Here is a 71,223-nt window from a genome sequence, read left to right as displayed (position 1 = left end):
TGACAGCCTCGAGCAAACACTCCCCTCCCTTCCCCTCTCCCCTCCAAAAAGCCCACCACCCCGCTGCTCCCCCGTTTGGCCCAGGCCTCAACAGCAGCCCAGTTGTCTGACCGAGCCTATAGAGGTTTCAAAGGAGGACGGCTGGAATACTAAGAGAGCGAGCATAGATTTTCTGCTGAAATGAGGGGGGGGTTGGGATGAGGAGGAGATTGAGCTCGGCTACCCACATCAAACTCTCCTCTTCTTTTTACTCTCTTTCTTCCTCTGCCTGCACTCTAGAGGGACCCTCTGTTTGTCAGCCAACCAGTCGAGCGTCTCCGCCTAAACCCCCCTTTCTCTCTCTCTCTCTCTCTCCTTTAATCTGCCTTCACTCTTGTTACGGTTAGCGGAGGAAACAGCCTGTTGATAAAAGCAGTAACGGAAAGGGAGTGAGAGATGCTGCTTTGTGAGAAGTGATGGAAGCTAAAGGTTCCTTAACTGAGTGAGTGACTCCACTGCTTTGGGGTGCAAAAGAGGAAGAGAAACGGGTGCAACTAATTGCACCAAAGAGACGTTCCTAATAAGACAGACAAAGGGTGTGTAGAATTCCAATGAGATGGCTGATAGAGAGTGTGTGTGTAAGGGGAGGAGGAAATAACCTGTGATTCGGCAAAAAAAAAAAAAATGCACAGTATTAGAATTTTGCTTGAAAGAATTTCTTTAGAACTAAGAAACGTTTATTGATATAAGAGGTACAGCATCCGATTTTTATGCTAAAATGAGAGAGAGCTTTCTCTAAAAACTTAAAATCAACATGAAACCACATTCGCAACCCATTTTCTTTTATAATGTGATGTATTTCTGAGTGAAACAGGATATTTAATGAAAAAATTAGATAATGTCAGACGAATAGAAAAGGAACTTCAGTGAGTTATTTGATTTTAGTGAAATTTGTGAAGAAAAATTACTATGGAAAACATTTTTTCATTAGAATATCATTCTACAATGATAAGATCATGATTATTATGAATACAACCATATGTAGTAGGAAAGTAAACAGGGTCAATTTTGATTTGATGTTGATTTTAGGGTGTTAATTTTGATGCTGCACAATGACACTGTCCACTGTCACAGGCTCATTCTCTTGTCTTCATCCCTGACCCTTCTAATTTCAGGTTCTTCCTGTGGTTTTCTGCACCTGTAGCATCTACATCCCCTCCCTCTCAAGCTCTAAAGTGAGCGTAAATGTGAATACCAATGCACAAGTACACACACATGCGTAGTGAATTATGGATCCGCACGGCTCTAAGACTCTGAGGTAATGCTTCAATGCCACTCATTTATCTCTAATCAATGCAATACATGCTCAGAATCAACTGAAATCAAACCCTCTGTCTTGTTTTGAGCATTCAGAAGTTTAAAGATTTACCGCCCACTGTCTTAAAAGTATATGTTTCGTCTGATATTAGAAAGCCCGATTGTTTATCAAAAATGAGTTGAAATCAGACATATAAATGAGCTGTGTTCCAAATGTTTCAGCCCAATTTTTTTGACTATAAATTTAGGTAGGGCTGTCAAAGTAAAAAATAAATAAATTCTATCTATCTATCTATAGAAAGTTCTGTTATGAAACTCTAGATGGCACAGGCTAATAGGTCCTTTAACTCTCACATAGTTATAAATAGGGCACGGCTGATTGGTTCCTGCTGCATCAGTAGCCAATGAGCTTGCGTGCTCAACCTTCAAATACTTGGGTAGCATTTGCCTTAGCAGTGCAGAACGCTTCCAGAAACCCTCCACCTTCCCCAGCTCCACCTGTATAGATCTGCTATCATGTATGCTATATTGTACAACAGCAGCATGTCTTACTTGTTCACAGCAGTGTGTCGTGTATGTATTGGCAGAAGCAAGTCCCATACTTCCTCTGCAGCAGCAGCAATAAAAGCAGCAGTGTAGCAGATCTATTCCACCAAGACCAAACATATCAACATTGTCACATCCATTACCATGCCAAACACATGAGAGTTGTCATGACAGAAATATATATATATATTATTGTTATCTCTGCATATATGCATATTTTCTATATAGCAATATTGTCTATTTTATTCTGTCGTGTTTATAGTCTGTGGAGAAGCATTCAAGTAAGTAGTAGTAAAGATTTGTATTGCACTTTGTACACAGTACTTGTACATATGTGATCCTGGACCACAAAACCTGTCATAAGTTGCAGGGGTTTGTAGCAATAGCCAACAATACATTGTATGGGTCAAAATTATCAATTTTTCTTTTATGCCAAAAGTCATTAGGATATTATATAAAGATCATGTTCCATGAAGATATTTTGTCAACTGTAAATATATCAAAAATTTATTTTTGTGAGTGGATATGCATTGCTAAGGACTTTAAACTTTTTGTGCCCTAAGATTCCAGATTTTCAAATAGTTGTCCAAATATTGTCCAACTTATTTATTCAGCTTTCAGATGATATATAAATCTCAATTTAAAAAAAATGACCCTTATGGTTTTGTGGTCCAGGGTCACATACAGTATGACAATAAATTACTTTGACTTGACTTGACATCATAGAAGGGGGTCCTATGCAAGGTGATCATCATATTTAGGGTCCTTTGCATTGAAAATCTTAAAAAGCCTTGGGTTTTCCCTATTGTTGTTCCTATGGGCTCCACATTTAAATCTCTTCAAAAACAGTCTTTATCGAGTTAGGAAAATTTGACAGTTTGTGAAGATGTTTGCTTCATTATTATGAAGGCAACAAGGGATCAGTCGTTCTTAAGGAAAAACCTCAGCTGCACGATCGAGGGCCGATATTAGACATGAATTTCAAAATGGGCCATTGGAATTCTGTCATGGTTTGATAATCCAGAGAACCGGCTTACTTGACCTTGGTCCTCGAGGGTAGGAGTGCCTTAAGATTTTTCCTCCGGCAAATCTGCGCACCACTGAGATCAATCAATAATAATTTGGATACAACTCATCTAGCTGAATCTCTTACACGCAGTATTGCCAGTCTGGAGCTGCGACACAGCGGTGTGGGGGTTTTATCCAAGAGACGGTGTGAATGGGAGCAGAAGAGCCAGAGCCCATGCTCCTCATTGACTTTAAGAGCACATAGACTTTGATTTTCTTCACACACACTTTGCGTTTGAAAGATTCATAAATTCAAATCTGCTCCTGTGGTCCCTCTCTCCCCATCAGTCTCAGTGTTTCTCTGACAGGTTCTGCCGAAATCCCAGGCACATGCTGCCAACCTCCACCTTGCTTCCATTCGCCTTCTCCAACCCAGCACCCCTCACGTTGATCTCTCTCTCTCCTCTGTGCTCTCAGAAGCTGCGGGCTGTGTCCAGCCGCCCACAGCTCGCCCCACGTGCGTGTGTGGGGGGGATTAGAGGGGAGAGTGGGCCTCGATCGATTTCTAGAGCTGTTATATGACAAGTCAGGTCTCAGCTCTGCCTGTTTACAGCACATTCGCAGCAAGCCTTCCCACTTTGAGCAATATCAGACAAATTGTTTGTTGTGAGCGCACGTACATGTTAGAGTGTTTGCTTTTGCTCTGAGGCATCCGAGTGTGTTTTCTCATTTAAAATCCGTTCTCTAAGGTTTAGGAATATTACAGTATGCTTAGGATTGGTTTTTTACCTCTAATTGTGGATGGTAAATGCCTTCTGTGTGGTACCCATGAGAATACCCTTGAGTTTGAATCATTGTTATTTGCCCATTCGTGATGTGGGGGGAGTTTATGTGTGCGCGAGCGTGCCAACAGATTGAATTGGAACGCTTTCTGAGGGTTGTTTTAGCAAATGCAGTGCATCTGGAGGGAGGCGTCCCCCAACTGTAGCAGGTGGATTGGTGACGATGGGATGGGGGGGGTCCAACCCGATTCATCCTCGAGCGCGCTATGCTTGCGACCTGCTTCCATACAAAGCCCCCCCCCAACCTTAACCCCCCAAAACAAACACCCCCCCCCATTGTTTGAAGTGCCACAGCACTGAGACGTCACCCGGGCCGTTTGGTGAAGATTAGAACTGACAATGTAGCTTCCCCCTCTGCCTTGATCAATCAGCCAGTCACCAGATCAGATCTAATTCGAACTGAATGCTGTTGGCTGGAGTGAGCTGTTTGCACCCTTCATCGTGGCAAAGGGACTTTGTTGTAAAAAGAATGTCTTTACATATACTAATTAAAGACATTTAATCTTTTAAATAGATAGTGCACTCAAAAATGAAATGAAAATGTTGGTTCAAACCAGTATGACTTCTTCTGTGGAACACAAAGTAAGATATTTTGAAGAATTTTGGGGTCCAAACAACATTAGACCCTGTTGACTTTCATGACTTTCACCAAAAAACACAGACATTATATATATATATATAAAAAATAGATTTTACATATATATAATACATTTTAATAAATATCTTTTTTGTTTTCCAATGAAGAAAAAAAAGTGATGCAGGTTTGGAGCAACATGAGGGTAAGTAATTTTGGGGTACACTATCTCTTTCATTTTGCATGCTTTGCTTTATAGTTCCTTGATTCCATTATTCATGGTGCCTCAGTAAACCTATAATTAAAAAGCTGTGACAGATTAAAGGGAACCTTTGCAAGAAGACCTTTTGGCATATATTCCTCAGCTCATAGCTAATTTGTGTCTGAAAATTAGCTGGACCACAGGACAAAAAAGATCAGCCTTTTATTTCTACTACAAAATGTTCTCAGCCCCTCAGGCAGTGTATTCAGCTCTCCACACACATCGCTGTTCTTGCGGCTCCTCCCTGGGGCACACATGTGAAGTACATTTGATTGTCAGGTACTCTGATTATCTTTATCAATGCCGCAGTGATTCCATCATTGCAAACTTGCTTCTGATAGTGGTAGAACATGGTTGTGACCAGCCACCTTTGTTTGGGAAGTGTTTTTTTTTTTTTGAGACTGTAATGAAATTCCTTTGTGAGAAATAAACTACCTTTCCTATAGAGTCAGTGTGAGCGACATAATACATACAGTGGGTACGGAAAGTATTCAGACCCCATTAAATTTTTCACTCTTTGTTATATTGCAGCCATTTGCTAAAATCATTTAACGAGTTTGTTTGCCCATATAATCTTTAGGGTATTAGGTGTTAGCTAATTTGGCTTGTTGTCCACTGAGGAGGGGCTCGATGAAGCATCTTCAACTCGAGCTCTGATACACCCCCAGTAAATAAATATAGGATGTGATTACATAGGGCAAGGTACCTGAAATGAAGGTGGAGTTTGGGGAGGTGGAGGGATGCTGAAACAGCTGAGACTGAAGAGAGGTAAGCAGCTGCTTATATACTCTGGCTGTTGATTGGAAGATTAGATGGGCTCGCTCCTCCCTAAATTCCGTTTAGGAACTTCACTTAAGTTCATTTTTTTTTTCCTCATTAATGTACACACAGCACCCCATATTGACAGAAAAACACAGAATTGTTGACATTTTTGCAGATTTATTAAAAAAGAAAAACTGAAATAACACATGGTCCTAAGTATTCAGACGCTTTGCTCAAAATTTAGTAGAAGCACCTTTTTGATCTACTACAGCCACGAGTCTTTTTGGGAAAGATGCAACAAGTTTTTCACACCTGGATTTGGGGATCCTCTGCCATTCCTCCTTGCAGATCCTCTCCAGTTCTGTCAGGTTGGATGGTAAACGTTGGTGGACAGCCATTTTTAGGTCTCTCCAGAGATGCTCAATTGGGTTTAAGTCAGGGCTCTGGCTGGGCCATTCAAGAACAGTCACGGAGTTGTTGTGAAGCCACTCCTTCGTTATTTTAGCTGTGTGCTTAGGGTCATTGTCTTGTTGGAAGGTAAACCTTCGGCCCAGTCTGAGGTCCTGAGCACTCTGGAGAAGGGTTTAGTCCAGGATATCCCTGTACTTGGCCGCATTCATCTTTTCCTCGATTGCAACCAGTCGCCCTGTCCCTTGCAGCTGAAAAACACCCCCACAGCATGATGCTGCCACCACCATGCTTCACTGTTGGGACTGTACTGGACAGGTGATGAGCAGTGCCTGGTTTTCTCCACACATACCGTTTAGAATTAAGGCCAAAAAGTTCTATCATGGTCTCATCAGACCAGAGAATCTTATTTCTCACCACCTTGGCAAACTCCATGCGGGCTTTCATGTGTCTTGCACTGAGGAGAGGCTTCCGTCGGGACACTCTGCCATGGTTGACTTTCAACTTTCTCCCATCTCCCGACTGCATCTCTGGAGTTCAGCCACAGTGATCTTTGGGTTCTTCTTTACCTCTCTCACCAAGGCTCTTCTCCCCCGATAGCTCAGTTTGGCCGGACGGCCAGCTCTAGGAAGGGTTCTGGTCGTCCTAAACGTCTTCCATTTAAGGATTATGGAGGCCACTGTGCTCTTAGGAACCTTAAGTGCAGCAGAAATTTTTTTGTAACCTTGGCCAGATCTGTGCCTTGCCACAATTCTGTCTCTGAGCTCTTCAGGCAGTTCCTTTGACCTCATGATTCTCATTTGCTCTGACATGCACTGTGAGCTGTAAGGTCTTATATAGTCAGGTGTGTGGCTTTCCTAATCAAGTCCAATCAGTATAATCAAACACAGCTGGACTCAAATGAAGGTGTAGAACCATCTCAAGGATGATCAGAAGAAATGGACAGCACCTGAGTTAAATATATGACTGTCACAGCAAAGGGTCTGAATACTTAGGACCATGTGATATTTCAGTTTTTCTTTTTTAATAAATCTGCAAAAATGTCAACAATTCTGTGTTTTTCTGTCAATATGGGGTGCTGTGTGTACATTAATGAGGAAAAAAAATGAACTTAAATGATTTTAGCAAATGGCTGCAATATAACAAAGAGTGAAAAATTTAAGGGGGTCTGAATACTTTCCGTACCCACTGTATGTGCATTAATGGTGGAGATTTTTCAGTACTCTGAAATCACATTCTTCCCTACTATATAGTAGGTGAAAAACAGTATGTGACAAAAGAAGTATGTCCGATGTCACATTCTGAGTTAGTTTGCTAATGTTTACAATTTGTATTTTCCTCATGCTAACTTTCAGTTATGTTTCCCTGTTTCAAGAGTGGCTGTCTTTGTTCTGTTCTCTTCTGATCAGTTTCTATGGTTACTAATTGCTTGTATATTCAGTTCAGGTGTTGCTTGTTTAGTTCATCTAGTTTGGTTGCTCTACTTAAGCTCTCAGTTTATCCCTAGTCTCTGTCTGGTATTGAAAGTCTTAGTTTAAAGTAGAGTAGCAATAATTCACCTGTGTTTATGTTGTTGGATTCAACTAAAGCATCTTTGGTTTTTGCATCTTCTTTTTTGCATCTTCTTTTTTGAGCGACTATCTCTACACTACAACCCTGACAGAATACCAGACCCAGCAATAAGGAGGAAGGATGGATTTTGCATCAAGGAGATTGGCAGAGGATTGGTTGTTAAATATTCAGCAGAATGGCAGGCCTCTGGAGAAGTACGTTGAGGAATTTTTGGAGTATTACCATCAAGTTGAGTTGGAGTGAGCACACACTCAAAGCATGTTTTTGGGAGGGGCTGGGTGATGACTTGTATATGTTTCTATCACCCGGTAAGAGCAGTACTTCCTTGGTAGACTATATGTCCTTTGGTAGATTATATGTCCTTTGATTGAGTGGTTCTGCCTTGTGGCAGAAGACTGTTCCATTTATCATCCAGCTTCATCTCAAACAAGTGTGGTTATTCCAGATCAACACAAACCAGTGCCCAAATCCTCCATGGACCTGACTGCTCCAGCCCCTGAGCAGAGTCCAGTGAGGGCTCCAGCCCCTGAGCAGAGTCCAGTGACAGCTCTCGTCACAGAGCTCTGTTCAAAGTCATCTTCAGTCCAGACACTCCTAGAATCCACTCCAATCCAAGTTCTGCCAAAGTTTGCTCCAGCTCAAGTATCCTCTCCATCAAACACCCAAGTGCTGCAGTGTTCTTGATAAGACTGTTCTTGATAAGACTGTTCCTCCTCCAGTGCCCCCTGTTGAGAGGCCTGTTCTGGCTAAGACTATTACCCTTGTATCACCAACGCCCCCTGTCGAGATGCCTGTTCTTGCTAAAACTCTTGCCTCTGTATCTCTAGTGCCACCCTGGGTGTCTGGACCTCCCTGGTTCCCTGAGTTGCCAGCACCTCGATGGCTTCCTGAACCTGTGCCACCCTGGTGGCCCCCTGAACTGCCAGCACCAACCTGGGCCCCTGAACTGCCTGCACCTCCCTGGCTCCCTGTAGCACCGGTACCACCCTGGAGGCTTCCTCCTTGAACTAAGCCACCCATCGTTGGCCCCCAGGGCGCACACCCGCCCACCCCCATGGAGTTATTACAGTGCGAGGACACGCCTTCCGGGAGGAGGGGTGTACTGTCACGTTCTGAGTTAGTTTGCTTGTATTTACAATTTGTATTTTCCTCATGCTAACTTTCAGTTACGTTTCCCTGTTTCAAGAGTGCCTGTCTTTGCTAATTGGTTCTGTTCCCTTCTGATCAGTTTCTATGGTTACTAATTGATTGTATATTCAGTTCAGGTTTAAAGTAGTGTAGCAATAATTCTCCTGTGTTGTTGGATTTAACTAAAGCATCTTTGGTTTTTGAGCATCTTCTTCATTGAGCGACTATCTCTACACTACAACCCTGACATCCGAATTCACAGTACTCATAAAAGAGTACAGACAAAAAGTACTCGGATGACCTACTACTTCCAGTGAGATTCTGAAGTGTGCATACGATGGACACTTCAATATCCCTTGAGGCCACAGGAGAGGATTTGTGAATTGCTGTGAAGCGACGCAACTGACGCTGGTAGGTCACGTGACAAGAGCAACATGGCAAATGTAGAACGTCCAGATTACATTCATATCACACATTCATACTATTGAGAACATACTTTTTTTTTTTTTTTTTAGCAGTCGTGAAGTAATTACTTATTCAAAATAATAACCTATTTAAGAGGGTATACGATTTCGGACACAGCTATAATGTATTTATAAGGGAGTCACTGAATTGTTAACTCAAATAATTTGTCCAAAAACACTGATTCATTGAGGAAAGGAACACTGTGTGTTGCTTGGAGATGTGGCTTTGTTTGGAACTATTTTCATTGGCTTAAGATTGACAACGTAACTAACAGTACTGTAGTGTGTGTGTGTGTGTGTGTGTGTGTGTGTGTGTGTGTGTGTGTGTGTGTGTGTGTACACTATACTGTTCAAAAGTTTGGGATCGGTACTTTAATGTTTTTAAAAGAAGTTTTGTCTGCTCACCAAGGCTGCATTTATTTAATTAAAAATACAGTAAAAACAGAAATATTGTGAAATATTACTATTTAAAATAACTTTTCTATTTGAATATATTTCACCAAGTAATTTATTCCTGTGATGGCAAAGCTGAATTTTCAGCATCATTACTCCTGCCTTCAGTGTCACATGATCCTTCAGAAATCATTCTAAAATGCTGATTTTCTGCTGAAACATTTCTTATTATTATCAATGTTACAATACTTTTTAAATTGATCAAAAGTGACAGTAAATACATTTATAATGTTACAAAAGATTATATTTCAAATAAACTGTGTTGTTTAACTTTCTATTCAAAGAATCCTGAAAAAAAAAATATTGTAGGCTACACAAATATTTTGTACAATTGTACACAAATGTTTCTTGAGCAGCAAATCAGCATATTAGAATGATTTCTGAAGGATCATGTGACACTGAAGACTGAAGTATTGTTACTGAAAATTCAGCTTTGCCATCACAGGAATAAATTACACTTTAAAATATTTTCAAATAGAAAACAGCTATTTTAAAATGTAGTATTTTACAATATTTTGTATTTTTAATCAAATAAATGAAGCCTTGATGAGCATAAGAGACTTATTTTAAAAACTTTAAAAATCTTACTAATCCCAAAATTATGAACTGCAGTGTAAGCTACATATCATAAAATAATAACATGTCATATGAATGTACACCAGTGCTTATCCTTCAGAGATCATAGTAGTTAAAACTTGAAATGTTTATACATTATTGTTTTAAAAAATAATCCACATCTCTGTTAAAAAAAAAAAAAAAATGGACATTACTTTGTTGTAGAATAACAAAAGACGTGTCACTCGTATTGTTTTGAATGGGAGAAAGTGTAACGCGCAATATGGCGGAATAAGTCCCGCCTTCTAAATAAGAGCCAATCGCCGACTGGTAAAGTCATCGTCACTTCAGCGGCCGTTAGAATCACCGGTTTCTATAGAAACAGTCCGAAGAGACGCGCATTTAGGTCTGCGCATGCGCATTAGCTTGATCCAGCCTGAAAAATAGTTTTTTTTTTTTTGTTTTGTTTTGTTTTTAAATCATGATTCGAGCATTTAGAAACTAAATTTATGAGCCGGTTGTTGTTAGATTTCATTGGTGATTTCAAATATGAAATTTAAGTTTTGGAGAATTTGATGTTTCCCCATTCAAAGAGATTGCATGATGCCCAGGATGCCCGAGAGGCGTTTCAAAGATGGCCGCCGAGTGAAATGACTTGTCTTAAAGGGACTTTGGCTATACTGACTTTGGTAGCAGTTGGTCCTGAATTTTTTTAAATGTGACGCTGAGCGCTGTTGAGCGGATTCATAAACTCCTCTGATTGGCCATTGTGTTCACGCATTCATTGGATATGTCTGTGATTGGCATGGGAGCGTTTGAAAGCACACAGAACAGAAGTGTTTAAATTTGAAAGCGGGACTGAGTGGGGGAGCGTTTGAAAGCGGGTGTCTGGTCCGCGACAGACGCCTACTTTCTAACTCTCCCTTCCATAGATGTGTATTTGTGTAAGCTCTCGGTGAAGATGTCATTGATTACTTTTTACAACGTTTTTGAAGCGTTGTTCATTGAAGCCAATCACAGACATATCTGATGAGCGCGTCAACACAGTGGACAATCAGAGGTGTTTATGAATCCGCTCTCAAAGCGTCACATTTTAAAAAAAAAAAAGAAGAAAAAAAAAAAAAGTACCGAAGTAGTTAGCCTACTTTTGACAATTCTACTTTGTGTTCTGTACTTTGTGTACTGTGTTGTATACATTAGGCTACTTTGTTGCGTTCTGCTCTCGTCTTGGGCAGGAGAGTACAAAGTCCCTTTAAGACAAGTCGTTTCACTCGGCGGCCATCTTTGAAACACCTCTCGGGCTTTCAAGTGCTGCTCCTATCTCTGAATGGGGAAACATCAAATTCTCCAAAGCTGTTTACCAAGCTTTCGATTAAATTTCATATTTGAAATCACCAATGAAATTTGACAGCAATTGTCTCATAAATTTTGTTTCTAAATCCTCGAAACATTTCAAAAACGGTATTTTTCACGCTGGATCAAGCTAATGCGCATTCGCAGTCCTAAATGCGTGTTTCTTGTGTCTCATTTCGGAGGCGCGCGTCGGAGTTTTAACGGCCACTGCAGTGATGCGATGAAGGCGGGACTTATTCCGCCATATTGCGCGTTGCACTTTATTTTACAGTCTATGACTTTATCCCATTCAAAACGAGTGACGCGTCTTGTGTTGTTCTAGTCTTTGGGAGAGCATCACTGAGGCCTGTCTTTATTCAGGCACAGTTCTGCGGCTCTAACATCACTGGAGCTTATGGAATGGCTTCTGTCCTTTGCTTTAAGATCCTCCAGCACAGGTTCAGAATAGTTAATGCATTTGGGTGGAGTGGGGGAAAAAACAAGCTCTCTCTGCCTCTTAGTGTCCATCATGTGTCATGGCTGCTCCTGGGTTTTTTGTTCTGTCTGGCTGAATCTCCTGCTCCAGCGGTTGCTGTTGCCTCTCTGTCCCTCAGAGGCAGAATGCTCCACAGCCTTCTATCTCAGTCCAGTTGAGTCCTGCTTTTCTCCTGAAACCTAACACACCTCTGTTTTGTTGTCTCTCCTCACTTTCACGCCGGGCTCAGGTGTGTTTGAATGGCATCTGTCCAGATCAGATGCATCCTGAAGGCATTTGGACAAGAGACAGACACCTGACCTGAAGAGTCCTTATCCTTTGTTTAAAATTTCTCATTTAGTTTAATGAGTTACTTGCGTTTCTTTGTAATTGTTTGTGAAATTTACTAGCAATTTGAGGTTTTTATTATTTTTTTTCAGTGATTGTCAACTTTATAGTTACAGTTATCATTATAGTTCAGGCAGAGTGGGTCATTTGGATGTTTCATAAGGGTCAACTTAGGGCTAGAATTTAATATTTTTGTATTATGTTTGGTTATTTTTTCCAATTTTTCTGTTTCATGAAATATGATAAATGGCACTTTAAACATTTTAAATAGACTTTTAAAAAATATGAAATATTATCTAACAAAGTATTCCTCTCAAATTAGTGTTAATGAATAGAAAATTCTCAAATGACATTGTCAAAACGTTTGTTCAGTGGATTGTTGTATACACCTTGTTCAACAGACTGTAACTTGAATGTGTTGAGACGTCCGGTCTCATCCGCTTCCAGTTACAAAAATAAGTTACTTCCACATTGAAAATGTCTATACAGAAGCTGACAACATTACAAAATCCTTTTACAAACTCAAGGTATGCTTGCTTATTGCTTACTTGCAGCAGAGTTTGCCTGCTTTCTTCAGCCTTAAATTCACAGCTTAATCCAGTCCACTCTGGGCTCCATAATAAAACATGCAGTTAGCTTCCAGGCCTGCCCTAAATGTTATGCCATGGCTGACATTAAAATGGACACATTTGATATCTCTAGCTTGTTTGATTACCATGGGAACCAGCAAATTCAGACCAGCCCCAAAACAACCACAGGCTGATGAAGACAAATGTGCAAACCCAGGTTGGCAGAATTGCTTTCTCGGTGAGTGTGATCGGCCACGCTCGAGAAGGCGGAACCAGGAGTTGTGATTTATCGTTTCGTGTTGTCCCTAGACCACCACTGTCTGCTGCCTCTCCATGCCTTAATTACCCCAACCGTGTTTATTAGAATAGTCACACTACCTATAATACATCATCGGCGCTGAGGGGAGCGGGACAGAAGATAGCACTTCTCTGTGTGGTCTTCATATGCAAGCAGAGCAGCTACTTTCAATTTTGCTAGCATAACTAAAGTAGCTACATGAAGTAACAGACATTAAAGGTAACTTGTAACTTAAGTGAATAGAGCATAGCAGTTCAATTCAGGGAACACAGACAAAACTGCACTGTAAGTTGATTAAAATGTCTACTAAAAGCATAGTCAATATACAATTTAGGGTGCATTTCAGGTCTATTGATGATGATTAGATTTTTTTTTTCTAACAGTTTTCTCCAGAAAACTTCCATTACAGGAAGGCATATAATCTCACATTAAAGGTGCCCAAGAATGCTTTTTCACAAGATGTAATATAAGTCTAAGGTGTCTCCTGAATGTGTCTGTGAAGTTTCAGCTCAAAATACCCCATAGATTTTTTTTAATTAATTTTTTTAACTGCCTATTTTGGGGCATCATTAACAATGCACTGATTTACACTCGGCGCCGCCCCCTTAAATCGCGTCTTCCCTGCCACATGAGCTGTCAACTATATTACAGTGCATTTACAAAGTTCACACAGCTAATATAACCCTCAAATGGATCTTTACAAGATGTTCGTCATGCATGCTTCGAATTATGTGAGTAAAGTATTTATTTGGATGTTAAAGTTTTATTCTGAGTGAATTTGAGGCTGTCCTCCGTGGCTAACGGCTAATGCTACACTGTTGGAGAGATTTATAAAGAATGAAGATGTGTTTATGCATTATACAGACTGCAAGTGTTTAAAAAACGAAAATAGCGACGGCTCTTGTCTCCGTGAATACAGTAAGAAACGATGGTAACTTTAACCTCATTTAACAGTACATTAGCAACATGCTAACGAAACATTTAGAAAGACAATTTACAAATCAGTAAAAATATCATGCTATCATGGATTATGTCAGTTATTATTGCTCCATCTGCCATTTTTCGCTGTTGTTCTTGCTTACCTAGTCTGATGATTCGGCTGTGTGCAGCTCCAGACGTTAACTGGCTGCCCTTGTGTAATCCCTTTCATAATGTTGGGAACATGGGCTGGCATTATGCAAATATTGGGGCGTACACCCTGACTGTTACGTAACAGTCGGTGTTATGTTGAGATTCGCCTGTTCTTCGGAGGTCGTTTAAACAAATTAGATTTATATAAGAAGGAGGAAACAATGGGGTTTGAGACTCACTGTATGTCTTTTCCATGTACTGAACTCTTGTTATTTAACTATGCCAAGGTAAATTCAATTTTTGAATCTAGGGCACCTTTAATATTTTGAGCACACCATATTTTAGTTTCCTTGAAATTGCCTTGATGTCTCTTGAATTGCAGCTTTTGCTCTGTCTGTTATAGAAGCGAGTGGATCTTGAGTTCGAAATAATAAATAAAAAATGTCAACATTATCTAAAAATTTGTTTTTAGATTGAGTTTAAATTACATTTTTCTTTAAATAAAGAAAATATTTATGCACACAAATGTTCTGTCAACTATACTAACCAAGCAACCTCCTCCAACTAAACAATGGTTTACAACACCATATGAAAAGCATTATGATGGCAATTAAACTGTGAATTCCAACATCATTATGGACGTTGAATCTTTGCACGGTGTAACAATGGCCATGATATGTCACTGACAATCCATATAACCGTATAATCCATATGTCAATCCATAAATCAACTCTATCTCATCTACTCGATTGCCACAAATTATCTGCTTAATGTCACTAATGATGGAGGTGAACTTTATATGCAAGTATCATAATATGAACTGCAGCTTATGCAGTTTTTTAAATAAATGTTTTGTCACAGATTGTACAGTCAACAGATATTTCACATAAAACTATTAAACATTTAGAAATGGTTCAAATAGGCAGATCTCTCCTAACCAAATAAATGCTAATTGATACTGAGAATGCTAAGAAGCCATACCATTAACATACATACTAGTGCCCTCTACTGTTCATGCTTTGGTAGTGACATAAAAACAGCACTTTAGTGTTGTAACTTGAATAGATCAGAAAGACAAGCCCCTAATTGACTAAGCATGTTCAATTTAAAGTTCACAATGGTAAATCTCTTAAAACCTATTTTACATCCTGCTATTTCTAATAGCTACAGTTCTCACTGCAATTACATAAAATGCCCTATTTATATCTTTTAGCATTATATGAGACTCCAGTATGAGTGCATCACAAAAGAGTTGCTGTAAAATCCACCACAAAACTGCAGTTAATAACCATCACAGTGTTTTTTTAAAGCTGTCATATTACAAAGCATCTCTATTTTCTTTTCTTTAAATCACTAGTACTTGTGCAATACAACTGGAGGGTGATACCAATACACTTTAAACGTATAGTGGTGTGCACAGTCTTAATAGTCACTGAAGGAGAAGGCAAAAGGTCCCGGCCCAGTCACCGGAAATGGCGTTTTTTGTCAAGATGCACCTTCCATTTAGTTTTAATTATCTAGCCAGAGGTCACTGATGTTGTTGGTGTCTAGTTGACACTAATTGGCCTAGGGTGAAGAGAGCTTTCACTATGCGACAGACAGCAGAAGGGTCAGGCGATGAGGTGGGTCATGGCAAACAGAGACAAGGACGAAAATAACGATGGGAAGCAAAGCGTGCCGATAATATGTGTGGAGACAGTTGCGTGAGCTGCCGAGGAAATAGGGCTGTGTACACACAGAGAGTGGAGCTCATTAAAGACAGGCCGATGCAGCGTCTTGGCTGAAGTTGCCTTATTGATTGCTATGGTTTATTTAAGTTAGGACGAGTGGTTGGATTATTTAGAGGATATGAAGGAAGTTTCTTGGAAATGGAGGTATTGATTTTGTCCAAGAAAATCAGGGTACATGAATAGGTGCCACCAGAGCAGAAAGGGAGAGCTGGGGTTTATTTAATTTAAAGACATAGACAGTTCTCAGCACTGTTTAATTGCAAGTCCTTCCATTTCAAGTAAATATGTCAACAAACATATTTTCAGTAACCTTAAATTAACCAATTACTTTAATCAACCTTAAATCTGCAGTCTGTAACTTTTTTTGGTTAAATATTATCCAAAATCAATTTTTGAGCAAGAACATAACCAGCCAGTGTTCAAAGCTATCTTCTTACCTTAGCCTGATTCACAATGGTAAGCTTGTAATATTGTTTTATAATAAGAGCGGTAGTGGTGGGTTTCCGCGGGAAATTCAAGCATGCAGCAGTTGGTCTTTGTGTCATTACGTCATGTCTGTTTACACGAAGAAGGAGTCTCAGCTAGTAGGCTATATGGCATGTGAGGATGCTGCTGGTAGAGCCCCCTCCCGAGCTCTCGACTCTATCATTGCATAAACAAAGTTCACACAGCTAATATAACCCTCAAAATGGATCTTTACAAAGTGTTCGTCATGCAGCATGTCTAATCGCGTAAGTATGGTATTTATTTGGATGTTTACATTTGATTCTGAATGAGTTTGATAGTGCTCCGTGGCTAACGGCTAATGCTACACTGTTGGAGAGATTTATAAAGAATGAAGTTGTGTTTATGAATTATACAGACGTAAGTGTTTAAAAATGAAAATAGCGACGACTCTTGTCTCTGTGAATACAGTAAGAAACAATGGTAACTTTAACCACATTTAACAGTACATAAGCAACATGCTAACGAAACATTTAGAATGACAATTTACAAATATCACTAAAAATATCATGTAATCATGGATCATGTCAGTTATTATTGCTCCATCTGCCATTTTTCGCTATTGTTCTTGCTTTCTTACCCAGTCTGATGATTCAGTTGTGCACAGATCCAGACCCATATACTATCTGCCCTTGTGTAATGCCTCGATCATGGGCTGGCATATGCAAATATTGGGGGCGTACACCCCGACTGTTACGTAACAGTCAGTGTTATGTTGAGATTCGCCTGTTCTTCGGAGGTCTTTTAAACAAATGAGATTTATATAAGAAGGAGGAAACAATGGAGTTTGAGACTCACTGTATGTCATTTCCATGTTCTGAACTCTTGTTATTCAACTATGCCAAGGTAAATTCAATTTTCAATTCGATGGCACCTTTAACAATTTGAGAACAAAGTATAACAATAATTATAATTTGCACAGTTTGATGTGATCCGAACTAAGCGATCGTTAGATTTAATCACCATTGGCAGCGCGATTGTAATGCTTTTTTCTCAGTTGGTCAGAACAAAAGTGGCAGACATGATTCTTACTTGTTCAGATGACATTTTCCGGTGAAAATTCTTTTTTTGGTCATTTTGGTGACTGACAGCAAACATTAGATTCAGCCATGCCAATGCACAACCCACGTAAAGAAGATAATTACGCAAATAACTGCAATTGCAGGTTTCAAACAGAGATGGCGACAAAAAGGCAAAACCTATGGACTGCAGCTTTAATTTAATGAAGTGTCTTAAAGGTCCCGTTTTTCGTGGTTTTTTGAAGCCTTGATTGTGTTTATAGTGTGCAATATAACATGTGTTCATGTTTCGCGTGTAAAAAAAACACAGTATTTTTCACATAATTTACTTATCTGTATACCGCTGTTTCCACTGTCATAAAAACGGGCTGATGACTTCCTTGTTCTATGAAGTCCCTCCTTCAGAAATACGTAACGAGTTCTGATTGTGCCAGCGGTTCCTGTGTTGTGATTCGACAGCTCTGAGCGCACCGTGCCCGGAAAAGTCACGCCTCTTACCATAACGTGGAGATGCACGCGCTCAGTGTTATTGTAAACATGTCTTTAATTTTACCCTATCAATTTGAGCCGGAATCAGACCCGGTGATTGGACTGTGGGATGAAAATAACAGCGTTTCGACGACATGGCGACAAACACACTCTACAAACGCAACTCTTGTGCATCCCTGTGGGCGGAGGTTAGTCAAAAAACTGTTTTAGTGACGTCATTAAAGAAGGAAGTAGAGGGATGTAGTCCAAACTGGCCGTTCGATGTAGGCGACTTCTGTTAAATAAAATATCTCGCTTGGCATTGAACTTTGAGCTTTAAAATTTTACAGATTTTATTTATACTCTAACAAACAACATTACACACTAACTAAAGTTTGAAACATGGGATCACGAATAACGGGACCTTTAATTTAATTTGAAATAAAGTGTACTTTAATAGTATTATTTTTTCAATAAAAATGTATTTAATTAAATACATTTAAAATTGCTCATTAAAATGAAAATCAGTTGCTGCAGATTTGTCAGCTGCACATCCATGATGCGAATCTCCTGTTCCACCACATTCCAAAGCTGCTCGAGTCTATTGGATTGAGATCTGGTGACTGGAGGCCATTTGAGTATAATGAATTCACTGTCATGTTCAGGAAACCAGTTTGAGATTATTTGAGCTTTGTGACATGGTGCGTTATCCTTCTGGAAGTAGACATCAAAAGATGGGTCCACTGTGGTCATAAAAGGATGGACATGGGCAGTGACAATACTCAGGTAGGCTGTGGAGTTTAAACGATGCTCAGTTGGTACTAAGGGGCCAAAAGTGTGCTAAGTGTGGTCTTCGGCTGCTGTAGCCCATCTGCTTCAAGGATCAAGGTTGTATTTTCAGAGATTCTCTTCTTCATACCTCGGTTGTAACAAGTGGTTATTTGAGTTATTGTTGCCTTTCTATCAATTCGAACCAGTCTGGCCATTCTCCTGTGACCTCTGGCATCAGCAAGGCATTTTCTTATTTTTTTATTTTTACACAGAACTGCTGCTCAATTTTTTTTTCTTATTTTTAGACAATTCTACGTAAACTCAAAAGATGGCTGTGCATGAAAATCCCAGATCCCAGTTTCTGAAATACGCAGCCCGCCTGGCACCAACAACCATGCCACGTTAAATCTCACTTAAATGACCTTGTTTCCCATTCTGATGCTCAGTTTGAACTTCAGCAGTTCGTCTTAACCGTCTAGTCTAGTTTGTCTAGTTGCTGCCATGTGATTGGCTGATTAGGTGTTTGCATTAATGGGTGTATAGGGACCTATCTATATAGATATATATCGACCTATATGGTCACCGTGATTTTGCCAAGTAAGACATGTTCCTGGATCAACATCTTTGTTGATCCTGGAACAACATTCCAATCAACCAATCAGATTTGAGGGACAAGTTTACCATTTATGTCAAGTTTAAGCTTGCAACCAGGGTTAGGTGCTTCTACATCAATGTTATTCACCTATCTTTCCCCTCTGATTTTAGGGATAAGTTATGGGTAGGGTTAGGTTTAGGGGTAGGAATAGGGTTAAGACTAAATTTTCAGATTGGAATGGACAAAATATGTTGATCCAGGAACATGTCTTACTTGGCAAAGTCACGGTGACCCTATATAGATGTATGTAAATAAAAAATGACACAAGGAATAAGATCTTTTTTCTTCTTCAGTAAAACAAATAATATCAAAATGTTTTGCCAGTTTGTAAATGGCTGGCTAACTGCAATGCTGTACGTAGCAATGAGTATTGAGCTAAAACTAAAGAGTTTGCTGTTTCTTTGGATAGTGTGGATTTGTTGTGTTATTCTAGTCACTGTCAATGTTTATTTGTGTGTTTTCATCCATCCTAATGAAAGAGTGTGTGCAGTCCAGCTGAAGTCAGCTATGCTCAGTTCACCATGTACCTCGCAGGCTCACGGACTCATCACTCCTGTGAAGGACTAACTTCTCTCAACAGTTCTACAGCACATCAACAAACACCTTGATGTTTGCTAAGAACATAAATATAAATCTACCCTTGTAAGTCGATGGAATACATAATGTGCTTCACATGGGTTCACATTAAATGCTCTGTGGTGAACTTTTTTCTTCTTACTGCAGCTTTTTTCATAGGTTTTAACTTGATTTAAAATGATTATTTTAAAACTAAAATAAGTTGTGCAGCAAATATAGACTGTCTGGCAATTATGCTTAAAATAAAAACGCTAACTTGTTAAAGTTACAGCGTACATGTATCTTGTGACTCAAGCAGATGGTTGGCTTATTCTCACTCTCAATCTCCAGGAGTTTAACACCTTCCAATTTCAGCTGAAATGTCAGGTTTAGAATAACATGAGGTTAAATAAATGATGACAAAATTTTAATTTATGCATGAACTTCTATGAATTTGGGAAATGCATTTAGGATTATATAGTATAATTCATATTTCTTGTGCTTATAATTAACAGGTTTTATGAGTAAACGTGTGATCTACTCAAAAATGTGAAGCATGAACAGAACCAATTTGTCATCAGTTGTATCAAAATACAAAATGCTTTAATTCATCACAAAGGGTGTAGGTGCCAGATACGGTTTGATGTCTTTTATTTTGAAATTGTCACTTCCAGTTTGTTACGTCATTTTGTATAGGTGCATATTACCTGTTAGTTTGCATGTGGATATCATGGAGGAAGGGGGTGAGTAGCTGGGACTCTCACTTTCTGTTGACCGTTTAGTTTAATTTTGTTTATTTCATTTTATTTGGTTTATTTTTGTTTTCTATCTTACTGTCTTCATTCAACATGTTGCTGTTCATTTCTACATTGTAATTAAAAACCTTTTGCATCGAAACGCATCATGGATGTATTCCCACTACTTAGCGGGTACTGGCTGCCGCTACAAAGGGTACAAAATATTATAATTTCTTTTTTTTTTTTTTTAAGTACTTATTTAGAAACTTTAGGTTTATTGGGCCAGTGAATGTTATTCTGAATTCAGGTGATTCTGGTACATCGGTGATGGAAGGACAATATCTGACTCGCCTGAACCAAGAGGGCAGAGACTCTCAAAGAGGCTTCCTCTTAAATCCAAACACTACAACAAAGAGGATCATCTCATATAGTGCTGGAATCACACTGAAATATAGAAAAAAAAAACATGATTACAAAATGTTTTCAAAGAAAATTATTAAGCCCATTCATAGTTATGCATTGACTGTTAATTATATACCGACTGACCTACAGAATCCAAAGATCCACCAGTAGATGGTGCAGGCCCATTGCTCAAACAAGAAGAAGGCCAAAGCCACAGAGCCACTGGCATGACATCCAATAGCTGCATAGTGAAAGTTAAATAAAATCTGTACCAGTATTATGATAGCCATATCATTTACAACCAAAACTTACTAATTGCTGTCACTACAAATGTCATTCTACCAGTGGCATGATCAAACATGAAGATCTGCATTAGTTTTTGGACTGCTCTAGGATAATAAAAGTAAAGATATCCATCTCAAGAGGACAACTAAACCTGCTTTGCTCTTTCATAACATCTACTTGTTGAGCCTGTGGTGATGATGTGCTACTGGTAAGGATACACAGAAGAGCTTGATTGTTGTTGAACATAGAGACTCCACAGAGGAACCCAACCAGCTCGATGGCAAACAGGCCCAGGGTCACGGATAATGCCACCACAAGCCTGCTCTCCAAAATAAATGATTAGGAAGATTAATGAGCATATATATTATGCATAAATATTATGAAGTAAATAACATGATGGTCATTGTTTGTCTGGAGATATATATACACAGATCAGGCAGAACATTATGACCATCTTCCTAATATTGTGTTGGTCCCACTTTTGCTGCCAAAACAGCCCCGTCGACACATGGACTCCACTAGACCCCTGAAGGTGTGCTGTGGTATCTGGCACCAAGATGTCAGCAGCAGATCCTTTAAGTCATGTAAGTTGCAAGGTGGGGCCTCCATGGATTGGACTTGTTTGTTCAGCACATCCCACAGATGCTCGATTGGATTGAGATCTGGAGAATTTGGAGGCCAAGTCAACACCTCAAACTCTTTGTGCTCCTCAAACCATTCCTGATCCATTTTTGCTTTGTGTCAGGGCACATTATCCAGCTGAAAGAGGCCACAGCCACCAGGGAATACTGTTTCCATCAAAGGGTGTACATGGTCTACAACAATGCTTAGGTAGGTGGTATGTGTCAAAGTAACATCCACATGGATGGCAGGACCCAAGCTTTCCCAGCAGAACATTGCCCAAAGCATCACACTGCCATCCACATGATGTAAAATACCAGGCCACCTTCTTCCATTGCTCCGTGGTCCAGTTCTGATGCTCTCGTGCCCACTGTTGGCGCTTTTGATGGTGGACGGGGTCAGCATGGGCACCCTGACTGGTCTGCTGCTATGCAGCCCCATACACAACAAACTGCGATGTACTGTGTATTCTGACACCTTTCTATCAGAACCAGCATTAACTTCTTGAGCAATTTGAGCTACAGTAGCTCGTCTGTTGGATTGGACCACACGGGCCAGCCTTCACTCCCTACGTGCATCAATGAACCTTGGCCGCCCATGACCCTTTCGCCGGTTCACCACTGTTCCTTCCTTGGACCACTTTTGATAGATTACCATTCAAAAGTACACTGTATATAACTATATATATATATATATATATATATATATATATATATATATATATCACAATGTTATGCCTGATCTGTATTCTGTGTTACAAAAAATATATATATTTCAAATAAAAGCTGTTCTTTTGAAGTTTATATTCTGAAAAAAAAGTATCAAGGTCTCCTCAAAAATATTAAGCAGTACAATTGTTTTCAATATTGACAATAATAAGAAATGTTTCCTGAGCATCAAATCAGAATCTTAGAATGATTTCTGAAGGATCATGTGACACTGAAGACTGGAGTAATGATGCTGAATTGTTCAAATTGTAATACTATTCAACAATATTACTGTTTCACTGTATTTTTGATCAAATAAATGCAGGCTTGGTGAGCATAAGAGACTTCTTTCAAAAACTTTGAACGGTAGTGTTTATATTTAAGTCTTACTAAAAGGCTGAAATTATTGAAAAAAAAAAAAGAAATGTCTGCATGGCATAATGATTTATTATATCTTTTAAAAAAGTAAAAGCAATTTTAAAAAATATATTAAACTAGATTTCTACATTTTTACTCATCATAATCATCTGTCATTGGCCCACATACTATGAAGCAATACATAACAGAGACAGTTGTTCTTACCGTGTGTCCTCTAACCTGTATTCTTCATTCGTGTAGTCTAGTGGTAGGCAAGCTCTGACACTGTTCTCCTGTGGGATGTTAATTACAGACCTGAATGCAATGATATACTGTGATACAATAATGATTAAACACACGAGAAGTTCTTACCCGCGACCAGAATATGATAATGACTATTACAAGGTGCGCGATGAGAGTCAGGAAGCGGGCTGGAACCAGAGTGCTCACCACCGACATTTAGACAGAATGTGAGATCAAGCTGTGAAACTGAGCACAGCATTAAAGGCTTGTTCGTCTCGTAAATTAAAGGTTTACACAAAACGTGTGACTTCTAACCGCGGATATACGTACCAGTGTCTAACGTGTTAAAACCTGCTACGATAGTTCAATTGGTGAGCCAAAAATACATTTGTTTCCATCAGATGACAAAGTAGAGCCTGAATATAACGCTTCGCTTCAAGGCGTCTGTTTTACTGACTTACAAAAGCTGTGGACAGCTCTACTTCGAATAAGCTTCAGGTTGCTACGACAACACTCTTCTTCTGTTTGGCGAATCGGTTATGAACCAAAAACAGATTTATGCTGCCACCTTTTGGCAGGAGTCGCTCTCTGACTAACTGGGGCAGTTAGTAAACTTAGTAAAGGGGACACAAAATGTCTTAAAATTATTTAAAATTAATTACATTTAGATCATTCAGAAATTCATATGTAAATTTGAATAGGGGTCATTTATAACCTTTAGAAAAATCTGGAATATTATATAGGCATATATATATATATATATATATATATATATATATATATATATATATATACACACAACTGATGAGATCTTTTTCACTACAACATAAAATTATGGCAAAGTAAACAATTAAAATGTGTCCTCTCAACAACTGTCAGTAAATTGGTGGCAATGGAAAATTCTTGAAATTAATCGTGATTCGTTATATATTTACAGCCCTAGTTTCTGGTAGGCCTAATAAAACATCTGAAAACAATGTGTTTGTTATCATTTTTGCAGAAATACAAGATAGAATGCATTCACTGTTATATCTTTTGGGATCCAAATATTAACTTTGACAATGGAGACTCATAAAAATCGAGAATTATAGGCCTAGCTCTAAATGCAAGGCAGTTTATGAAGATTTTTAGATTATGGTGGCAAATCCTTTTGCCATTTGGGCTTGAGGGTGTAGAAATGGCAATCTTGAATAGGCAAACACGTCTTAATGCCAATTTAATCACTTGCATTATTGTATTTTTTTTTGTTGCATCTGTTTTCCTTCTTTGACAGTGCTTTTTGGGTACACGAAGTTTCAAGAGATGCACAAAGGGAGCCGTGTACGACCAAAAATGGATTATTATACAGACATATTAATTATACTGAAAACTGATCATATTTTGCATCGTTCTGTATAGGAGCAGATCACTGAAGGGGTTGGTCTGCGTATCTACAGCAGCTTACTATTGGAGCACAGGAAGCTAACTGAAATATCGCGAGATTTACATCCCCACTCGCTGCTGTAAGATGGAGAAGTTATGTTGAGGCGCAATCGAGGTAAGATCTAAAATTATTCTTTGTCTGTTTGATGGAGACGTCTGTGGCTGACTCTACATGAACGTTAAGAGTAACAGACGGGTTTGCTTACAAATTGTACTTGTATACTATCATTAAAATGAGTGTTTTGGATGCAAAGACCGGACACATAGCTAATATAAACCGCCATTTTTAATTTGCGGTCCGACAGACGAGCATTGTGGTGTGTTGAATGCTCGCGCGATATGCGCGCGCATAGATAGACTGAAATCTATTTACACTCTGTAGGCAGAATCTCTAAAATTAAATATAATAATCGTGCATGAGTGTAAGTGATGGGCAATTGGCGGGTAGTGTCATATATGATTCTATCAGTGAATCACGATGAAAAGAGCATGCGTATGTGATAGCATGTGCTAATGTGATAAATGAGATGTACAATTTTAATTTTTTGTAGGATTTATGCTTCACGGCTTCAAAACATCGTGTCCTCTGTACATGGATGCGTAAATGTGCTGAGTCGTCAAGTTCAGAAACAGTCTTGACACCTAAATTCGTTTTACCTGGGTTACATTTTCCATTTTCGGTCTTGTGTTATTAAAATATACAATTTCCCATCAGAAGAATTCAGTTTATATCCCCCAAACATCTGTAATATATGATCTACTACAGAGATTACTGCTGATGGATAATATGGGTCAGTATAACCAAACTGACCCTGACTGATGTTGACTCCACCCCCCCAAAAAATAAATAAATATATCACCATACATCATCCTATCGGTTTTGTTTTATGATTATCTAAACTGACTGGAATGAAGAAATGAAACACGTTAATGCCAAACTACAGTAAACAAAGTATGGCAGCTGTGTTCAGTGAGTGAGAAAATGATTAAAATCTAATTATAATCATATCATACTATTGGTGTAATTCATATCTAGTTAGGTATAATATAAAAGTATAATTAGTAAGATCTAATATCTGGACATTTTTTTTTTATGTAGTGTATTAACAAAAATATATCCAGACTGTTTGATTGATTGCAAAATGCATAAACTTTTCTTTTAGGCTGAAAAATCATATTCATCATATCTTAACTTAAACCTTCTGCTCCTAAATATTATTTCAGACAAATGTATTTTTAACTTGATAAAGTAGACTTTAATATAATGTGTGACACGCTACGTTCGCCCCAAATGCAGCTACGCACAAGTGCAGCAGTAAAAAGTGAGAAATTGAGCCGTCCACTGGAAGTCAGTGTTATGGTAGGCCCGAGTAGGGAATGATTCAGCGAGATATTCTGCGTTTCTCAGCTAACCACCAAACCAACGCATGCACGAGCATCTCATCCGCCAGCACCGCGCGCGCTTCTCCAGCTACAGTTCATCGTGACGGAGCGCTTGCTGAAAATGTGTGATAATATACGCTACGGTAAGGCTGTGGAAGCGCTGTGTCAGACGCTGTTTTTGTGAGCTAGAGATCTGAGGAGAGTGAGCGGGTTTGCCGGAGCAGGCCAGGCTGAGCCGGGCTCTAGAGTAGACCAGAGCATGTGTGCAGCCCGGAGGGAAAATATGGACCTGTGTAGCTTCGCTCCTGACGTATTCTGCCTCAGCCGAGCCTTATATTAAGGGTTTGACGAATGTTTGTTGGAAAAGCTGGGCTTTGGTAACGATTTTAAGAGTGAGTTGAATATTGCGGGTTTGTGTTGACATGTTGAGGGGAATTATGTGCTGCTTAGAGCTCTAGCTCGCGAGCTCCGAATCAAAGATGTCGCGCGAGCGGCTAACGGTCAAATTTCCTTACAGTTCGCGTACGGTGATTTTTGTTAGTTTATTGATTAATTTGGCGATGTTCGTGTTTATCTGCGCCATTAAATAAGAATGACGTGACCACGTTTATCCGCAAAACTTAGCTTGCTGACTGAGGTAGCTTGTTAGCATGTTAGCTGCCTTTTTCCTCAAATTGATCTCCGTTTGCTGGCTTGTTTTCGTTAGAAATAGTTAATGAAATAATATGTCGAGATATTGATTTATTTCCACCGTGGCTGTGTTACTTTCACTTGTTCTTACAGTTTATTTGTTTATGGTGTTGTACTTTCGTTTATGTGCTCCGGTTAGTAATGTCATTGTAATTTTAGGTATTCGGTAACTAGCTGCTGTGTTGCTCCCACGACTACAACACCGTTTGGTTCTCTGACAAGAGCTATATTAGTGTGTTTCTTTAGTTATTACATTTACGTTTAAATGGAATAGCTAGGTGAAATTTTGTGTAATGTTTTGGCTTATTTTTCCATGTGAGATTCCTTGATCACAGGCCAGTGCTTCACTTTGACCGGGTTCAAGGTCCTAAATCAGTTTTGTTTGTCAGTAGGAGTGCACAAGTTTCTAAAAACGCCTTTTGTTTCAGAAGGAGCAAATGAATTGGTTAAATTCATTAAGGATGTGCATGTAAGATGCTAGAGTTTGTCTGTGCCCAGAATCTATGCCCTATATCTGAACCAATGTGGGTTGCTTTTCCCTTGGCTTGCTCTCAGACTTTTGTTAACTTTCTGCCAGCCCTGATTTAGTTTTTATTCTACAGCTAATTAGTATAGGATTGTTTTTGACCATTTAGAATAACTATTTTTTGATATACTTTAAATGACCTCTCAAGCTGTAGTGTAGAGGGTTTGGCCGCAAGATCACAAACATTCTTATGCTCATTCTTGGGGAGTGTTTCACATTCATCTTTCTGTTTTTACTTTAGGTTTTGCACATGAAAAATGCCGTTAAGTTGGAATTGCCAAATCATATACCGTGAGTTCTTTTACATTTTCTGAATTTGAAGGGTTAATCTACATAATTTGGATGAATATTTACATTGACATTTTGGCTCTTAAAGCCTACATTTGGATCTGATTATCTATGAATATGTAATTGTTCTTGTATGACTCAAATGCACCTCATAAGGGCTTTTCACACTGTGCTTAACCCTGAGTTATCATTATAAACCAATTTTTAATCCTCAGGTAAAGAAACATTTCACACTTATCCAGTTTTGTGGCGTTAACCCCACATTACGCAGCTAAACTTGTACAGTGTGGAATGATGCAGTGTTAGAATGTTAGAAGCTAGGCAACAGACACCCAATTGCGTGCCTCGTATTCACATCCTTTATACAGTCACAGAAACACTGCGTGTTAAACTAGTTTGTAAGGGAAAAAAGTTTGACAGAAAATGCGTCAATTGAAGTAAAGACTGCATTATTTTTACATTTATAGTCCGAAAAGTCCATTCAGGAAAAACTTGATGGTACATTCGGCAATATATCATGCAAAGACTTTAGATATGCAAAGACAGTGCGCTCATATGGCATATGAATGCGTAATATGTCGAAATAGTCCTGCCTTTTAAATAAAAGAGCCAATTGCTAATTGGTAAAGTCATCGCGTCACTGCAGCTGCCCTTAGAAGCTCCGGTTGCTACTGATACATTGTTCTTAGGACTTCATATGCGCATTGGCTGGTCTAGCCTGAAAAATACGCTTCTTTTTTAACGCTATTTGACCATAAGAAATAACATTTATGAGACAGTTGTTGTCAGATTTCATTCGTAAGCTTGGTGAACAGCTTTGGAGAATTTGATGTTTCCCCATTCAAAGAGATAGGAGCTGTACTTGCATGACTGAAATAGCTGCCAGAGAGGCGTTGCAAAGATGGGCGCAGAGAGAAATGACTTGCCTTAAAGGGACTTTGATATATGATTATACACATTGCTAGAGGCTTTATGTAAACCGGCCATGTGCTGCTTTCATCCAATCACTAACACTGCAAATATGCAAATAATGACAATATTCCAGGGTTTAGGAATGTACAGTGTGAAACAGCAGTTTATGTATACCCAGTATTAATTTTTAACCCCAGGTAAAGTTTGTGATGTGTAACCTGAAGTAATACCCAAGATTCCATTTATCCAGGGTTTAGAATGACCCAGGGTTAACTAATTCAAGAGGGAAAGGCCTTATGGTCTTTTTTTTTTCCATCTTTGATACTGTGGCAGTGTTCACTGTTCATTTGACTGAGCTTTTTATTACTCTTCCCTCATGATTTGATGTGCTTTTTGTAGGAACCGAGTCTAGAAATTAGTGACCATGAAGGTTGACAGAAGTAAATTGAAGAAAACCCCCACTGAAGCGGTCAGTATGCAGAATTTCTGTGCATTTGAAGTATTTGAGGTTGTGTGTGTGCGCGTTTCCTCATTGTTTACATGTTCTTGCACTCCTCCTCCAGCCTGCCGACTGCAGGACTCTCATAGAGAAGCTGAAAGGATGCAGTGATGAACAGCTGTTGCTGGAACTGCAGCAAATCAAGACCTGGAATATTGGCAAGGTATACACTCGAACATGTACCATCTTAGTGTTTAATATGCATGTTCAGATGTCTAATGACGACCTGTTTCTCTTCAGTGTGAGTTGTATCATTGGGTGGACCTGCTGGACCGTTTCGATGGCATCCTCTGTGATGCAGGGCAGACAGTGGAGAACATGTCGTGGTTGTTGGTGTGCGACCGGCCAGAGAATGGGCAGCTAAAAGCCTTATTGCTGGCTGTGCTCAACTTCACCGCGTTGTTAATTGAATACAGTTTTTCAAGACACCTGTACAGCTCTATAGAGGTACCACAACCTTTGACCAACAAAACCTGCTTCTTTTAGCCTTAACTGGTTCATCGCGAGTTGATTTTAAGGGTTTGCTTTTTTCTTTTTGTGCCTGTAGCACTTGACCACCCTTCTAGCATCATGTGACATGCAGGTGGTTCTGTCTGTGCTGAATCTCCTGTATGTGTTCAGCAAACGTTCCAACTACATTACCAGACTGGGCTCAGACAAGAGGAGCCCACTGCTTGCCCGTCTGCAACATCTGGCAGAGGTATGAAAGCTCTACTTTTAGTCTTAGTCTTTTTTTTTCTTCTCAGTTTTGATCACTCAAGTCAAGGATATTGAAATGCCAGGAAACCGCTGCAAATCAAAAGCCTTTGAAATTTGCAGCAGCAGCATGTTCAGTAGTTTTAAAAACATGTCATTTTTAAAAGTTCATTCCATGAATTGTGTCTGATTCCAGTGTGAAATGTTGAATCCTTGTTGAAATGAGTTCATTTGTTTTGTATCGGTTCTAACTAAAGCAACATGCTGACCTGCTTCTGTACAGACCAGATGCTTTCATGGTTTGTTCACTGACATTTGAAGGTTGATTCTTGTTTTCTTTCATCCTACACCTTTTCCTAACACTTTTATTTCCTCTGTCGTAGAGCTGGGGTGGTAAAGAGAATGGCTTTGGTCTTGCAGAGTGTTGCAGAGATCTGGCGATGTCGGTATGCTATTATGCTCTATTACATGTTTTGCTATGTCATTGTGAAAAGAGAAAAAACCCCACACTTTAGTTGTAGCGATTTGAGGTGTGTGTGCGCACTATTGATATTAAGTTATGGCTAAGTAATAAGGATGGCCCAGTGACCCAGAGCTAGGGTGAGAACGTTTAGGGCCAGTTGACAAAACCTTTACCAGTATAGTGTTGTTACTAAATCCTACGTCACCCTGACCATGTACATTTTTTTTTATGCCCTGCAAACTTAACTAACTTAAGGCCCATTCACAGAATCCATCCTGCTCTAAAGACCTCAAGCATTTAAAGTGGCAGACGACACAACTACAGTACGCACTTACAATAAACAGAATGGCGCCGTCCGCTGCTGTTGATGCTAATTTAGTTATCTTTATAGCTATCGATCTGTGTGTACGTGCCTTTAGTCTTGCAATTTGTTTTTCTTTCTTTCTGATGTATCTTTTTTTCTCCAGAAATATCCACCGAGTGCCACCACATTGCACTTTGAGTTTTATGCAGAACCTGAGGTCAAAGTGGAGAAAAAGGTATGCATGGAGTCATGATTCCCTTTATTTTGCTATTCTCATTCAACAATGTTTTTTTGTTTCCTTTTTGTTAGGGAAAACAATTCATTTCTTTTTGTCCTGTTTTGCCGTTTTGTGTTGAACCTTTTTAACCTTTGTATCTTTTTCCCCTCTTAACAGTCGAGCAGTAATACGCTACACTACATTCATATCGAACAACTTGATAAGGTGAGTTCCTTTTGTTATTTTCATTTGCCATCCTTGTGGAACAGTTAATGGAAGTGTATAGACCTTTAATAGCTATTGATTACGCTTGAATTTAATTTCTGCTTTTCCCCGGTGTGCCCTCAGATTTCCGAGAGCCCTTCAGAGATCATGGAGTCTCTGACGGCTATGTACAACATCCCTAAAGACAAACAAATATTGCTTTTCACACACATTCGCCTGGCTCACGGCTTCTCCAACCACAAGAGGAGACTGCAGGCTGTCCAAGCCAGGCTGCATGCCATCTCTATACTTGGTAAGTGACCCCTCTGGTACTGACCAAAATAAGTACAGGTATTTATTTTCATGAAAATTAGGTTTAGGCTTTCTGTCTGGGGAGGTTGATCATATGTATGGTTAATTTTTTTTTTTTTTTTTTTTTTTTTTTTCCTCATGCAGTATACTCCAACGCCCTCCAGGAGTCAGCCAATAGCATACTCTACAATGGGCTTATAGAGGAGCTAGTGGATGTACTTCAGATCACAGACAAACAGCTGGTGGTGGGTTGCAATTATTAATCTTCACTTCTAGCACTATACGGTGTATATATACTTGTTTTATAATTGCCAGTATTGCTCTTCCCGTAAAAAGTAATCCATGAAAATGTTGTTTCCAAAAACGAACAAACATAAAAGATGGTTTTATTTTATTGATGAACCCTCAAAAAAATTATTGTTGCAGGACATTAAGGCCGCCTCCTTGCGCACGTTGACATCCATAGTCCACCTGGAGCGCACCCCCAAACTGTCCAACATTATCGACTGCACAGGAACAGCCTCCTACCATGGATTTCTGCCTGTGCTTGTCCGCAACTGCATACAGGCCATGATTGGTGAGGAGATGGACTTTTAGCTCTGATTTCTTTGCCGATTTCTTTGCCTTTTTCTTTGGTGACATACTCTTTTTATTTTTGCTTGGGGTTTCAGACCCGTTGATGGAGCCATACCCCCACCAATTTGCCACAGCCCTCTTCTCCTTCCTCTACCACCTGGCTAGTTATGATGCAGGCGGAGAGGCCTTAGTATCTTGTGGTATGATGGAGGCATTGCTAAAGGTTGGTGCTTTGCCGCTTCCTCATTTTTGGAGCATTTAATGAGGTGTTGTTATGTGAGGGTGTATTGTGATCCATGCTATTTGTACATCAGGTGATCAAGTTCCTTGGGGATGAGCAGGACCAGATTACCTTTGTGACGCGGGCAGTGAGAGTTGTGGATCTCATCACCAATCTGGACATGGCTGCTTTTCAGTCCCACGGCGGCCTTTCAATCTTTATCTGCAGACTGGAGGTATTGAAAGCTGCCCCAACATAGCTCGTTCAGCCCCTTGTTCCTGCGTAGACTATTCAGCCTTTTGCCCTCTGCCCTTTTGTTGACGGAATGTGACCCCATTGTTTCTCTGTGCAGCATGAGGTTGACCTCTCCAGGAAAGAGTGCCCTTTTGTAATCAAACCAAAGATCCAGAGGCCCAACACAGCTACTGAGACAGAGGACATGGACACAGATATGGACAGTTAGTACCATCACTGTTATGTTTACTACATGTGGCAGTGACACTATATTTAGTTTATCTTCATTCAAATGTGTATAGTATACACAAACTCTTATCTCCACACTGGGGGATTGTAATGACCAATTTTTGTGGCGTAATACATTCAATACTATAGATTTTCTCACTGTTATGTCATTATAAACTTGTTTGACTGATTTTCTTCTGTTAAACCCAGAATACATTACCAGATATCCAAGCTTTTTTTCTCCATAGAATAAAAGTCTATAGTAATCACAGGCTGTCAAGCTCCAAAAGGATGTAAAGGCACATGTAATACGACACACACACTGTATTCCAAGTCTTATAAATTTTGTCATCATTCCAAACTCATTCCAAATCCTTTTTTTTTTTTTTTTTTTGGAAAAGTACTCCTAGAATATTTTGAGAGCTTATATCTTTTATATTTCATTGACCATTTTTGCCAAAGTTAGTAAAAATGCTTTTGTCAATGTAGTGTCAGAGGTTGCCATGGAGAGCAGTCCTGGCCCATCCACTTCTTCTGGTTCCAGAGCAGAGACAGATTCACGAGCACAGAGCAATGCGGCCAGCACCCCCAGAGCAGGTACGATTTGTACATTAAAGGGTTAGTTCACCCAAAAATGAAAAAAAAATGTCATTAATTACTCACCATCATGTCATTCTACACCCGTAAGACATTCGTTCCTCTTCGGAACACAAATTATGATATTTTGATGAAATCCGATGGCTCAGTGAGGCCTGCATTCACAGCAATAGTACTTCCTCTTGAGATCCATAAATATACTAAAAACATATTTAGAACAGTTCATGCGAGTTCAACCTTAGTATTATAAAGTGACGAGAATACTTTTTGTTCACCTAAAAAAAACTAAACTTTTCAACAGTATAGTGATGGGCCGATTACAAAACACTGCTTTGGAGCTTTACGAATCGAATCAGTTATTTGGAGCACCAAAGTCATGTGATTTCAGCAGTTTAGCCGTTTGATAGGAGATCTGAATCACTGATTTGATTCGTAAAGCTCTGAAGCAGTGTTTTGAAATCAGCCCATCACTGTATTGTTGAAAAGTCGTTTTTAGTACCTTTATGGATCTTGAGAGAGGAAATGTCATTGCTGTGAAGGCAGGCCTGCACTGAGCCATCGGATTTAATCAAAATATCTGATGAACGAAGGTCTTACGGGTGTAGAACGGCATGGCAGTGAGTAATTAATGACATTATTTTCATTTTTGGGTGAACTAACCCTTTAACATGCAAGTCAATTGGTTTCCTTCATACTAGTACAAGTTAAACTATGAAAATTTGATTATGCATCTTTATTTTCTTTCCTAACAGGAGTGCAGTGCATCCCTCAGAGAGCTGCTCTGTTGAAATCTATGCTGAACTTCTTGAAAAAAGCCATTCAGGACCCTGCATTCTCTGACGGCATTCGTCATGGTATGAAATTCATTGGATTTAATGATGCTATAGTTTTTAAATTGTGGGTAATAGCATTTTAATCTGCTGAAAGTGATGTTCACTGCCTTCACACTCTCTTTATAGTAATGGATGGGTCCCTCCCTACCTCTCTGAAACACATCATCAGTAATGCAGAGTATTATGGACCCTCACTGTTTCTCCTGGGTAAGTACTCCTGGTGCTGTTGAAATATTAGCTGAAATTTTTATTGCACAACTTTGTGTGGGTCTGGCTTCAATGTCTTCTCTGCATACGGGAGTAGAAAGTTTCATGTGGAGTATGGTTAAAAGAACACTCTCAGCTATTTGAAAAATGTGAAATTAATTAGTTTGAAATTTCTTTTTATTTACCCACCTTAGATGTCTCTTTCTTACACTATTTCTCTTCTTTCAGCAACGGAGGTGGTGACAGTGTTTGTGTTCCAGGAGCCCTCTCTACTGTCATCTCTGCAGGACAATGGTCTCACTGATGTCATGCTACATGCACTGCTCATCAAAGATGTGAGTCTGCCATAACAATATTATACTTCCCTTTCTTTAATTTAAAAAAAAAATATATATATATATATATATATATTATGCCCACACATTCTGTCCATTCAAAACTCCTTTTGTCTGTTTCAAGGTCTCTGACCACCCCAAGTTCAGTCATGCTAGACACTCTATATTCCTTCCCCCCCCCTCCCCAATTCCCTCTATATTTCTCAATTGCTGTATTCATCCTTGCATATTCCAGCAGCTCATTATACACGTTTTAGACCTTTTATTTGTTTCTACAGGTCCCTGCCACCAGAGAAGTGCTGGGTTCCCTGCCTAACGTCTTCAGCGCCCTGTGCCTGAATGCCCGTGGTCTGCACTCATTTGTGCAGTGCCAGCCCTTCGAGCGACTGTTCAAGGTGCTGCTTTCACCAGACTACCTGCCTGCCATGCGCCGCAGACGCAGCTCTGACCCACTAGGTGAGAGGCCCGTATAGGTGTACCTGTTTTTACGCACAGTCAGTGATTTGTGTTTGAAGATAATGGGAATGTTTCTAACAGTCAGTGTAATTTTATGAAACAGGTGACACTGCCTCTAACTTGGGCAGTGCTGTCGACGAGCTAATGCGGCACCAGCCCACACTTAAAACGGACGCTACAACAGCCATCATCAAGGTAATGCAGCTAGTGCAACATTTTGACACATTGCCTTTAGAAATGCCCTTTTATTGCAGTGTTCTTTGCATATTTAAACTTACATTCTTTCCGAGACCTTGAATTTGATTACTGTCTTGACCTTTAACAGTTGCTAGAGGAGATCTGCAACTTGGGCCGATCGCCAGAGTACATCTGCCAGAAACCCTCCATACAGAAAGCAGACGGGACCGTCACGGTACCTCCAGCTCGATCAAACCATGCTGCAGAGGAGGCATCCAGTGAGGATGAGGAGGAGGAAGAGGCTCTACATACCTTTAGCCAACAGCAGGGGGAGCCAGAAAGCAACAGGCAGTTAGTGCATCAAAATAGCTTCTAGTATAGGGCAGGCGAGGAAATGTAATATTCCTCGCTTTTAATGCCATGTGTGAGAAATCAGTGTTGTTTTACATGTTAATAAATGGACTGTTTTTAACAAATGAGTGTTTTTTTTTTTTTTTTTACAGAGTGGTGGGAACAGAAGAGCGAATCCCCATTCCCCTTATGGATTACATCCTGAATGTGGTACGTGCTGACTCAGACTATTTACATCTTGTCTTATTTATACTTCTTCAGACTGCCTATTCTGATTTAATCTTATTGCATAAGCTCATTGGGTGTTTATCAAAACGCATCAAGTCTGATAGTTTCCTTTCCAAGGACTGGAACTAAAATATGTGTTTGCATTTAGATGAAATTTGTGGAGTCCATTCTGAGTAACAACACAACAGATGACCACTGTCAGGAATTTGTCAACCAGAAGGGGCTCCTACCACTGGTGTCAATCCTTGGGCTGCCCAACCTGCCCATTGACTTCCCCACCTCTGCCGCCTGCCAAGCTGTGGCAGGAGTCTGCAAATCTATACTAGTAAGATTGACACCTACCTGAAGGATATACAGCTGTTTTCCTCTGTTTCAGGAATTTTCCAATAGATGCAGTGATATTTACTGTTGAATTTGATTCTTTTAACCCTTCACTTTCTCACTGTTTCTTAGACTTTGTCCCATGAGCCGAAAGTTCTCCAGGAGGGTCTGTGTCAGTTGGACAACATACTGTCTGCTCTGGAGCCTCTTCACCGGCCCATCGAGGTTCCTGGTGGCTCTGTTCTGCTCAGAGAACTGGCCAACGCAGGACATGTCACAGACGCCACATTGTCAGCGCATGCCACCCCACTGCTGCATGCCCTCACAGCGGCACATGCGTACATCCTAATGTTCGTTCATACCTGCAGAGTCGGACAGGTATGCACATAGGAAGCTGTTTGTAAACTTTCTCAATATTTAATTTGTAAATTTTCGATAATCAATTAATCTGTTGATTTTATTTCTTTGTTTTCAGAGTGAGATCCGTGCTATCTCAGTGAATCAGTGGGGATCTCAACTGGGTCTTAGTGTTTTGAACAAACTGAGTCAGCTCTACTGCTCTCTGGTGTGGGAGAGCACTGTGCTGCTGTCCCTCTGTACACCAAACAGGTTAGTACTTCTCTGATCTCGCACATGGTGAACAGACGTTTTACTAATCCACTATCAAAAGCGTTATCACAGCCTGTGAAAAGGGTCTAAAGAAAAGATCATTTGCTACACCCGTTTCGCCGCAACTTTAATGTTAAAGTAAATTATTCACTTGAAATAAAACTTTTCAAATTTGGTAAAATACTGTACAGTATAGAATTAGGCCATATCTAAGAAGGTGGTTGTCTACTAACTGAAATGGAATGTTACTGTTTGTTTTCTTTCTTTTTTTTCTTGTTGTCTTGTTTGTCTTATTTTTGTTTTTTTTGCAGTTTGCCTCCTGGATGTGAGTTTGGTCAGGCCGACATGCAGAAACTTGTGCCTAAGGAGGATAAACCCTCCAGCAGCACAGCAGCTGCAGGCAGGAGAACTGGTAAAATACTGCAATACTGCATTGTGACAATTCTGCATATAACGTCGGTAACACTTTACAATAAGGTCCCATTTATTAACATTAGTTAATGTGTTAACTAACTTGAATTAACAATGAGTAATACATTTGTTATAGTATTTATTATTCTTTATTAATGTTAGTTCAAAAAAATCCAGCTGTTCTTTGTTTGTTCATGTTAGTTCAGTGTATTGACTAATGTTAACACATACATGATTTTAATAATGCATTAGTAAATGTTGAAATTAACTTTAACTTTAAGATTAATAAGTGATGTAGAAGCATTAATTCTTAGTTCATGTTAACTAAATTTAACTAATATTAACTAATGAAACCGTATTGTAAAGTGTTACCATAAAGTTTTTATAAAGCTCACTACCTTTCTCTCCCTCATTATTTGATGTGATTTTATAAGAAAGTTTTTTTGGGAGGTTATTTTAGCTACCAGTTTCTCTATTTTATTTCCTCCTTTCTGCATCTCAGTTCCTTTTTTTCCAATTTATGGCCTTTTTTGCTGGTTTGCCTTTGCGTTTTCTTTTCTAAAGCCTTTTTCTCTCCACCAGCTGAGACTGAGACCCTGTCTGTGGGGGTAGATCCCTCTGCTCAGGGTTTGCTAGAAGGAATGGGCCTGGATGGAGACTCTCTCGCTCCCATGGAGACGGACGAGCCCACAGCCACTGACCCGAAGACCAAGTCCAAACTCACCCCTGCCATGGCAACACGTATCAAACAAATTAAGCCTCTGCTCTCAGGTTAGCAATCTTAGCCACTTTTAGTTATTTACTGCCTACTTCTAAGTAAAATGAGAAACCATGAATAAAATTGCACCTTGTTTTTGACTTGCTATATTTCTTTATCTCCCCAGCCTCCTCTCGTTTAGGCAGGGCTCTGGCTGAGTTGTTCGGACTGCTGGTGAAGCTTTGTGTGGGGTCACCTGTCCGTCAGCGGCGCTCTCACCATACCACCAGCACAGGCACGGCCCCAACACCTGCAGCTCGGGCCACAGCGTCATCTCTTACTAAACTCCTCACCAAGGGCTTGAGCTGGCAGCCACCTCCCTATACGCCCACACCACGTTTCAGGTAAACACACCTGCAACTTTGTACCAAAGTTTACCCTATACTTCTGTTATAAACATAGCATTAATATTTTTTTTTAATGATAGTTTAGTAAATGGAGCTGCTGTTAGTCCAGTGTAAACAGACTTCCTTGTGCCTGAGCCTTGTCTTTCCTGGTGGTGTATAAAACTAATAAATGTGCTTCTTTGCCCTAATCAGGCTGACATTCTTTATCTGCTCTGTTGGCTTCACCTCACCCATGTTGTTTGATGAGAGGAAATATCCATACCATCTGATGCTACAGAAGTTCTTCTGTTCTGGTGGCCATGATGCTCTGTTTGAGTGAGTAGACAAGGGTTCTTTCTTTTTGCTGTTCAATAGCCCATAGGCCCACGGGCATGAAAATTCTAAATCTTAGACCTTGGTGATTTGATCATAAGTGATAACCAAACCATTTTAACAGCGTTCATATTCTTTTATAATTAATTATATGCTGTAATTGTACTACATGGAGTATTTGTAAATTTAAAATACATTTTTAATACTGTAAGACCATTTAAAATGACTATTAAAGAGCATATAAAATTTTTAGCTATCCAAAAATATATTTTCTAGTTATTTTCAGCTATGAAAGTAAATTGCAATATATTAATATTTAAATCTATATTATAGTTAGGTCTGTCTCAATATAAAATTGTCACTACATGATTATCGTGGTCAAAAGAATTCACAATAAAAATGTTATTATATTTAATATGTTATCTATAGACATTTTTGAAAAATAAGGACATCAGTCAAATTAATCTAACTTATTTTGTTTTCATAAAAAAATAAAATCACTCAAAATATGAGTTAAGGGATATGTAGAGAGAGTTTGTAACAAAAGCATAAAAAAGAACTTACTGTTCATCTGCACTCCTGCAGACTGCATTCATCTTTATAAAAATCCTAAATTTTGGCTACGTCATCTCATCGACACGATTTTGTGCGGCAGTAGTGCCTACACCTCGTGCGGTATGACTGGTGGCAACCAGCATTGAAGTGGAATACCGCCACCTACAATGTTGGAGTCAACCAGATTACTAGTGCTAGTAATCTAGTGAGATTATCATAGTATAGTATTAACATGATATTTATACATTTCAATTTTTAAACATCAGTTATATTGTCAATACTGTTATATTGCAACACCCCTAATAACAGTATAATATAAACTTAATATATTTTTATAATATAAAATTAAAAAAAAAATCCTTCAGTAAATAATGCTGTATTGGCTTTTAGTATTATAATTATTACTATAAGTAAGTAAAATGCTTCATGTTCATCAGGACATTTAATTGGGCCCTGTCCATGGGTGGTAAAGTACCCGTGTCAGAGGGCTTGGAACACTCTGAGCTGCCTGATGGGACGGGAGAGTTCCTAGATGCCTGGTTGATGCTAGTAGAGAAGATGGTGAACCCCAGCACAGTTCTGGACTCCCCACACTCTTTGCCCGCTAAAGTGCCTGGAGCAACAGTCAATGCCCCACAGTTCAGCGCCTTGCGCTTTCTCATTGTCACCCAGAAGGTAGGAATGCCATTTAATGTCATTATAAATTATATAAATACCCGTGAATTGTCATTAAGAATCAATTGTAATTTTTCATCTCTTGTTGTAGGCTGCATTCAGCTGTATTCGTAACCTATGGAACCGTAAGCCCTTGAAGGTCTATGGTGGACGCATGGCTGAGTCCATGCTGGCCATTCTGTGCCACATCCTACGAGGAGAACCTATCATCCAGGAGCGACTCTCCAAAGAAAGAGAGGGCACGGCTCGGCCTGATGAGGAGAGCAGCTCCACAAGTGCTGGGGGGACAAGCAGCTCTTCAGGAACAGGAGGAGTAGTTGGAGAAGGAGCGCCTGGAAGTGCCAATGGAAGCTCTGCTGGAGGCTCTACAGAGGAGGGAAGCAACTCCACAACTCGCAGAGAGCCACAGGTCAACCAAGCTCAGCTCACTCAGGTAACGTCACTTCCTGTTGTAGGGCCCTATGAAATCTGTTATATTTTTTTCATCAAATTCTTTTTTCTCCCCAATAAAAATTCTTATAATCAGAGAGGATGTCAATTAGTCAATTGAATTAATAAAAATTTAAAGGGTTAGTTCACCCAAAAATGAAAATTCTGTCATTTATTACTCACCCTCATGCCGTTCCACACCCGTAAGACCTTCGTTAATCTTCGGAACACAAATTAAGATATTTTAGTTGAAATCTGATGGCTCCGTGAGGCCTTCATAGGGAGCAATGACACTTCCTCTCTCAAGATCCATAAAGGTACTAAAAACATATTTAAATTGGTTCATGTGAGTACAGTGGTTCAATATTAATATTATAAAGCGACGAGAATATTTTTGGTGTACCAAAAAAGCAAAATAACGACTTATTTAGTGATGGCCGATTTCAAAACACTGCTTCAGGAAGCATTGGAGCACAAATGAATCAGTGTATTGAATCTGCTGTTCGGAGCGCTAAAGTCATGTGATTTCAGCCGTTGGCAGTTTGACACGCGATCTGAATCATGATTCGATACACTGATTCTTTTGTGCTCCAATGCTTCCTGAAGCAGTGTTTTGAAATCGGCCATCACTAAATAAGTCGTTATTTAGTGTTTTTTTTGGCGCACCAAAAATATTCTCGTTGCTTTATAATATTAATATTGAACCACTGTACTCACATGAACCGATTTTAAATATGTTTTTAGTACATTTATGGATCTTGAGAGAGGAAATGTCATTGCTCCCTATGGAGGCCTCACGGAGCCATCGGATTTCAACTAAAATATCAACTAAAGCATATGCGTAGAGCACCTTCTAGTGGTCATTATATAAAACACAAAAGAACCCCCCCCCCCCATGAGATATTGCTTAACTTAACAGCTTTAACTAAAAATATACATAAGCTTAATAGAAATTGTGATAAGAGTTTTTTTCAACAATGATGTAATGAAGTAGTGACAGTTTTAGTTTGAAGGGAGTAAAACCTATGTTTACAGGCTATTAAATGTAATTTTGCCAAAGAATTTTTATTTTAGATATTTATTTAAAAGCAGCCTACTTAAGTGTCATTTTATGTCATTATGCTTAACACTGAGAATTTGATTAATTATTTTATGATCAGGTGCAGGTCAGAGAATATCGTAGGTTTGGGAAGTTGGCAGGTGGATGATTTATTTTTAACAGTGGATTTGGGTGATGTTAGAGCTGATCCGCACATCTCTAGTGCACATGCCCTTTAGAGTCCCCTTTAAAGTTCAGGTACAAGACTTTTTCTTTGTTCAATTTGCACACTGAACATGGGTTGGAGCTCTTACTTTTCAACTTTCAAAGTGCACCAGATTAATGAATTTATCTTTAAAATGCACAAAATTTCTTCCGGGGGAGCATGCCCCCGGATCCCCCTATAGGGACAGAGGTACAACCACCACAGAGAAAACAAAATCCTGTGGGAAACACTGTATATATGATAGTGTTCTCAAAATACAAATCTTATTCTCTTAATATTAAATAACCTAAAATACATCCTTGTGAAATTGTTTTTTTCTGCCGTGATCAAGATTTTACCACCTCCGCCTCATTTTGAGCCAGGAAAAACCCTGGAAATTTTATATTTCAGAAATTCTGAGGAGTTTTAATTTTTCTTGTATGATTTAATACAAATTTATTATCAAAAATGGTGATAATCAAATGAATCCATACATCTTTAAATGTCTCATCTTTAAATTAATCTTTTATAATCAAATTGAATTTGAACAATTCTTTCGTTTTTGGCAAAAATGTGGTGCACAACAGAGGTTTGCAGTTTAAATTAAAACATTGAAAAGAAAAATTGTTTATTCCTTAAATATTGTTTTAATAAACTGTATTATTACTGTATTATAATACTGTATATAATATTGGTATTATTACTTTAAGAAATGCATTCTACTGTACAATAGTATTGTGAAGAAGACAAACCACTTATTTACACAGACACATGCAGAACATCCAGACTTCATATTTCAATAGCCGTCTTTTTGGGGTTTAGTCACAGACACTAATCCATATAATGATTAAATGTACAGTAATCCCTATTTGATTAAGTGTACAGCCCTGCTTTTGATTTATTCAGCCAGTTGTTGCCAAATTCTGTGACATTCTGCAGTATACAGTAAATTCCTTTTTTATGAGTGGTTCCGTAATTCTGTCCGTGTTTTCTGCATCACAGAAATCATAGGGCCCTATTTTCGTTTGTTGACATGCCTTATATGAGGTCTTTGTGTTGTAATTAAAGACATCTCTAATATCTGAAGAGAACTATTAGCCATTGCTAACCATCCACATCTGACCTCCTTCACAGCTAATGGACATGGGCTTCTCCAGAGAGCATGCAATGGAGGCTCTGCTGAACACCAGCACTATGGAACAGGCCACCGAGTACCTGCTCACACACCCTCCACCGCTCCTCAGCGCAGCTGTCCGAGTAAGAACCTAACGCAGACAACCCTGTCTCTTTCTCTCATACATACACACACACACACACACACACACACAAGCACACACAGACAGGATACACACACGAGGTATAAGTTAGTGTAGTCACTGTGAGCTTTGTTTCTGTAGGAGTTCACCATGTCTGAAGAAGACCAGATGATGCGGGCCATTGCCATGTCTCTAGGTCAAGAAGTTAGCATGGAGCAGCGCTCAGACTCACCTGAGGTGGGCACCCACGCACTCATTATTACATCACTTAAATAGGAATTAATGATTAGCACAGCATAGGTCACCTCACCTGCCTACTTCACATCTTCTTCAGCAAGCTTTCTCTGCCTTTGAACAGACACACACCAGTCACACCCCTGTTACTTTTTGTCTGTAGGAAGCAGCTCGCCGGCGTGAGGAGGATGAGAGGAGAGCAAGGGAGCGGGTAGAAGAGGAAGAAGCACGTTGTCTGGAGCGCTTCCTAGAAGCTGAACCTCTAGACACCACAGAGCTACATTCCTTCACAGACTCAATGCTGCCTGGATGCTTCCACCTGCTCGATGAGCTGCCGGACACAGTCTACCGCCTCTGTGATCTGCTCATGACTTCTATTAAAAGGAATGGCCCTGAATACAGAGACCTCATCCTCAGACAGGTGGTCAATCAGGTCAGTATGCACGTATATGCTCACAGGTATAGGAATTTGTAAAATGTACATTTTTCACAGGTTAAAGGGTTAGTTCACCAAAAAATTACATTTCTGCATGTCTTTACAACGTAAACAGCGTAGGAGAATGACAGTGGAGAGAAGAAATTGTTGAATAAAGTTTTGTTTTTGCTCACAAAAAGTATTCTCATCGCTTCATAACATTAAGGTTGAACCACTGTACTTATGTTGACTATTTTAATGATGTCTTTACTACTTTTCTGGACCTTGAATGTGGTAATTACATTACTTTCTATGGGGGATAATAAAAAACAAACAAAACAACAAAAAAATCTTAATTTTTGGGTGAAATTTTTGGGACTTTTGGGTGAACTAACACTTTAAAGTTGCTTTGTTTCATTTGCTGTACAAAGGAAATTTGCAGTATTTGCTGGAAATGATATAGTTATTAGAATTATTCAGGCTAGTTAAAGGGCATGCTTAATAAATACAAGCTATAGTGCTGCTCCTACAAAGCTTTCTGGTAGGCTGCATACTCGGTTTTAAGTTACAACCATGGTGTGCTTTAGACCCTATCCTCAGCTGTATGTTTGTGTACATTTACAAAGGTGTGGGAGGCCGCTGACGTGTTGATAAAGGCTGCAGTGCCGCTAACCACCAGCGACACCAAGACAGTTTCTGAGTGGACGAGACAGATGGCGACCCTCCCCCAGGCCTCCAACCTGGCCACCCGCATCCTGCTGCTCACGCTGCTCTTTGAGGTACACGGTCTGCTGCACACATCATCACTGTTTATTTATACACTATCCTCTAAAAGTACTGGAGGATCTGTATTGACAAGAAAATACACCCACTGCACTGCTCTGACGGAAGTGTGTCGTGCTCTGTTCCACAGGAGCTGAAACTCTCATGTGCTCGGGTGGTGGAGAGCAGTGGTGTCTTGACTGTGCTGATTAAGCTGTTGGAGGTGGTGCAGCCCTGTCTGCAAGCTGCCAAAGAGCAGAAGGACATCCAAACACCCAAGTGAGTCCCTGTCCTTCCCCTGTCTGCATGACTGATCAGTTTGCGCTCAGACATCAGCATTCCTAGAAAGATCTGCTGACCCAAGCATGTTTGAAACAGAGTAGCAGTATTAGTTTATATGGGAATAATGATATGTTTGAGGCTATTCAATACTATAGCGTTTTTTTAAATGTAATTTGGTATATAAAATGTTTTCCATGTCACTTCAACAGAAGCCTATGTTTTTATCTGTAGATGGATCACCCCTGTGCTCCTGCTTATTGACTTCTATGAGAAAATGGCTGTATCATCCAAGCGAAGAGCTCAGATGAATAAGGTTGGTGCCAAATGAAGTATAAAGACTGTTATAATTGTAAAATGTGAATATGGCAACAGTGAACATAGAGGTGTTATATTCATTTTATTCTTAATTATCTTAGTACCTGCAGCCCAATGGGAATAATTGGCGCTGGTTTGACGACCGTTCAGGCCGCTGGTGCAGCTACAGTGCAAGTAACAACAGCACCATCGACTCTGCCTGGAGGGCTGGAGAGACCAGCGTCCGCTTCACTGCTGGCCGCAGGAGATACACTGTCCAGTTCAACACCATGGTGCAGGTAACAGCTACAACATGGATGTGGATCTGATGGAAATTTGATATATGTATGCTTATGTCCATACTGCATGAGTAATATATCTTACTCCAATGTATTTTAATTTTATTTTTCCTAGGTGAATGAGGAGACTGGGAACAGACGACCAGTTATGTTGACGGTACAGCGGGTGCCACGGATTCCCAAGACCACAAAATCTGGAAGTGTTACTGATACAGAGAGAGAAGAGAGTGAACAGAGAGCAAAGACTGAGGAAACACAGACTGATACAGGTAGAGAAACTGCAAGTGTGTTCATTTTAAACATTTTACATGAGAGTATCATCCATTGTTTTGAAACATTTAGTGCTGCTTTTTGTTTTTTTATTTTGGCAAGGAATGAAATAATTCTACATAATTATTTGATTAATTATAGTTTATAATGTTGAATAATTATAATTCATTAGCGTTCAGGATTTGTGTGAGTGTATTACATTAAGGGTCTTTCGCACAGGAGGAACCTTTTCATAGTTCCTAGTACTATTGGCAGAAGTACCTGGATTTTGCTGTGTTAGAACTAAAGTCCTTCCTAGTTCCTGCAGTGCTAAGAACAACTTTTAGGGGACCTAAATTAGCTCCTACTTCAGAGTAGGGTGTAAACCAGCACTATAGGAACTACCCGTGATGTAAGTGTATGTTGACTGGCCGAACACGCGTGAAACACCGGCACCCACCATTTTTAAAACAGCCATGTACACACAGTTTATAGCCAATATATTCACTCCACAAACTAACTCTACAAACATGGAAAACAATGATAGATGGACCTCTCGAGTTAAGGAGAAAATCAAATGCAACTTTGAGGGGACCAAGCAAAACATGATTGCATTTCTGCTCAGATAGTGACACTGGACATCAACCACACGGCAAACGCTAATACTTTTTCATATACTGTCTTATTTCTTTGTATAACAGTTCTATCTATTATATTAGACAAGCTGTTAAACAAATTGTAAACTAATGAAAATGACCCTAGGGGAACTATCAGTTCTCAGGGAACCATCCTGGTGGTTATATATATATATATATATATATATATACAAATTTCCTTATGGCCTTTTCAGATTCCAGCTCTGTGGCTGTGGAAATGGCACCTCCTAAAGAAGAGTCGGAGCAGAAGGATTCAAGCACAGCAGCTCCCTCCGTCCTTCAAGACCCCTCTGGTTCCAGTGGTATTGTTGTACAGGGCATGACGGAGGACATGATCACCATTTTGATCCGTGCCTGTGTCAGTATGATCAGTGTTCCTGTGGACCCGGACACTTTGCACGCCACCTTGCGGCTCTGTCTTCGTCTCACTCGTACACACCATTACGCCATGATGTTTGCAGAGCTCAAGAGCACCCGCATGATCCTGAACCTCACGCAGAGCTCAGGTTTCAATGGCTTCACCCCACTGGTCACTCTGCTCTTCCGCCACATCATAGAGGACCCAGCCACGCTGCGGCACACTATGGAGAAGGTGCATATTCACTTAAAAGCTACGTTTAACTTATCTTAGGTGTATTATCGGAAATAATGTATCCTTATTTCATTGTTACTTGCTGACTGTCTTTTCTCAGGTGGTACGATCTGCCGTCACCAGTGGTGCAGGAAGCACTACTTCAGGTGTGGTGTCAGGTAGTCTGGGCTCCAGGGAGATCAACTACATTCTACGTGTCCTCGGGCCAGCGGCCTGCCGCAACCCGGAGTGCTTTACGGAAACTGCCAAGAGTTGCATTCGAATCGCTCTTCCTGCCCCAAGAGGTGCTGGCACTGGTATGGTGGAAAATCTCCCAGAGATCCTCCCTAAAAGTCATATATCAGCATATATGGTAACACTTTACAATAAGGTTCATTAGCTAAACATATATAATTAATGTATTAACTAACATGAACTAACCATGAGCAATACATTTGTTTAGTGTATTTACTAATCTTCATTAATGTTAGTTAATGAAAATACAGTTGTTCATTGTTTGTTCATGTTCGTTCACAGTGCATTAACTAATGTTAACAAGATTTAATAATGTATTAGTAAATGTTGAAATTAATTTATTAATTGAGATTACTAAATTCTGTATAAGTGCAGTTCATTATTAGTTAATGTAATCTAATATAGCTAACTAATGTTAAATAATGAACCTTATTGTAAAGTGTTACTGCATATATTGTTGTTTTTTTTAAGCCAATTGCCTGATCACAGTCTCTCTCCATTAATCAGCCTCAGATGATGAGTTTGAGAACTTCAGAATTAAGGGCCCAAATGCTGTCCAGCTAGTGAAGACCACACCCCTGAAGCTGTCCCCACTGCCCTCCATACCAGAGACAATTAAAGAGGTCATCTACGACATGCTGAATGCCCTAGCAGCGTATCACGCTCCAGAAGAGGGTAAGAAATCTCATCAGACAGAAAAATGAGAGCATGCTTGTATTTAGTTCATGGTCCAGATCTATCAAACTGTCATCTCTCATCAACATCCACTTTCTCTTAATGCTCGGGGTCCATTTGGGTTTGTTTATGTGTAGCAGAGAGAGGAGAGGAGCGGGCAGCCGCAGTACCAGGGAGTCAAGACCTTTGTCAGATCCTGCAGGATGTCGGTGATGATGTCTACCAGCAGTACAGACTCACCAGACAAGGCAGTGATTTTGACTCTCAGTCTGCCTTCCACATCAATGTAAGAGTCAACATGTTTTTATGTTTTATGTATGATTTGTGTGTTGCATCAGTTATCATAGAATATCATAATTGCAATCACTACTGCTAATATTTATTCCGCTACCCAAAACTTTAGTGAAACTTGCCCTGCACTGTGTATGCTACATTAATGATAATCAAACTTTGTGGCTTATTGCAGAGAGATGTGTTTTTACGTGTCTAAGTAAATGGACGTGCTTTCTGGTTGACTAGTGAAAAAAATTGTACTTTGAAACATGAACTCAAAACACTTTGTCCGCTACATAGCAACATACTATCAACCATCCAGATAGCAACTTCTTGATTTTTGTAATTTGAAGAATTTGTTTAAAACATGGACAAATAGGAAGTAAACACTGTAATCAACAGTGTACAACACAATCAACACTCTGTAATCTGGTAAGTCCCTGTGCACCTGGTCACAGACAGACAGTCATGCAGAGTATATGTTTTTATTCAAGATGCAATGTGCTCTTTAACTGGTTTACAGATGTTTTTGATTTGTGGATTGTGGTCTTTTTTTTTTAGACAGAACTTGTAAGCCTAAATTAATGAAGATAGAATGGGCATTTTTGTGTGTTTGCACTATGATGTTGGGTTCTTAGTGCTGTTAAAATAAAAGTCTCACTCACAACACTTATTGGCCAAATAAAAAGCTATTGACCTATGCCGGTAATTAAAAAAAATGCCAAATAGGGACCGATATATCTGTTGACCACTACTCTTCCGCATATTTTTCCTGCTCTAGTGCCATGGCATTAGTTTTGCATGGGCAAGCACTACTTGCATTTTCTGAACAAAATGTTCAAATCTAGTTCAACTTTAGCTGCTCTGAAATACAAGAGTATCCCAAGTGTATGTGTACTATAATAGGCTCAGAAATGTGGGATTTGCATTAACAGTAGGTGTTAATTATTCTCTATCAGACTCAGGTGTTTGCTGCAGATGGTGCCGTTGCAGAATCCTCCCAGTCTGGAACACCACAGGGAGAAGGTGAACACACACACACAGCTCAAAACCTTTCTTTATACAGTAACCATATTTTTCTCAGTTTTGCTGGTTCCTTGACTTGCCCTTGTAAATTTGTCCTGTCATTATTTTTCCTATGTCCCTAGCCTCTACGCCCGAGGAAATGCGTGAGGAGAAAAAGGAGCAGGAGGGAGAGAAGGGAGCTTCTTCAGAGGAGAGCCGAGCTGCTAAAGCTAAGGCCAGCAAACCCCTGATGCCTACTTCCACCATTCTGAGGCTGCTGGCAGAGTTGGTGCGGTCATATGTTGGCATCGCTACTCTCATCACCTCTTACAACTACACAGCTGGCCAGTCAGAGCTCATTAAGGAGGTGAGCCATATTTGAGTTGAGATGCCTGGTCAGTGTTTCACTTTCAACTTCTGTCATTGTTTTTCAAGAACTTGAGCCTCTTTATGCAATTTATACTTGATTCATGATTGCTTTGAACACTTCTCCTGGTCTATAAAAGACATTATTTCAGTGCATTTGTAAAGTCCATGTTGTTGTTTTTTTTTTTACATTTGTCATGTAACATTTGTGACCCTATATATGTACAGGATTGCAGTGTGCTGGCATTTGTTTTGGACCACTTGCTCCCACACACCCAGAACTCGGAGGACAAGGACACCCCTGCCCTTGCGCGACTTTTCCTGGCCAGCCTTGCTGCAGCTGGCACAGGCACCGATGCCCAGGCGGCCCTGGTCAATGAAGTCAAGGCCGCTCTGAGTCGAGCATTGGGCATGGCAGAGGGCACAGAGAAACATGCCCGGTCAGTCTGGCTGCCTAGTCGCTATACCAAACATATAACATATATACTTAAATAGATACATAAATCTTAAATAAACTTTTGACTTTTCTCTCTTTTGCAGTTTGCAAGCAGTTATGTGCATCATCAGCACCATTATGGAGTCGTGTCCCTCCACCTCGAGCTTTTACAGCACAGCCACAGCCAAGACCCAGCACAACGGGATGAACAATATTATCCGACTCTTTCTGAAGAAAGGCCTTGTCAATGACCTTGCCCGTGTGCCTCACAGCCTTGATCTATCCAGGTAACTCATAATACTACTAATAATAAATATTTAAACTAGTATTATATTTTATTTAAGGCATCAGTGTTTGTGTACCCCCCATCCCAACATTGGTTGATTGCCGAAGAATCAATTTATTAATTTTCTTTTGCTTCTCATTGCTGTTCTTGGTTTCTTGCAGTCCCAACATGGCAAACACAGTAAATGCTGCTTTGAAACCTTTGGAAACGCTGTCACGGATCGTGAACCAGCCCAGCAGCCTGTTTGGGGGTAAAGGGGGGTCTAGCAAGAACAAGACAGAGCATGACGCTGTTGGCACCGTCAGGGACAGCAACAGCAACACCCAGGATCCAGGTAACACTAAAATGTTCCAATGCATTGATCATTTTAACCTGCGTCATAGTATGGTTACAGTGGCCTTAATGAATTGTGTGTGTTTGTAATGGCTGTTATTGTCTAAAGGAGAGGCCGGCGAGGCAGAGCCAGTAGAGAATCGTGACCGTGGTCAAGCCACAGATGCTGACCTGATGGATGGAGAAACCGAGGGAGACACTGTGGTCATTGCTGGACAGCCTGAGGTGCTGAGCACTCAAGCCATGCAGGTTAGAGAGACAGCAGTTTGTGGAACTGTTCTCTCAGTTGATGAATATGAAAATCCTCCTCCAGCTGAACAATGTTTGATTTTCATATATGCTTGTAGGTGGAGAATGAGTTGGTGGATTTGATCGATGAACTTTTAGAGAGGGATGCAGGAACTGTTAATAGCACCATCATCGGTAAGTGATTTATTTGATTCCTGGCCAGATATGGAAGCGATACAGAGTTGGTTACGCACGTTTGATTCGGTTTTGCTGTTAATTAGTGGGTCGTTCTGGAGAGGATGAGTCTCAAGAGGATGTGCTGATGGATGAGGCTCCTTCCAATATGAGTCAGGCCTCCACTCTCCAAGCTAACAGAGAGGGTAGGACGTGAATCTCATGTTTTCTCTCTTGGAGCTTATGACAATGACCCATAAATGGTATAGCCTACTCATTGGGCCTGGTAGAGAGGTGGTGTGTCCTGTGAATTTTAGGGTTTCCATCTGAAACTTAAACATCATTTCTATAAAAAAAAAATTCTATTTGTATTATGTATGTAGTTTTAAATACCTGAGATTTATTTAACAGACTACATATTAGTGCTTAAAGAAAATCAACAACAGACCCATGTAAGTGAGCTAAAAGGTCATTTACAACTGTTAAAAAAGTTTTGTTTTACGCTGGGAATTTTTTGTGTGAAGTTTCTTAAATCTGTCTTGGGGAAAATCCTGCAGTCATTTTGTTGTCTATGCTGATTTAGACTCTATGAACATTCTTGAGCCAGAAGATGAGGAGCACACACAGGAGGAAGACTCCAGCGGTAGCAATGAGGATGAGGATAGTCAGGATGAGGAGGAAGAGGAGGAGGAAGAAGAGGAGGAAGATCAGGTAATAGTTATTTAAAAAGCCATAAAACACTCTGAAGAGAGTGTTGTGTTCTCTACTTATCTGCCCTGCTCATTATCCTTAGGATGATGAAGAGGGAGATGAGGATGACGATGATGAAGGCTCAGAGATGGAACTGGATGAAGATTTTCCTGACATCAATGCCGCCCCACACATTCGTTTTGAGAGATTCGACCGAGATGATGACCTCATCATTGAGTTTGATAACATGTTCTCCACATCTGGTAAATCATTTGTATTTTAATAAACATTTTTCAGATACAATTCATTTATTCTTTCTCTCTCTTTTTTTTTTAAACGGTCATAAGATTTTTTCTTTTTTTTTTCTTTTGACCTAATGTGTCACATGCACTCTTTCTGTCTTTGTACACTTTAGCTGACATCCCTCCCTCACCAGGAAATATCCCCAGCTCCCACCCTCTGATGGTGCGTCACGCTGACCACGGCTCACTGACGCTGGGGGGTGCAGGCACCAGTAGCAGACTGGCTCAGGGCATGGGACGCAGTCAACGCTCTCTTCGCCAGCTCACGGCCAACACAGGCCACACTATTCATGTACATTACCCTGGCAACCGTCAGCCCAACCCTCCTCTCATCTTGCAAAGGTAAGTCCTTCTTTAATTAACTTGTGTTTGCCTTTCAGTTATCTAAAGATATTTGAAATTATGTACTTCACAGTGGTACAGAGATTTGCATAACCACATCCTTAAAGTTAATTCTGTTCCCCCCCCCCCCTTTAAAAAAAAAACATGTCAAACATCATAAATGAGGCTCAAATTGCAGTTCTCACTTGCGGCGCAAACATTAGACACAACAGACACTTCAGCTCCTTTTTTATGTATGTGTCTCAGATTATTGGGCCCCAGTGCTGCAGCTGATATCTTGCAGCTGTCAAGCTCTCTGCCTCTGCAGTCTCGCGGTCGTGCCCGTCTCCTGGTGGGTAACGAGGATGTGCACATTATTGCCCGTTCGGACGATGAACTGCTGGATGACTTCTTCCATGAGCAGAGCAGCACAGGAGGACAAGCTGGTGAGTCTGCCACTGACGCACTGCTTTACATTAACAAGTACAGATGCACCTGCTAAACCCTTGTGTTGTGCAGGCACCCTTTCAAGTATCCCAACCGCCTTAACCAGATGGACTGATGAGTGTAAAGTCCTGGATGCCGAGAGCATGCATGACTGTGTGGCAGGTAAGACCATCTCAAAATGAATTTCCTTGCATCTGTTGTTTAGCTTGCACTACAAAAGAAATAACTGAGTGTATGTGAAATGACAAGTCTTGTGCTTGGTTTCTCAGTGGTGAAGGTCCCCATACTGCAGCACTTGGAGAGCTTGCGTGATGAAGAGCTGGAGGAACGCAGGGAGAAGAGGAGGAGACAGTTGGCAGAGGAAGAGGAGACTGCCAAGCAGAATGAGAGTTCTGCAGTGGGAGAGGAGACCCGGGAGCAGAGCCTGGTAAAAGAGCTAAATGTGAACAATTGAAGAGAGAAAATAAGTGTGTAGCATAAAGGCTGTGACACACCAATTTGATGTCAAAAAAATAGCGGTGACAAAAGCTGACTGTTGTTGCCTCACATTGGCGGCGTCTGGGCCAAAAAACTGCCTTTGAACGCACACACCAAAAGAGCTACAGGTGACTGCCAACTAGCTTGTGTATTCCGTGTCTGCGTGTAAGGAAATAGCCGTTTATATCATTAGGTATCGGTAGTTGATTTTCGTCATTCAAAAAGGATATATTTTGTGACAATGTATGAGTCAGTGTCGCTTTTAATCAATTAATGTGTCCTTGCTGAATCTTACCGCAAACTTCTGAATGGTTGTGTATTGATAATGTGAAAATCTTTTTTGTGTTTAAAGTGAAGCAGATGTTATTGTGCTGATGCCACTCTTAATATTTATGAATTCTCTTTTTGATCTTTTTTTATTTATTTATTTATTTATTTATTTATTTTATATATATATACATTACAGTGATACGATTTTGGTCATACCATCCAATAGTAATTGAATTTAATTTAATCAGTATTGATTCATGGCAGGGCCAGGTAGAGGTCTGCATTCCTGCAGCCCGCAGGACTAATCAGATTGCTTGCGGCGCTGGATTAAATTTCTGAATGACAGACTGTAGCGGTTGGTATCTCTTATGTAATTTGGACGGTAGCAGGCTTTGACAACAGCGATGTTTGAACTTGAAGTGAACAAAACTTTCTGCAGTGGTGGCTTTTAGTTCCCTGGTGTTCGTTTTGGTACTGAAACCGTCGTCAGTCAGACATTCTGTTCTTGCACTTATTGTAAAAAAAATAAATAAATAAAAAAAAATAATAATAATGCAGAATAGCTAGCAAGCCAACAGTTTTTTTTTTTTTTTCTCCATAAGTAAAACTACTTGTATAGCCAATAATTTATATTTGTTATCCCCAATCATTCTCTTTCTTTAGGGGAAATTTAAATATGAGATTCTGGAAATTAGATCTAAATTTAGTGGGTTCGGTCGGGTCAGGAAGAACATCATTCTAAGCAGATAGTGGGTGAATACAGTGAATTTTAAGTGGGTGCAGGTGGGTACGAAATAGAACCTAGCGGGAGCGAGATGAAAAAACAGTCCCATGCAGACTACTACAGCCAGGGCACAGGTTACATCCCTAATTTATTGTGAATTTCACAGTAAGCGTGGATTAATTGTTGCTTTTGTTTCCCACAGGGCTCTGGGATTGGAACAGTCAATGGAGCTGGAGAGAATGCTGCAGGTAATAACATTGCATGTTTGTGCTTTATATATTTATATGTATATGCATGTTATTGTTAATTGCTGTTTCACTGAGCATAAAAATTCAAGTCAAACAGTGTTTTGTTTCTGAAATGTGAAAATGTGAAGATCTAGGGTTCTGGATGGGTTCTTCTGTGGGCTGTGGGATGAGGTAGTAGTTTGTATAGTTTTAGGATCACACCAGATCTGGGAGATAACTATACAGTCTACTGTCTTTCCCACGGTAACCGCTTCGACAACTGGATGATCTTCCTGCCTACCTTCATCGCTGCGGCAACTGCTGCTAGGCAACAATCAAATGCTCAATCAAACAATGTTTCTAGGCAACTGCTCTATTATTTATAGGTTTGCATCTACATGAATTGCATTCATCACATTACTGTCAATATGAACACATCTACATTATTTGTTTATTTTTTGCCTGTGGCTTTATGTTTGAATGCAGTTATCATCTCTAGTTGTATAAGCCCACAGTGGCTGTGTTGTGGTGAGGTAGTAAGTTGTGTTGTTGTTGGGGATCAGTATAGTGTGGCCCTTCAAGGAGATAACTATACAATTTACTGCCTTCCTCACTGCAGACCCTCAATCAACAATTTCCTGCCTTTGCAATGACTTCTATAACTGAGCTACAATGTCATTTATCAGGTTTATCTAACTGAAGTGATTTCTCATTTCTTCTCTTCACTCTGTTATCTGGTCAGAAGGAGAACAGGCCCAGAGTGGGGTATCCTCCTGTCTAGACCCTCCTCGCACCTCTGAGGGTTTCCTCACAGCGCCCCCATCAGGAGAAGTCACCCCAACCACCCCTGCCCCCCACGAGCAAGCCCTTGTGTCTCTGGAAACAGCCATCAGTCAGCAGGTGCACCAGCCAATCACAGAGCTGCTGCTGGCTGACTCTAGTCCTGACTCTCACGGAGCCTTGGCTGGGGCGGGGCTTCCCCAGCTCTCAGCACCTGATAGGGCGAATTGTGAGGCAGAAGCATCTCAGATGGAAATGTCACCTGCACCCACTATTGGTGAGAGAGGAGGAGGAGCATTGGATGCAGTCAGGGAAGGTAGATTAACTTTGAATCCTGTAAAATTAGATTTTACGCACTGTGGTTCGTTGGAGTGCCTCAAAATGATTTTTAAAGAGGCTGAGCCTTTATCAAAATTGTTGTATAATCCCACTGCATTCTACATGCAACTACTGCATGTACGTTTCCCCCTTTTTGCATTGCATTTGTTTGAAAAATGTAAACATGAGATGTTGAGTTTATTTTCCCTGCTGTCTTTGTCTCAGCTTCTCTCAGTCCAGATATAGCTGAAAGTTCAGAGCCTGTGCCAGTGGGTGTGTCTCAGCTTGAGGGTTCACCCATGGATACGAGCAGTCCCGCCTCAGGAACGCAGGAAGAGCCAGCTGCCAGCTCCGCTCCCCCCAATCACATGTCTCAGGAACTGTCAGGAAGTGGTGACAGTGGCCTCACAGACAGGCAAACAGATGCAGAAACAGGGTGAGTATTTGAACCAAAGTACTTCATAGATAAATAGATGAGTAGTGATCAGCAATTATTACAGCCTTTATTTTTATATTTTAAGTCTATTTGTTATCTTTATTATATTTTAATAAATAATAATGATTAAATTAAAATAATAATTTTAATAAATGTTTATTACCATGTTATTATCATTATTATTATTGCCATAAAATATTTTTAATCTGTAACAGAGTAGCTTTTTTTGGTGGCATATACAATGTACAGAAATTGCTGATTTTGACCAAACTTGATTCACTAAAAATATTTGCAAATGCTACACATCTGTTGGCAAGATTTTAGATTTTTGAGCTTACGTAGGGCCTAAAGGTCTATTAAAAGATCTGTTAATCAAGCCAAGTCTGTTATTGCCCTATGATGACTATATATTGATAAAATTATCGGCCAGTCACTCGTTAGGAGCTAGCTTTCTTCCATTTGCAAGATAAATTTACTCTCATCAATTTTTATTTTTTTATTTTATTTTTTTTAATACATTATGACTGTAAAATCCTTACCTTTTTATGATCTTTATTTCAGCTCAACTTCTGTTTCATCTCCTGGTGAGACCATGCCTCGGAGTGATAGTGCTGATAGTCAGTCACAAGCCATCCAGGAGGAGCCACTCCCTTCCACCAGCAATGAAGAGGATGACCCTCTGGCTGGTCGGTGTTTCAACACAGATTGATGACAGCTATAGAGCCGTACCTCAACTTTGTGTCACACATTTTTTTTTGTCACCTCGTTGCAGGCATCAGTCTGCCAGAAGGTGTGGACCCATCTTTCTTGGCTGCACTCCCTGAAGACATCCGTCGGGAGGTGCTGCAGAACCAACTAGGAATCAGACCTCCTTCTCGGCCTCCTGTCACTTCCACCCTGACTCCCTCAGTTAGCACTGTGTTGGGTGGAGGGCCAGGGGTGACGGAGGTCAGCCCAGAATTCCTAGCAGCTCTCCCACCTGCAATTCAGGAAGAGGTATGAGTGAACGATACTTTAAATAACTTGTCTGAACACATAAAGTCTTCCAAACATTAGATGTGTGATTGATGTTTTCTTTTTTTTGGTCAGGTCTTGGCTCAGCAACGGGCGGAGCAGCAGCGTCGAGAGTTATCCCAGCAACCCCCACAAGGCGATCAACCTCTGGACCCGGTCACGTTCATCCAGACCCTGCCCTCTGAGTTGCGACGATCCGTACTGGAGGACATGGAGGACAGCGTGCTGGCGGTCATGCCCCCAGATATTGCAGCAGAAGCTGCAGCACTGCGCAGGGAACAAGAGGCCAGGCAGAGACAACTGATGCATGAGCGGTTGTTCGGTCACAGTTCCTCCTCAGCACTGTCTGCCATCCTACGCTCACCAGCTTTCACAAGCCGCCTCGGTGGCAACCGTGGGGTACAGTACACCCGGCTGGCTGTGCAAAGAGGAGGAACGTTTCAAATGGGAGGGAGTGCTAATCACAGCCGGTGAGTGTGAGGATAGACAGGGCCTGATGCTTGCTTCCCCCCCCCCATGGAGCACGTGTGCTCCTAAGTTGAAAAATTTAGGAGCGTGTTAAAAAAAACTTAATGGATGCACTGAAAATGTGTCAAATAATGTATACAAGGAGACATTTACAAGCAAATTGATTTACTTTTAGAAAACAAAAAGTAGGTTTCTAAATGTTTCTGCCTCAAACTGTATTTAATAATTATGTACTTTTATACCTGTAATAAACAGATTATGGTGGCGATATTTGTAACATCTATATATTGAGTAATATATGTTAAATAATGTTCTTAGTCTTTCTTTCCTGTCACAGGACAGGCCAGACAAAAGCTGCAAGAGTTTACTTTTAATAAAATGCCAGATGCTGTTTGTGTAACCAAAATACCAGTAATAATAACCAGGGGGAAAAAAAATGCAGGACTTTTATTTTGAAATGTCTATGCTTTACCAGCTGCTCATTCAAATATGCACTCTTACAACCATCTGCATATAAACACCATAAAGTAAACACTGTCAGAACTTTTTTTCACTAATTTAAACTCCTTAAATTTCACAAAACTGAATTTTTTTTTTTTTTTTAGACTTGACATGCAGGGACTTTTTTATTTGCACACATGCCCTTAAATACGTTTTACAGTTTGCACGCATCTATTTTTAGTCACAAATCCGAGTGAAACGCTCGCACTGTGGATCTCTGATGGAAGCAGTATTTGTTTGTGGACAGTTACTTGTAGTATCTCTAATTCCTCTTTTGTTTATTTTTAAATCTAGGCCCTCTAGTTCTAACGTTGATTCTCTCCTGCGCCTGCGGGGGCGTCTCTTGTTGGACCACGAGGCCTTGTCCTGCCTTCTAGTGCTGCTGTTTGTGGACGAGCCCAAGCTCAATACCAGCCGCCTCCACCGAGTGCTGCGTAATTTGTGCTACCACTCTCAGACACGTGGCTGGGTCATCCGCAGCCTTCTGTCTATCTTGCAGCGCAGCAGCGAGAGCGAGCTGTGCCTGGAGACCACACGCCTGGAGGAGACCCGTGGTAAGCGCTCACTAGGCCAGGGCTCTTCCAGCGGAGGAAAGTGTTCCTCTTCATCCCCGCAGACGGGTGTAGCCTCTTCGTCATCGTCCTCATCATCTTCCTCTCTAGAGCTTTTGAACAGAGTGGAGTCACGTAGTTCCAGTCAGCTCTCCTGGCTGTCTGTATCAATGGACGCAGCTCTGGGATGCAGGACCAACATATTTCAGATCCAGAGGGTGTCGGGCAGGAAACACACGGAGAGGCATTCAGCAGGAGGGGGCATGAGCTCAGGAGGGCTCGGTGGTGGAGTGTCAGGAACGGGAGTGGCATGTGCAGGGGGAGGAGGTGGATCAACTGTTCACATTCACCCACAGGCTGCTCCGGTTGTCTGTCGACATGTACTGGATACACTCATACAACTGGCCAAGGTACTAGAGAACCTTTAGCAACATGGTGTTTTTGCTGTTTAGTATGTTCATGTGTCACTGTGTTACAGGGCATGACACTTACTTTTTTTCCCCAAGGAGCATGTGTGTTCCTCTGTTGAGCACAATTAAAAAAAATCAAATAATGTCTTTTTCCTTAATAAAGGGATACAAGGAGACAAATGTATATATAAAAAAAAACAGATCATTGTGCTGATACTTGTAAAATCTATGTATTGAATAATGTGTTAATGTTCTTAGTCTTTCCTTCATGTGATGGGAAGATTATATGTTGAATTAAATGCCAGATATCTTTATTCATAATGTAGGATGTTTAATTATAAACAATCCAAAATACCCTGGGATCATAATGTAAGCATTGTCATCAACAGTAGATCATAAGCAATCTATTGGCATAAATGTGCTGTATTCATTGATTCGGAACTGCTCTGAAAACACCAAAGCCTGTAGAATGTGCAACAGTGCTACTCATATTTAATTAAGTCATAGCTTAAAATCAAGTTTAAGAATCACGTTTTTATTGACATGCATGCTCCTGAATACATTTTACAGTTCGTACACATCTATTGCTATTGCATAATGCAAGTGAAATGCTCGAACTGTCAAGCTCTGCTTTATATTTTAAGTCTTTTTATCTCTCTTATATTTCTTATAGGTATTTCCAAGTCACTTCACTCAGCAACGCTGTAAAGATCCCCTTTCTGCCTCCTCGTCTGAGTTGGACACTCGTCTTTGCGCTGGCTCAACACCGACTGCAAGTGCAAGCTGCCGGTCAGGTGGCACCAGTCAGAGTAACTCTTCAGCTATTCCAAGCAATCCCACTTCTACCCACAATTCCCTGAGCGCCTGCTCAGTTACACCACAGTCCCTGGGCATCTCCACTGACTTCTGGGATCTCCTGGTCAAGCTGGACAACATGAATGTGAGCCGTAAGGGCAAGGCATCCATGAAGACTGTGCCTCTAGGAGGTGCTGGTGAGACAGAGGGGGCTTTGTTCAGCCTTGAGGCATCTCCTCTGGGCCAGCTGATGAACATGCTGTCCCACCCAGTGATCCGCCGCAGTTCTCTCCTCACTGAGAAACTGCTCCGCCTACTCTCTCTGATCTCCATTGCTCTGCCTGACAACAAGGCCACAGAGGTGCCAGCCAGCCACCCAGTGCCTCAGGCCCCAACTGCCACACCCTCTGCTCCTGCCACTCAAACCACAGCGGGGACAGGGACCATCTCAGCGGTGGCAGGTGCGGGCACCACGCAGGGTTCAGTAGCCCCGATGCCCTCTCAACCACCCACTACGGTATCTGTTGTTGCAGGCAGCACCACCACCTCCGGCAGTATAGCTGGTGAGTCTCGCTAAGCGTTTAAATACATAATGGATTAAAAACATGGATTAATACCAGCTGTTTTGTGTTATTCTTAATTACAGTCTCCACAAAAGTTAAAAGTATAATTGCAAAATGGATAGCTCCAGATCTTGATTATAATTGGCTGAGCCATGTTCAAAGCCGTTATAAAATACTCTATAAACACACTTGTGACCTCATTACAACAGTATTACTGCGCCACTGCCATTCTGGTAAACCATTGGTGAAGAACTATATTGCTGGGTGGAAAAATTATTTATCAATAAATTGTTTTGTTGCTGTTTATATTTTATGAAACCTTAAAATGGGTATATAACATTTTAGAAAAGCAATAAGCCATGGTTTACACTGATTTTAGAACGGCTAAACGCCTCTTAGCTGCTCTAAATCAGTGTAAACCACAGCTTTTTGTGGCTTATATTTATATACAAATTCATTTTTAAAAAAGACCACAATTTTATATGGAAGATATCCACTTTTATACATTTTAGAGGTCATTCTGAAATCAAATAATTTTGAATAATTTTGAAAAATCTAATTATTTATCTCACTTTTTAGCTGGAAAACAGAAGGTGGCAGTGAGCAGCACGGACATTGAAACCAAACTCGCCTCTACTGGACTAACAGAGAAACAACTGCAGCTCTCTGTGGAGGTATTTAATGATGGTGCACGCACATATGTCGCCTTATGTCTGGTTCTCCTAACCCTGGGCTCTTTTGACCCAGCTCAGCAGTCTGATTAGTTACCCCCTGTGGTTTGTGTACAGGTGCTGACATCCCACTCGTGTTCAGAGGAAGGTCTGGAGGATGCGGCTAACATCCTGCTGCAGCTGTCAAGAGGGGATGCACTTACCCGAGACACTGTACTCAAACTTCTGCTCAGTGGGGCACGTCAGCTCGGATACACTCTCTGCAAACAAATCGGTCAGTACCTCATCATTGGGATTTTTTTTTTTTTTTTTTTTTTTTACTGGAATTTGCCTTTCTGTTTAAATGTAGAGCAGGCATATGAGCTCATGATTGTCATCACCACCATGAATAGCTTGTTTTGCTGCTTAGTTTTCATAATGTGCAAAACTGAATCACTGTCTTGATGGTGGTCTCTTTTCAGGCACTTTACTGGCGGAGTTGAGGGAGTATAACCTAGAGCAGCAGAGAAGAGCACGTGCTGATGCTCAGTCTCCTGAAGCTTCTCATGAGGACCCATCCATAACAACTCGCCTCAAGGGCAAGATGACCAGCAGGTGAGGAGAAAGTTTCAACCTACAATACCATTCAAATGTTTGAGGTCGGTTCAAATGTTTTTGAAAAAAGTCTCTTATGTTCACCAAGGCTGCATTAATTTGATTAAAAATACAGTAAAACAATCAGGGCTATCACTAATGATGATTTTGGTAATTGAGTAATTGGTTGATTATTTTGACGATTAATCGAGTAATCAGATAATTTTTTTGTGGTAATAAAAAGACGAACGATAGCCTTTAAAATTGGCATGAAATCAAAATTGACCCTATTTACTGTTAGTGCACATTACTTGTCTTGTGGTGATCAATTTATTCTTATTTATGCTATATTAAGATTTTTAAATGGTTTATTATATTGTGCAGCCTTAAACTGTCTAATAATGCGGTTCATGGATTCTTGTCTGTGGAATGTGGCACTTACGGTATTTTGCCGGTTAATCGACACGGGTAAATTGCAATCGAGCACTTAAATTTAATCAAGGAATCCTGCCTTCAGTGTCACATGATCCTTCAGAAATAAATGTATAAATTTATGTAAACATAAATTTTTCTATCACTTTGGATCAATTTAATGTATCCCTGCTAAATCAAAGTATTCATAAACAACTCACTGACCCCAAACTTTTGAATGGTAATTTACCTCTGGGTTTACACTGATTGTAGAAAACACAGAGGTTCAAATCACATTTAGAGCAATTTCCTAGATAAAAGAAACTTCCTAGATAAATTCTGATGAAAGAATAAAAATTGAAACATCACTTAAGACTATTGCAGGACTTTACCTTTCTTATATATAAGGGTTTACAACAATAACAGTACTTGTCCTTTCCCTTGGGTCTGAATGGATTACAGGTTTGATGGGTCGGAGAGTGTGGTGATTGTGGCTGCACAGAAGCGCACGTTAGGTGGCCGTGAGCTGCAGCTGCCCTGCATGAGCTCGCTCACTTCCAAGACCTCGACGCAGAAGTTTTTCCTGCGTGTTCTGCAGGTCATTATTCAGCTTAGAGAAGACACACGGCGTGCTAACAAGAAAGCTAAGCAGACAGGAGGAAGACTGAGTAAGTCACTCTTTAACACAGAGGCATCCTCCAATCCTTTAAGAACATTTCCACGCTTCACATTGAAGCTTTCAATTGAGTCTCGTTTCCCATTGAGCACTATAGACAGTTTATTTTATGTTCACTGGACTATCTAGATTCATTCTCCATTTGTTTCCAGGTTCAACCAGTCTGGGCTCGGCCAGCAGTATCCAGGCTGCGGTCCGTCAGCTAGAGGCTGAAGCGGACGCCATCATTCAGATGGTGAGAGAGGGGCAGAGGGCCCGCCGTCTACAGCAGGCCCCCCCACCCTCTTCATCCGCATCCTCTTCCGCTGCTGTTGCTGCCGCTGCTGCTGCTGCATCCGCTGCTGTGGCTGTGGCTGGATCGTCTGCCCCCAGTACCTCTGCAACCAACAACCCCCCCGCTGGCACGGCCAGCGCAGCCACGGTTAGCATGGGCCGCACTGACAGCAGGCAGACTGCTACTGACTGTACTCACCCTCACACACACCCATGATGTTCATAATACCCTGTGTATTTCTTAGTGAGGATATCTCACAGCCTAGGACACCACTGACTAATTTTTTCTCAGTAAAGTTACAATCTATTTGGATGTAAATGCATTACACACTGGGCATGGCAATATAGCTAAAAATCTTGATTATTCTCACCCATTTAATCTCTATCTCAGATGTAAAGAAGATGTACAGTAAAAATAAATTATATAAAAAAAAAAGTATACTAAATAAAAAATATCATATGATTCATATAATATAATATTATATTAATTCATATATATTATATTTTATGTACCAGTTTAACAATAAATGGTAGAGACAACAATATTTACTTTTTTTTAATGAATTCATTGAAATGGAAATTCAAAAGCACTGATTTGGAAATTCATGTAAATTATTCAGACTTCCCATTTTTGTTCAAATCTGAGAGCCTATTATAATTTTTCTTAAAGTTTTCATACTCAGACATGAAATAGCCTATCAAAAAGATGTTAAGAAAACCTATTTAAAAAAAAAAAAAAAAGTAAAATTAAATTAAAATCACTGTGATGCTTAGAATGCTTCATTTTATATCATCCACTAAATCATCACAAATATTACCTATATCGCCAAGCCCTGATTACTCATTAAATCTAATGAAACTAGTAAAACTTTTGCTTGCAGTTCAAATGAAAACTATATATGTATCCTCTAAAAGACTATGCCAGTGCTCTGTTTATCAAACACCTGGACACTGTTTTAAAAGTTACTAAACTTACACTTAGCCCACAATTGTTTTCCAGTGACAAGTCGTTCTGTCATAAGACCCTACCAGTGACTCTTTTCTAAACCCCAGCTTTCTTTCACCTCTCTACTGCTTTGCCTTCCACTGCATTTTGCTGCATTTAACACACAAAGCCTGTATGGTGCAGTATTTGAATGTTGCATCCAGCTTTTTGATTCTCTTCCGTCTCTAGCTTTGTCTTTTTGTGTGTGGTTTGATATTTGGCTGGCTGTCAATGCTTCTTTGCTTAAGCTCCATCCCAACCCCCTCTTTCCTGCCAATGTCTGAATGTTTTGATGCATGATACTCAGTGTCTAGCACTGCCTCTGGTTTTGGTCTGTGATTACCGCATTTCATCTTTTTTCCTACATTATACACTCTTATTTGTCTCTTCTCTGTCGGGGGGAATTGTATTGAATCTCATCCTATTCCTTGGTTCCCCTGGTTCAGTCGGAGGTGCACTCTGTTGCCGAGCCCCCAGCAGCTCAAAGAGATGATTCGCCCATGGATGTGGACCAGCCCTCACCCCTAGAACAGGACCAGGCAACCTTAGGTAAGGCTCTGTAAAACAATAGCTGTGAAATGATGACAATAGGAACACCAGTGCATGGAATTATTGCATATGAATCACTGAACTTCTATGTTCTCATACGAGACTGCTATAATTTATGGTGTCTATAATGGTACTGCAAGGAATAGGGTTTGGTATCGAGAAACGGTTCCATTTTAGAAGCGGTTTCTAATTTCCAAGAACCGTGGATTTTAAAAGACGTGCATTTTGATTCTGCTTAATGATCCTTATGTGCACATTTTAATGTGATTTAATACTATTCAAGCGCAAAAAGGTATGAATCCAAAGCACGTATTGAATAACATTTGTAACTTTAAGGACTACTCTACCTAGTTTTCTTTTTATAAATAAAATATTAGTTTTATTTTACAATTGATTACATTTGATTTCAATTTCTGTACCTGAAATTTGTTCAATTCTGTTTATTTGTGCTAATGTTTGATTATATTTTATTACTGAATTTTTACTTGTCTTTTAATGTTTGAAATGTACATTATTTAGGCTTGTTTTTGCCGTGGTATTTTTGTTAAAACTAAACAGGCAAAAGTTCTTTGTAAAAGTGTTCTTTAGGCTCCTGAATATGGTGCATGGTATTCAGCTGCATTTTTTTTTTTTTTTTTTTTTTTATCTTCTTGAAATTGAGTCAGTCATATACTTGTATGATGATTTAAATGGCTTTGCAATGTAAGCTTTGTAAAGTAGGTAAATCCAGTAATATAGTATTAGATTACTCTTTCAAACCAGGCTTATAATTCATAATTATTCTACAAATCATGTAACATATTATCCAGGGCCCATATGACTGGTGCTGTTTTGATGTAACTTGAGAAATCAGTGTCTGAAATAACTAGTTCATATAGAATGAACTAGTTATAAAAATATGGTTTGTGTGTGAGTAGGTGAAGAGAGCAGCAGTCAGCAGGAACAGGAGGAGCGTTTGCCTGATCTGCCGTTGTTGAGTGAGCAGCTGTTGTTAGACGAGCTATGGGACATGCTGGGAGAGTGTCTGAAAGAACTTGAAGAGTCTCATGACCAACATGCAGTTTTAGGTATTTTTATTTATTTACTAATTTTTTTTTTTTTTTAAGAATTTTTTTTAGAAAATAAATTATTTCATCTTATAAATCTTTTTTGTATCCCTGTAGTTCTGCAGCCTGCGGTGGAGGCCTTTTTCCTTGTGCATGCCACCGAGCGGGAAAGCAAACCTCCGGTTCGAGACACTCGGGAGAGCCAGCTGTCACACATCAAGGATGAGCCACCCCCACTGTCGCCTGCCCCTCTCACACCCGCCACCCCTTCCTCTCTGGATCCCTTCTTTTCCAGGGAGCCCTCATCTATGCACATCTCCTCCAACCTGCCTCCAGACACACAGAAGTTCCTGCGTTTTGCAGGTGAGTCAATCAAACACAAGCTGTCTCGTGGTCCCTAATGGAAGTTCACACAGTTTAGAGGAAGTACATGTTGAATACTAATGAAGGCTGTCCTCGATATGAACTCTCTCTCCCTGTCTTTAACAGAGACCCACCGCACAGTGCTGAATCAGATCCTGCGTCAATCCACCACTCACCTGGCAGATGGGCCATTCGCTGTTTTGGTTGACTACATCCGCATCTTGGACTTTGATGTCAAGCGCAAGTAAGATTCTTTTTCTGCCTTTTATACAGCATTAAGAAATGTTGACATTATTTTCATGACAATTAAGAACATTTTCCTGAGTCGTATTTCACAACAAAATAAAAAATGTCGTAATGCAAAAAAGAAATTGTATTTTGCTTTTTTGTTTTTCATTTAACATTATTCTTACTATTTAATAATTATATCGACATTTATATGACAAAACATTACATGAAGAAAATGTAAGACTCCCCTATCCCCAATTACTGTAATGTGTTTAAAAAAAAAAAAAAAAAAAAAAAAAACATACATCGTTGTACTTTTTGTATTACTTTGAAAGCCCACATTATGGAAATTTCTCTTCTTCTTGTTGTTCTGTTCTGTTCTGAGTCTTTATCTAATAAGTGTGTCTCTTAGGTATTTCCGTCAAGAGTTGGAGCGTCTGGATGAGGGGCTGAGGAAAGAGGATATGGCCGTCCATGTGAGGAGAGACCACGTCTTTGAAGATTCTTACAGAGAGCTGCACCGCAAGAGCCCAGAGGACATGAAAAACAGACTGTAAATCTCTCACGCTTTCTCACTTTGACACTCTTTCACCGATGTGCACAGTTTTTTTTTTTTTACCAATAGCTGCAAGCAGAAAGAGCAGGGCAGTTGTTTGTTCTCTTTTTCGTTCTCATGGTCTCTTTCTCTACAGGTATATAGTGTTTGAAGGAGAGGAGGGTCAGGATGCAGGTGGGCTGTTAAGGGAGTGGTACATGATCATCTCCAGAGAGATGTTCAACCCCATGTATGCCCTATTCCGCACCTCGCCCGGTGACCGGGTCACCTACACCATCAATCCTTCCTCCCACTGCAACCCCAACCATCTCAGCTACTTCAAGTTTGTGGGACGTGTGGTGGCCAAAGCAGTCTATGACAACAGGCTATTAGAGTGTTACTTCACACGCAGCTTCTACAAGCACATCCTGGGCAAGAGCGTCAGGTACCAGCAAAGATTATCCTCATCCGTCATGATTAGACTTTATATATCTCTGAAATGTATATAGAATAAGCTGGATTTTTTTGTGTGTGTCATAGGTATACAGACATGGAAAGCGAAGACTATCCCTTCTTCCAGGGTCTGGTCTACTTGTTGGAGAATGATGTGTCCACTCTGGGCTACGAGCTGACATTCAGCACAGAGGTATGGACACCATGCATTTTGACACCAAGTACATTTACTTATTGTGTTATTTCGGTATTAATATAGGTTTGGTATGAAGAACCAGGAATGATAATCACTTCTCATGTGTTCTCAGGTCCAAGAGTTTGGTGTGTGTGAAGTGAGAGATCTGAAGGCCAATGGTGCCAACATCCTTGTCACAGAAGAGAATAAGAAGGAATATGTGCATCTGGTCTGCCAGATGAAGATGACAGGTGAGCATACACTTCAATAAATGTCATTGCTTGTGAGGAAAGGGGGAGGTTCAAGAGTCAGTCAGGAAGCTGAAACAAATTTGTTTCTCAGGTGCAATCCGTAAACAGCTGGCTGCCTTCCTGGAGGGCTTCTATGAGATCATCCCCAAGAGACTGATCTCCATCTTCACTGAGCAAGAGCTGGAGCTGCTCATCTCCGGCTTGCCCACCATCGATATTGACGACCTCAAAGCCAATACAGAATACCACAAATATCAGTCCAGTTCCATTCAGGTATGTACACATCAAAGGACATTAACTGGACCAATCAGCTGTGAGCAAAGTGACACATGTCTGAAGCAATAAAGTCTCCCCCACTTTCTCTTGCTCCAAATTCAAGGTCACTACATAGTAACAGATTTTCAAAGACAAAAATGCTTTAAAAAAAAAATTATATATATATATATATATATTAGGGATGTCCCAATCAGGTTTTTTTGCCCTCGAGTCCGAGTCATTTGATTTTGAGTATCTGCCGATACCGAGTCCCGATCCGATACTTCTATAATACATCAAAAAAAGAATAAAGAAGAGCGGAAAAAAACAGATCCAGGACGTTCCTTATTTTTTATTTAATTACAAACAGAGCACTTCTGTGAGGTAGCTTGAACAATCAAGTAATAAATAACATAAATTGTTCACTTCACTTCACTTTAGTGCAACAGTAAATATAAAAAAGGCTAATATAAAAACAAATATATTTGGTTTGATTTGGGTATGCTGCAGTCTGTGTAATAACTAAAATAATGTTTATATATATCATATTTTCTGGCTAGTTTACTTTAGTTTTTTATAATACACCATACTTTAACCCAAACTGAATAATAAAAAACAAGTTTAAATGGGTAAATCTTCTATTATTATTTTTGATTCTTAATTTTCTCAAATACTCAAATTCTTGTTAAAACACATTAGACATGCGTATTGTGTGCATTTTGAACACTTTTTGTGTGAAATTATATTTATTTTGTCCATCAAAAGTGTGCTTTCACTTTAATTACGTGTCAGCAGCGCAGCGTGTGTCTCAATCAGCTCCCTAGTTCAGTAGTCAGGACACTGATCAGGGTATCAGCCACATTCACTTTCATTATATACTGATTCACGACCTAGGGAGCTAGGGAGCTGATTGAGACACAGGGATAGACTCGGTGCCGAGGCGATCGCGGCACTGCTGCTTACGCAACGCTCCTGCCTGACGCTTTACGAGCTGCTCCTGCTGCCTGTGTGAATGCATCCGTTGGTTGACATGCACGCTTAAAAAAATATGCGCTACTCACGCGCCGCTTACGCTTGCAGTGTGAAACAGGCCTAACTCTGTGCCACCGCATCACTATAGATGTGTTAAAAATAACGAGAATATATATACATATATATCCGAGTCCTGATCGGGAGGTAACGTCCGATTCCGATCGAGTCTGAAACCACATGATCGGGCCCGATTTCCGATCACGTGATCGGATCTGGACATCCCTAATATATATATATATATATATAGAGAGAGAGAGAGAGAGAGACTTGAACACACATGTGATTGGCTGTTCACTACTGATGCACACTTTCATGTGCACATATTCCATGGTTATTTATGAACTTGGGATAAAAGCCTGAGTTGACAAAGGAAGTTGATGATCAATGCCATAATACCAACAAAGCCTGATTGGTTTGGTTTTGTCAACTAGAAACTAAACCTGTAACCCTTTTGAAGTTTGTTCAACTACCATCATGGTACGGGCCCCAGGCTTTTGACCAAAAACCCATTGTCTTTTGGGTGATGGAACTGGAACCGAGTTTTAGGATGTATTCCTGCAGCACTATATAATTTTATAGCCAAACTGTTTAAAGTCAGATTTTCCTACTGCTTTACTTTTCGTCTGATAAAACGTCTCTACTTGGTATTAATTTTCTTAATTTACTGTCCTTTCTCTACATAGATCCAGTGGTTCTGGCGTGCATTACGATCTTTTGACCAGGCTGACCGGGCCAAATTCCTGCAGTTTGTTACGGGCACATCCAAAGTGCCACTGCAGGGCTTTGCTGCACTGGAGGGAATGAATGGCATCCAGAAATTCCAGATCCACCGAGATGACCGCTCCACTGACCGCCTGCCCTCTGCACACACTTGGTAAATGAACATTGTTGGCTCATGCTGCTACATTGCATGACAGTTGTACAATCAAAATTGGTTTATTGCTTTTTTGTTTCTTATTGCTTTATTTCACCTCTGTTTCTCTCCTTCTCCTTCCAGCTTTAACCAGTTGGACCTCCCGGCATATGAGAGCTACGAGAAGTTAAGACACATGCTGCTGCTGGCCATTCAGGAATGTTCTGAAGGCTTTGGACTGGCCTAAAGACTCTCCTAAACCCACATACAGACACACACAGATGTAGACTTACATGTTGTTAACTTATGACACACATGCATATTCACATCACTATCATACATACGGCCAAGACCTTCTTCTAATCCACATAAAACAAACAGATGGACGGCTAAACGAGTGATAGAGATGTATTGACATTGCCCACTACACACAGAGCCTGGCATTGACACACCGAACTGTATTTGGTATATGTGTGTGTCTCACTTCCCTATTAAAATTACAGAGCCCGGGAGAGGATCACAGAGGATATCTGCGGACTAATGTAAAAGACATTTTCTCCATTTAGTTTGGTTTCTCTGTACAAAAGGTTTGGGAGTTTGTTTAATCTTTTTTGTTCTTCTCTGGCTGTTAAAATAAGGAGAGGGCTGTTTTGTGTGTAAAGAGGATGGTTGTAACCCTCTGACGGGGGAAAAAAAAAAAAGTTGATTGTCCTCTGTTGCTAATGTGTGACCTCACTAGCTTTGCAAATGGGAACTTTAATTTCAGGGAGGGGGGAAGTTGTGGAAACTGGCGGGAGGGCGAGAACATGAAATGAGGTTTTGGTGAAATCGCAGACGTTCTGGGATTTTCAGAACGGGGACATTTTTAGGCAACTTTTGTGGTATTTTTGGAGAGGAACACACAGATTTAAGAAGTGAAGGACTGAGACGTTGAACCGCGGGTGCTCAGACACTTGCGGTTATTACCCAACTGCTGATGCAGCCTCTCAGCAGCTAATCAGAACGTAAATTGCTACATAAATAAATGCATAAAATGAGCCCACTGTGTCCTCTAGAGTTGTTTCAATGTATGCCTTACACATTTGCACTAACAGGAGCAAATATCATTTATATGTTAAGAAATATACTGATGGAGGTCCATGAAAACTAACTTGACACATGCTGTGGGGTCCAAGTATTAAAAGCTCTATTCTTCATCCTGAGTTATGTATGAGGAATTCTGTCCAGTTATTGATCACCTGCATGAATCTCACATTTATTGCTTTGGGTTTTTCTTTAATGGCATTTTAGGACAGGCTTTTTAGCCTTTGTTCTTGCCCTCTTCCACTCTTTTTGCATGGGAGCTGGTGTGAAGTGTAATGAGTGTCTCAGACCATCTGGAGCTTCCAGTAATGTCCGTGCTGGGCATCCGTGCTGTTAGGATACAGTTCATCACGCCTGCTTTCTCCTCCTCACCCCGGACAGCAGGAGTCCACATGTCTAGACTGACATCTCTCAACATAAAGTGCCCGATCAAAGGTGAGAGAGGATGTTGGAGCCATGATCGTTGCCTGTCTTTCGGATGTATCCTTTTGTTTATTCCATTTAAAGCATCAGAATGTGCCTACAGCTCACTGTTATGCAAGCCAAAGATGAAAGTCCCCCCCCCCATACTTGGGTCTAATTTCCTGCACTAACAGTGAAGGAAATGGAGCACCTGCAAGTAACTCCCTTTTCCATCAAGCACATGCTTTAATTCGCATTAAAGCTGTATGCAATGTGATTTGCTGTAAAAAAAAAAAAAAAAAAAAAAAAAAAGAGGTAACACTGTTTGTGTCCTTGTTACATGTACGTATTGTAGCGGTAACGGTAAACTATGCGTAATTACATGCGTCTAATCCTAAACCAACCCTATGAGTACATTGTTAGTATTACTCAGTACTTAAATGAATAATTACACTGTAACAAAGACCTTAAAATAATGGGTAACACCTTATTTTAGTGTCATTGTTACATATGTTACATGCAGTTACTATAGTAATAATTATAAAGTATGTATAATTACATGCAACTAACCCTAAACCTAATCCTAACCCTATAGTAAGTCCATGTAGTTACATAATATTACTCAGTATTTAAATGTAGAATTACAATGTAACAAAGACACCTTAAAATAAAGTAACCAAAAGAGGATTTTCCAAGTTGGACAAAACAATTATGCTATGCACGTAGTTCTTGCCCAGAAAAATGCCATAATATTTGAGTAATCAGTAATGACTTTATAATTCTGCATTTCATGCTGGCCAGCAGGGGGAGTGCAGTGATCCTTTAGTTATTAAATTTGCCAACAAAAAAAACCCTAATCATTTCAAACGTTTTTTCATGTAAATATTAATCCATTATGGTGGCCTGAGTGTATTAGGTTTGTTTAAACTGCCTTTTCCGCATGTAAGTGCCTTGATTTTTGTTTTACCTCATTAATAAATAAACCAATCAATAGTTATCAATAATGTAAGTGGAGCGAAGAAAGCATTTTG

The 71,223-nt window shown here is 40.1% G+C and overlaps 2 protein-coding genes across 14 annotated transcripts; one reads left to right on the top strand and one right to left on the bottom strand.

The window, feature by feature from the left end:
• Nucleotides 1–20,235: 20,235 nt before the first annotated feature.
• tmem107l (transmembrane protein 107 like) lies at nt 20,236–23,554 on the bottom strand. 3 transcript variants are annotated; one of them, XM_048179239.1, is made up of 6 exons: nt 23,348–23,554; nt 23,147–23,263; nt 23,000–23,067; nt 21,308–21,408; nt 20,949–21,045; nt 20,236–20,846 (listed from the first exon to the last, which is right to left on the bottom strand). In XM_048179239.1, exons 2-6 carry the CDS (start codon nt 23,231–23,233, stop codon nt 20,777–20,779), a joined length of 423 nt encoding a protein of 140 aa, XP_048035196.1. In that variant the 5' UTR covers nt 23,234–23,263; nt 23,348–23,554; the 3' UTR covers nt 20,236–20,776. The 3 variants fall into 3 exon arrangements, with proteins under 3 accessions (XP_048035196.1, XP_048035195.1, XP_048035197.1); XM_048179238.1 differs by having other exon boundaries at nt 23,147–23,536; XM_048179240.1 differs by having other exon boundaries at nt 20,823–20,846; nt 21,241–21,408; nt 23,147–23,536.
• Nucleotides 23,555–24,453: 899 nt separating this feature from the next.
• huwe1 (HECT, UBA and WWE domain containing E3 ubiquitin protein ligase 1) lies at nt 24,454–69,909 on the top strand. 11 transcript variants are annotated; one of them, XM_048178317.1, is made up of 82 exons: nt 24,454–24,554; nt 27,280–27,329; nt 28,638–28,707; nt 28,802–28,900; nt 28,978–29,184; nt 29,285–29,437; nt 29,817–29,879; nt 30,364–30,435; nt 30,595–30,642; nt 30,766–30,934; nt 31,078–31,178; nt 31,360–31,510; nt 31,605–31,732; nt 31,824–31,964; nt 32,082–32,187; nt 32,681–32,788; nt 33,541–33,642; nt 33,748–33,828; nt 34,057–34,163; nt 34,442–34,619; nt 34,723–34,814; nt 34,945–35,147; nt 35,300–35,357; nt 35,524–35,700; nt 35,829–36,074; nt 36,172–36,305; nt 36,617–36,717; nt 37,299–37,487; nt 37,601–37,817; nt 38,013–38,135; nt 39,125–39,362; nt 39,454–39,795; nt 42,170–42,292; nt 42,433–42,528; nt 42,689–42,958; nt 43,567–43,719; nt 43,854–43,981; nt 44,216–44,297; nt 44,401–44,577; nt 44,693–44,846; nt 45,677–46,074; nt 46,175–46,370; nt 46,816–46,983; nt 47,121–47,269; nt 48,216–48,282; nt 48,405–48,628; nt 48,856–49,067; nt 49,168–49,350; nt 49,511–49,683; nt 49,792–49,931; nt 50,030–50,105; nt 50,192–50,290; nt 50,668–50,795; nt 50,878–51,037; nt 51,190–51,418; nt 51,665–51,843; nt 51,917–52,006; nt 52,114–52,271; nt 53,515–53,563; nt 54,285–54,638; nt 54,866–55,076; nt 55,638–55,762; nt 55,849–56,072; nt 56,166–56,560; nt 57,354–58,020; nt 58,694–59,378; nt 59,958–60,052; nt 60,167–60,323; nt 60,511–60,643; nt 61,496–61,701; nt 61,862–62,130; nt 63,414–63,516; nt 64,434–64,583; nt 64,680–64,925; nt 65,052–65,169; nt 65,566–65,706; nt 65,846–66,133; nt 66,229–66,334; nt 66,450–66,567; nt 66,659–66,840; nt 68,538–68,728; nt 68,852–69,909. In XM_048178317.1, exons 3-82 carry the CDS (start codon nt 28,663–28,665, stop codon nt 68,952–68,954), a joined length of 13,707 nt encoding a protein of 4,568 aa, XP_048034274.1. In that variant the 5' UTR covers nt 24,454–24,554; nt 27,280–27,329; nt 28,638–28,662; the 3' UTR covers nt 68,955–69,909. The 11 variants fall into 11 exon arrangements, with proteins under 11 accessions (XP_048034274.1, XP_048034273.1, XP_048034275.1 ...); XM_048178316.1 differs by having other exon boundaries at nt 34,421–34,619; nt 47,124–47,269; XM_048178318.1 differs by having other exon boundaries at nt 34,421–34,619; nt 51,211–51,418.
• The last annotated feature ends 1,314 nt before the right edge of the window (nt 69,910–71,223 follow it).

The sequence above is a fragment of the Megalobrama amblycephala genome, linkage group LG24, assembly GCF_018812025.1.
Source record: "Megalobrama amblycephala isolate DHTTF-2021 linkage group LG24, ASM1881202v1, whole genome shotgun sequence".
In the NCBI taxonomy this organism is placed as follows: domain Eukaryota; kingdom Metazoa; phylum Chordata; class Actinopteri; order Cypriniformes; family Xenocyprididae; genus Megalobrama; species Megalobrama amblycephala.
The sequence above is the reverse complement of the archived record's forward strand: the minus strand, read 5'-3'. Positions and strand labels throughout refer to the sequence as shown.

Bases quoted from the DNA above. Each gene is read 5' to 3' on its own strand.
- tmem107l (XM_048179239.1), bottom strand. From the start codon at position 23,233: ATGTCGGTGGTGAGCACTCTGGTTCCAGCCCGCTTCCTGACTCTCATC. The intron at 23,068-23,146 runs GTAAGAACTTCT...AACATCCCACAG, and splicing joins TTATCATATTCTGGTCGCGG to GAGAACAGTGTCAGAGCTTG. The intron at 21,046-21,307 runs GTATCCTTACCA...TTCACTATGCAG, and splicing joins CAACAATCAAGCTCTTCTGT to CTATTGGATGTCATGCCAGT.
- huwe1 (XM_048178312.1), top strand. From the start codon at position 28,663: ATGAAGGTTGACAGAAGTAAATTGAAGAAAACCCCCACTGAAGCG. The intron at 31,511-31,604 runs GTGAGGAGATGG...TTGGGGTTTCAG, and splicing joins CTGCATACAGGCCATGATTG to ACCCGTTGATGGAGCCATAC. The intron at 52,272-53,514 runs GTAAAAGAGCTA...TTTTGTTTCCCA, and splicing joins AGACCCGGGAGCAGAGCCTG to CAGGGCTCTGGGATTGGAAC.